Here is a 55,828-nt window from a genome sequence, read left to right on the forward strand (position 1 = left end):
TCTGGTTACAAGACAGCTGTGTATGATCGATATGTTGGTCTATTAAAGGTTATCCCAAGTGAAAAATGTCACGGGAGACCAAGCTTTTTAACACTTTTAACCATCTGGATCCTTTGATTGAATAAAAGCATGAAATAAAATAAATTGGGTTTATTCACATAAAGAACACACAGCTTTAATTACCAAAATATCACAAATCAACACATATTCCCATGAGATAACAGGTTTCTGGACTTAAAGTTCAGGCAACAGGACAGTCTTTTGGCTACGAGCGCAACTTGCCACCCCTATATTTCATGCAAAACAACTAGATACATCTAGGCATCTGATACCATAAAATTATAGTTAGAACGTATATGAATATATATAAATATACAACCACATGGTGAAGCTTGAACCCTGATGCTTCAGGTCATCCAATGATGGTGATGTTCACGAACATGTAAAACAGAAAGAAAAAGAAAACATAGCATAATACTGTATGAAACCCTAGGTATATGGGCTATTGTTAGGACCAGTAGGTCAGGCCAGAATCTGCACTTGTGTTAAGACATCCATTTTGTCTGTTCATAACCAGTTAAGATTCTGTTGTCAGCCTTTTGCTGAGATATAATTGCTAATGTATTCAGCTTCTGCCTAAATACATTTCCTTTCTCCCTGCTCAGGATATATGCTAAGATACTTTTTGTATTGTCAGTTTCCTGCTGTTTTAGTCAATATACAATAGACTGGTTCTCTGAAAGAGGCAAACTTGTATAACTTAGTTGCTAGAGACTCAAGGTTTCTTTTGATAACAGACAATGAATAAGCTATGTATTCAGACAGTGCCTGTATTGGGAGAATCACGTCCCAAAATCATGCCACTGATATGTCCTGCCCCTAATCACGCCTCTAACCCAAGCCACGCCCAAGCCACACCCAGATTACACCTATGTTACGCCTCTAACCAAACCCCTCTGTTTCCCTGTATAAAAATCTTAACCCTATGCTTAATAAACTGAGGTGGAAGGATTGAAACACTGTCTGTGTGTTGGTTCTTTCGTTTCCTGGATCCGTACGTTCTATCAAAATCGGAGATAACAGTGCCAGTGTGTGAAAAGCTTCCCGGGGGAGTCTGCTGCAATGGTGCAGATGTGTGTATCCAGTCACAAGGCCTCCAACCCTTTTGGCAGAGGAAAGGTTCCTTTCAGCTATAAACACTTGATCAACAATTTGTTGCTAACTAATACAAAGTACAATATAGCAAACAAACAGTAGATGGCGCTCTAATACTATAAATAAAGTGGAGGTGTATAAAATGTGATATACAAAAATGCAACGTGATATTAGAATAAAAATAAGACAAGTGCAAATATGGGTACAATAGTCCACTCAAACCCTTAGATGGACTGTTTCAGGGTCCAGGAAACAGTATGTACAGGAAAAACCAGGGGAGCGGTTGTACCTTAAAATAAAAACAAAATCTACATAGTGTGAAACTGTTAAGCACAATGAAGTGGTTTCTAAGAAACTTAGAAATCTATATAGGAAGGCTATAACACATATAACCAACCAAAAATGGTTTAAACCACAAGAGGAGTTAAGATCTTAAGCAGAGACAAACACAGGGATAAAACAAAACACTTTTATCCATAAACGAATAAATTGGAGGCTTACAGAATCCAAAAGGATTAACAGCATAGGGAGTAGGTAATCATCCGATCATCCGATCACTGCTACTGCTGCACTCCACCCGACTGTGTCTCGAACAGCCGTCACGTCACTTCCGGAATTCCGGCCGGTTGGAGATGACGTCACAGGCTCAATGTTCTCTCTCTCTCAGTCTCAGGGTCACACTATGTAGATTTTAATACAAAGTACAAATAAACAATTCACCGTAGAAGCCCTAAACAATAAAACAGTGAAAGAATATATCATTAAAACATTTATTAAAACAAAATTGGAGTGAACAAATAATAAGAACAGTAATGGCTTTTAAGACTCGCAGCTGCTCTGAGAGCAATGCCCACTTACTAGATGTAAGATGATAGTGGGCAGTAGATAGCATTGGAGAGCATCCCCTCTCATAGATGGCTCCTGGCGGTGACTGACATGGGTAGCGGTGGACGCCAAAGTCGATCCATCTCCATGTCCTCAATGAGGGATTTCCTGCCGGTGCTTGCGTCTCGCGAGACTTAGATGATGTCACAGGTAAAAAGCCTGTTCCTCTCTGGAAGTAATGAACAACTTCTCCGTAGGAGTATGAGAGTAAATGTACATGGAGGGGGCTGCTAAGAGAGATTAAAAGCAAAAACCCTACGCGTTTCGAAAGTCTTGCTTTCTTCATCAGGGGTATAATAAAGTGCACTTGCAGTGTCCATGTTTGAATAGTCCACAAATTACTAATCAATTCATTTCACCTGAAGTGTAATGCACATGAGCAATACCAATGTGCATTACACTTCAAGAGACTAGCATTTCTGCTATTGCTGCCCAGTCAGAGACAGTTTAAGGTGCACGCTGGTACGGCATCTACATAAAACGGGACAGCTACGAAAGACCTGTGGACCATCCAATCCCAGATGACATCCGTCGTTCCCCAGCAGATGAGCCATCTATGAGAGGGGATGCTCTCCAATCCTATCCACTGCCCACTATCTTCTTACATCTAGTAAGTGGGCATTGCTCTCCGAGTAGCTGCGAGTCTTAAAAGCCATTACTGTTCTTATTATTTGTTCACTCCAATTTTGTTTTAATAAATGTTTTAATGATATATTCTTTCACCGTTTTATTGTTTAGGGCTTCTACGGTTTACTGTTTGTTTGTACTTCGTATTAGTTAGCAACTAATTGTCGATCAAGTGTTTATAGCCCATATACCTAGGGTTTCATACAGTATTATGCTATGTTATCTTTTTCTTTCTGTTTTACATGTTCGTGAACATCACCATCATTGGATGACCTGAAGCATCAGGGTTCACGCATCACCATATGGTTGTATATTCATATATGTTCTAACTATAATTTTATGATATCAGGCACCTTTTCTATTTGTTTTGCATGTTCTTGTGGTGACCAGGTGGTCACTGTTAGATTAGGTTGCCGCCCTGCATTCACACAAGTGTGTACTGGTAGGGAGATTATTTTATGTAATATAGTTCATTATTATTGTGTGCCATTGTTTTAGCGCTACCTATTTTTGTTTACCCCTATATTTCAGCCAAATAAAATAATTTCCTTCTGCCCTTGCAGAATTAGTTTCCAAGTCCTTAGATCTAACGAAATCCTGAGCGGGGTCCAAATCTGTGATGGTGATAAAACTCCCCTTAACCCCTGCCCGCTCCTTCCTGATGTTACAGCAGAGAACACCTTCCCCATGAGCCTGCACCAGGTTATAATACCTTCAAAACCCTATCTGGGCAATGGGGAACCAATCTTGGCGTGGGAACCAAATTCTGCCCTATTGCAAGATTGCCAGTATTCTTGGTAACCAGGCAACAAGCTTCAGGGCAGGCTAAGGAGTATGTGTGAACGTCCCATGTCCCCCCGCTTAGCATGCCTGGCCAAACCTCCTTTGCTCAGTGACAGAATATCTGGCTCTTGTCAGAATATCCCCCCAGTTGCTGGCCAGCTGGTTAACCCCTTTGAAGCTCTGACTTTTTGTGTACATCCTGGAGTGCATCTCCCCAGGGTCCCTTAGAAGCCAGGCATTCAGTTATGCATGCCTGCCCCCCTTGTATGGTGGGTCATAACCTAGCAGGGTGAACCTTTTAATGTATCTGTTGTCCCCTGCCTGTCATGTAACCCCCCCCCCCCCCACCTCACATAACTGTAAAGGTACCTACACAAGGGCTATGCCCATTTATGCATTTACACACATGGTACCATTAATAAAATCATATCAGTCTACATGTCTCTCTCCTAATCGTTTGCATACAAAAAATTAGAACACTAGGACATTCCTAACTAAAGTTATACCGTTAATTGGATAAGCTTTTGATCTGTGCTTTAAAGGGTATTTTCCCAATCCCAGGCGTACTTCTCCAATTAACCCCTTAATCAGAGGCTAGCAGCCTTTATAAAACTGCAGTCAGCCCTAGACCGCAGAGCTGACACTTTAAACACACATTTGATGACTCAGGGGTTACTTTGCCGGGCAACCTGCCTTTAATTGATGGCAAAGATAACGCGTCTGTGCTAAGTAAAGGTGAAGAAAACGGCGCTAACTCTATTAGTGTACACTTGTGTTATACAGTGAATTATAAGTAAAATCAATTGATTAATAGACAATAGTGACGTGATAAAATAACGTGCAAACAATATTATAAAGTTCAAACCCCCTGCTCAGACCCAGCTGGTGGGGACTGGTTCCACTAGTCCCACAAATCGTCACTCTCCAGTTGTAATCCAGGGGGAGCATGAAGGGAAATAGAACAAAAGACAAAAAAACAATCTAAGTGCAGACAGTTTTGAAATTAGTGTATAAATTCTGTGTTCTGTCTTGGCTCATATGTGTTGCCTACTTACAAGATGTAAGTCAAAATCAAGCGGTTTTGACACACAATGGTCTCTGCTAGAAGGATTTCTCAACCAGGTAAGTGGAGTCTCCAACTCTCAGCTCAGCAGCAATGTGTATGCAAAAGAAATGATAACCATAGTGCAGACCAGTACAATAAAAAAACTCGACTTTATGGGGTTAAAAATGAACACTTACAATAAAAAAAAGTGGTTTAAGCATATGTCACAATCATTGTGATCAAGGAGAGAAAGTTGTTAACTTCAGGCTCACCCGCCTCCTCCGGTGTGACTCTGTGTGGACCACCACTCTCTGGGACTCTGCACCTCCGGCGGTGAACGCCGTCTTCCAGGCCTTTTCCCCTCGTGGGCTCCCTCTTAAGTGGGTTGTTCTGCTCCCATTCGTAGGTGTTTGCAGGCACTGTAAGGGTCTTAACTTGGAGCTCCCTCTCGGGTGGATGGTCCTGCCTTACACGCTCCGATGCGTCACTTCCGCTCAGTCCCGATACGTCACTTCCGGTCGCGGTTGTGTGAGTATCTGCTCCCAAATCTCTCCTCTCAGGGCGGCTACCACTCTACGCGTTTCGCCAAAAAGGGTGCGTGGCTTCCTCAGGAGTGTACCGCCCCCTACTCTCTGATGTCTATATGTACCCTCCATAATAAGTAAAGTGACATTGACTGATTCACAGAAGAGCGTCATCTCAAAGGGGTTATCATTTGCTCCAGTGAGGAATCATAGCAGTTTTGATCTCTTCATGGATGCAAATAGATTCCTCCGTAAGTTAACCCTCAAAAGGTTCTTCATGGGCAGAGACCAAGCTCCTAGATTAGGACCAAATATTCCACCAGTAGTAGCACAAGAGGTCAATATGATTCATACGGGTTTGAAACCCAAGTCCTCCTTCTATCCTCATTTTGCCAAGGGGAATCATCTGGAAACTTTTTTCCAGATGATCAATACAGATTTTGAGAACCTGACGGCACATAAACAGAAATTAAAAGAGAACCTCACAAAACAAGAAAAAACAGCCTTGAAAGAAATCATAGATAATGAGGAATTAGTGATAAAACAGGCTGATAAAGGGGGAGGAACTGTCCTGATGGACAGGGATAAATATAACCAGGAATCTTTAAGACTACTAGGGGATGAAGAAACATACACAAAACTGAAAAAGAATCCAATAAATGAATTCACAGAGGAGTTGAGGTGTCTATTGGAGAAGGGGAGGAACATGGAGGTGCTTGATGAGGGGGAATGTAAGTTTCTGTACAGTGACAAATCAAAAGTACCGGTATTTTACCATCTGCCAAAAATTCATAAGAGTGAAGTCAATCCCCCAGGCAGACCTATAGTCTCGGGGATTGACTCACTTACAGCCAATTTGTCACTGTACATAGACATATTCCTTCAGACATATTCCTTCAGAAGTATGTCACACAACAAAAGGCATACTTAAAGGACACCACAGATTTACTAAACACACTAAGTAAAGTCAGATGGGAAAAGCAATTCTTAATGGCAACATGCGACGTTGTGTCGCTATACACATCAATTGATCATGCAAAAGGATGTAGAGCCATAAAAAGATTTTTATTGAAGGATGCTGACCTTGCAGACGTACAAGCAAACTTTATCATTGATGGAATCACGTTTATTTTACAGCATAACTTTTTTTGGTACGAGGGAAACCACTATTTGCAGAAACGAGGAACGGCGATGGGGACCAGGTTCGCCCCGAGCTACGCCAACCTCTTCATGGCGTCATGGGAGGAAGATAACATCTGGCCAAATGGAGAGCTTGGGGAGGGCCTGGTCCTCTGGTGTCGTTTTATCGACGATGTGTATCTAATTTGGGGGGACGGAGAAAGTAAGTTACAAGAATTTCTAAGAGGCATAGAGAATGAAGAACTGAATCTAAAATTTACGAGTGAGTACAGTGACAAACAAGTTAACTATTTAGACCTAGAAATTTATATAGAAAATGATCAAATAAAGACAAAAACATTTTTTAAGGAAACAGATAAAAACAATTATATTTTGCGGACAAGTTGTCATCTTCCAAGGTGGATGGACGGAGTTCCATCCAGTCAGTTCACCAGAATTAAAAGAAACTGCAGTGAGAGAGAAATGTTTTTACAACAATCAAAAAAATTAAAGGAGAGATTCATAGAGAAGAAATATAAGGAGGAGAAGCTAGATGAGGCCTTACTGAAAATAGATAAACTGGAGAGAGAAGATCTTCTGAAACCAAAATTAAAAGATAAAACAACAAAGAACAAGTCAGACTTTGCGTTCCTCACAAACTATAATGGGGAAGCAAAGGAAATCAGGAAGATCATAAACAAACACTGGGCCATACTTAAGAATGACCCAGTTTTGGGAAGCGAATTACCAGAACATCCGAACATCATTTTCAGGAAGGCACGAAATCTAAAAACTACATTAGCTCCAAGTATCCTTAAACAGAAAGCAAAGCCCCAGAACTGGTTACAATCTAATAAAGGTTTTCGTGGATGCAAGACATGCAGAGCGTGTCAATTTAAATCCAATAATAAATTAGAGTTTACATCAAACAGCACAGGGGAAAGGTTCAATATAGAATCTAATTTAACGTGTAGGTCGGACCATGTGGTGTACCTCCTGGAGTGCCCATGTAAATTGCAATATGTGGGGAAGACTGAGAGACCAATAAGAACTAGAATTATTGAACATCTGAGCAGTATTAAAAGATCTCTTTTAACACACAGTCTTTCCAAACATTTCATGGAAAAGCACCAGGGGGACGCCGCAGGTCTGACTTACATGCCCATAGAACATGTTCCAGGCCACTGGCGGGGGGGAGATCGCAATCTGGAACTCGTGAGGAGGGAAACTTTCTGGATTCATAGGTTGCGGACTCTCTCCCCCATGGGCCTTAACATGGAAATTGAGATAGCACCCTTCTTGTAATCCAAGAAAGATGTGAGACTCTGATGTGCTGGATTGAACTAACCAGTTCTTTTGTTTTCTCCTTCTGTTGTTCTCTCTTTTTTTTTCTCTCCCACAGTGCGTACCTGTTATCCGTTTTCTAGGCAAATGATGAATGATTGTGTCACTGTTCTATCACTCTGCCTATTACCCCCAGGTTATGCACATTGCAGAGTATTTTTTATTATATTTGTATAAAAATTGTAAAATATTTTTTGAGTTATGTTGCAGAATATCATGCCGTCTGTATCCCATCAGATTATTCACATCCATGTTGGAAGGTGAAGTAAATGTCTTCAAATTGTAAATGTGAATTTTGAATATACAACCAACCCCTCTTGAATATAAATGTGAATTCCTATGAAAATAAGAATTTATATATATAACGGAGCTCTGTCGTATTTTTCATATATCACACATTGAACAATGTGAGGTATAATATGTATATCGATTTAGAATTTTTCATTTGTATTTTAAATTAATTTTATTTTATTTTTCATGCCCCTGCAGTCCAATCATGGGATTTTTTCCCTTACAGCATTTGATTCATGCGCTTTAACCCTCTCCCTGCTGGGTACAATTATGACATTGACTCTATCCCATAGCATTAAATACGTCTGCTTTAACCCTGTCCCATTCCAAAATATTATTCAATCCATTACCCTGTTCCCACTAATTGAAATCCAAATTCATATTGTGGATAAGTTAGATTCCACTATATCACCCCTTAATTAATTGGAATATCTGTACCTAACAACATCAAAGGAATAATTAATCCTATCACCTCACACTTGCGGTTTTATACATGTTATATCATGTTAACCGTAACAATAGGCAGAGGATCCTATTCCCATTCAAAAGAAGTGCTCCCTTATGCATATAGATGTGTAGATGGTAATTAGTGCTGACCATTTTAATACACAAGTATGTTTTTTGATTAAATACCAATTATGGAGGGTACATATAGACATCAGAGAGTAGGGGGCGGTACACTCCTGAGGAAGCCACGCACCCTTTTTGGCGAAACGCGTAGAGTGGTAGCCGCCCTGAGAGGAGAGAGGAGAGATTTGGGAGCAGATACTCACACAACCGCGACCGGAAGTGACGTATCGGGACTGAGCGGAAGTGACGCATCGGAGCGAGTAAGGCAGGACCATCCACCCGAGAGGGAGCTCCAAGTTAAGACCCTTACAGTGCCTGCAAACACCTACGAATGGGAGCAGAACAACCCACTTAAGAGGGAGCCCACGAGGGGAAAAGGCCTGGAAGACGGCGTTCACCGCCGGAGGTGCAGAGTCCCAGAGAGTGGTGGTCCACACAGAGTCACACCGGAGGAGGCGGGTGAGCCTGAAGTTAACAACTTTCTCTCCTTGATCACAATGATTGTGACATATGCTTAAACCACTTTTTTTTATTGTAAGTGTTCATTTTTAACCCCATAAAGTCGAGTTTTTTTTATTGTACTGGTCTGCACTATGGTTATCATTTCTTTTGCATACACATTGCTGCTGAGCTGAGAGTTGGAGACTCCACTTACCTGGTTGAGAAATCCTTCTAGCAGAGACCATTGTGTGTCAAAACCGCTTGATTTTGACTTACATCTTGTAAGTAGGCAACACATATGAGCCAAGACAGAACACAGAATTTATACACTAATTTCAAAACTGTCTGCACTTAGATTGTTTTTTGTCTTTTGTTCTATTTCCCTTCATGCTCCCCCTGGATTACAACTGGAAAGATAACGCGTCATCGTCACAAAGAAGTATATTTATTTATTAAGTATATTTCTATTTCCTGATGGGCAGGTAAAGAGATAAACTAACTGGAATGGAAGCACATAATATAGAACAATAATAAAACACCCATATTTTTACCCTCTGCCTTTCTTCTGAGTGTTCTATCTCTTTAACATTAATTGTAGAGTCTCCTTTAATTAGGAGGGGTTAATATTTGCACATTAGCAACGGGACATAATACAGAAAATAGACTATAAACCTAAAGACCAAACTGTTTGTATAGCTTCCATAGACAAAGCAATCAATGGAATCTAACCCAGGTGATGTCCCAGCACACTATAATAGATTTGTCATGTGTACCATTTGGTCAGGCTAGGTGTGGTCCTGTAAGATGGGGCCTCTTTTAATGCTTTACATGTTTTACAGTAATGTATTATCCAATTAATGTATCCTAAAGGCTGCAGATGTGACCTCCAGTTGAAGTACTGCTGGTATCTCTGACTGTCTTTGTCTAGTGCCAGTAGGTAGGCAGCCAGTTCCCCAGCAGTGGGAAAGTCTTCTACATGGATAAATGAGTCTCGAGGAAGAAACCTCTCATAGTTCTCCCGAGGTGGGCCAAGAACTACAGGCACAGTCCCAGAGATGAGAGCGTTTTTCCAGAGCTTCTCTGTGATATAGTCTTTATGGATTGAGTTCTCAAAGGATAGGTAGAACTTGTATTTGGAGAGAGTTGTATGCAGATTCTTGCTGGCTAAAGGAATATGCTGCCGTCCATAGACATCGATATTTATGTATTTCGTCAGCTCCTCATAATACTGGACCCGTCTAGAGTGTGGGTTCCAGTTACTAACAGCCCAAGCCACCAGCTGTGACTTTTCCGGAAAGGTGAAGTTGTGGGTGCTGTTATACGTCTGCAGATAGCCGTAAGGAGTGAAGATGTCGGAGTCGGTGCGGTAAGACATGGTGAGGTTGATGAGATTATCCATGAGGCCTAGGTTTGGGCTTTGGCTTGGCGATTCCATGTTGAACCACACCCAGTACTGTCCCTTGGGTCTTGGTATCTGCGGCATGAGCGTTCTGGATCTGCACACATCTCTGTGATGGAAAATCACAGCACTTGCTGAGGAATACAAGCTGCGGTTGGCTGTGAAGAAGCAGCCGGGAGCTTCCGAGAGCTTTGGACACTGGTTCAAGGGGAAGTGCGTCCCAAAGGGCCACGTCCACAGCAGGATGAGCAACTCTGATTCTCTCGGTGTGGTCATCTGAGTGTCTGGGGGTTCTGTCAGTCGGGGGGAAGGTTTATAGAGAATGTGGGAGGAAAAGAATAAGAAGGCAAGTAAAGTCTGTATGAAAAAGAAGAGGGCACACTGAAAACATGCCTGCAACATGGTCTTCATTTCAAAGCTGCAAACCAAAAGAAAGAGAAACACAGCATGAAAAATATGGACAAATATGGACAAAAAAAATGTATGCAGGTTAAAGAAATTACTACTTAGAAGGATGAGGTTTAATATACTCAGTGGTAATATACTGTACCTGTATACAACAAAAGACAGGCTTTTCTGTCTTTTATTGTATACATTTGGCCACGATCAGAAGTACTCCCTTTGACAAATATGTATGCGTATGATGTGGTGGGTTTTGGGGTTCTGAGCTTGCTGGGATTGTGTGTTTGTACATTTCAATTTTTTTTTCACTGCTGCATTGCATCTCAGCCTCCCACCCCAGTGTGCATCTGCGTTGCCCCAAAGGCGCACAGCCTGATGGGGCTCCCCAAGAGCGGCACCCCTCTGCAAAGGACCAGCGTGCTAAGGGTTAACATTTGCTTGTTCTCTGTGGAACGTCAACCCCACCCACTGGAATGTTAATGAGCCATGAGGACGCAAAGAGCTTTTGTTCACTGCTGCATTGCATCTCAGCCACCCACCTCAGTGTGCATCTGCGTTGCCCCAAAGGCGCACAGCCTGATGGGGCTCCCCAAGAGCGGCACCCCTCTGCAAAGGACCAGCGTGCTAAGGGTTAACATTTGCTTGTTCTCTGTGGAACGTCAACCCCACCCACTGGAATGTTAATGAGCCATGAGGACGCAAAGAGCTTTTGTTCACTGCTGCATTGCATCTCAGCCACCCACCTCAGTGTGCTTCTGCGTTGCCCCAAAGGCACACAGCCGAAGGGCAGCCAAAGGGTGTGAGCCGTTTGCTGACGTTCGCTGATGTCTGGTGATGTAAAAGTGATGTTAAAGCTGCTCTATTTCAATCTAAAACTAGCCTTTTATCCCCTGTACCCATTTTTCCAACTCTATCTGTACGGGATTTGACTGTATAACCCCTGTTCTTTAATGTAACCATGTATTTTTTATACCTCTGTATCCAGGACATACCTGAAAACGAGAGGTAACTCTCAATGTATTACTTCCTGGTTAAACATTTTTATAAATAAAAAATAAACAACTGGCATCAGTTGTTTTGAGGTTAGTGGCCCCTCCTCCCAGGGTTTAAGCTCGCCCCTGCCCACTTTTTAAAGTAGTAGTTTTATTCATTTCGCTGTATGGACAGACCCACAGTGGTCGTTCTCCCTCCAACAGAGGTAAAAGAGAAGTTTCCAGTTTGGTGTTTGGACCTGCAAATTTGGTTATGCCTTGACGTGGCTTGGAGGCTTATAACACTTTGGCCAGACGGTTTAACTAAATGACCCTTACTGATGATAATATTATTATTGAAGTATTTAACTATATACTATTTAACTATATACTATTTACTATATACTATTTACTATACTACTATTTAACTATATACTGTTTACTATATACTATTTACTATACTACTATTATTGAAGTATTTAACTATATACTATTTACTGTCATATTGGATGTAGCATTGGGCTTTTCTGTCTTTTGCTGTATACATTTGGCCACGCTCAGTAGCACTCCTTTTGACATAAATATGTATATGATGTGGTGGGTTTTGGGGTTTTGACCTTGCTGGGATTGTGTGTTTGGCAATATACCTGTAGGTTGAAACGTATTTATTTCCACGTAGGTTGAAACTTTTTCTTGTGGAATGCAAACCGCTTATGTTTCAAAGACTCCACTTCTTTTAAAGAAAATGGGGGATAGTCTTACCGTTAATTTATCTTCCTCTAGTCCCTGCGTGGAAGTATCCATGGGATAGTGCCCTGACTGGCACTATCGTAGTTTAATGAATAAACTTTATTGCCCGAAAAGGGGATTAAGGTTCAGTTTTACTAGGCAGTAGTGAGCTATATAGCACATTGTGGCTCATTGAAACTAATGGCCCACATGGGATCCTTATTCAATATTTCATACATTTGAATGGAGTTCAAAGCTTCCCTGACATGGAGCGGTGGCTTCACAGCGTGTTGAATAGGGGATATAGGTGTTCTTGTCCAAAAGTTAAAAAATGGCATATTTTGAACTCTGCAACCCTAAACACCAAAAATATTGAATAATTAAGCAAAGGGTGGGGTGTTTTATGCAAGTGTGAGGGTCATCCAGTTAGGCAACAGTTAGGATATGTTTAAATGTAGTAAATATGGGGCAATTGTTCTTGCTTGAATCAGTGGTCTGTGCTGTTTGATTATTTTCTATAATTTTCGATCAATCATGGTCACGCAAAGCGCAGCCACAATGCTCCCAATTCCGATTGCCGGTTTCTCAACAATATGGCTGCCAGGGTCAACTTTGGCTCTGGCCTCCAATGGGGAATATATTGTACTGATCTGCGGAGGTGGGGGCATCACAGTTGAGCTTTGCAGGACTCGCATTAATTAAGGTAAATAAATAAGTTTCTTAGGGGGAGAGCCGGTTTCCCTAGGATGTGAACGGAAGTAGAGGATACTCCACTTTTGTTCCAATGATCGTGTTCACTGTTCCGTTGAAGCGGTGAGGCGATCTCCCCTAGAAAGCAAGCAATAATTGCATGACGTACCCTAATAAAAATTAATTAAAAACAGCGCGATCGCCTGTTAGAGCTAGTAGCCTGTACGTCATAGGGAGAGATGGGCAATTTATTCACCAACATTATAATTCATTGCCAATATGGTGTTTATTCGCAAATACTGTATGAAAATCCACGGATCCATTTTTTTTTTAAATGGAGGAGATATGGTGATGGAGAAAGAGGATGAAAGGAATATATATATATATATATATATATATATATATTATATATATGCTCAAAGCTGTGACCATGCAGCAAGCTTAAGCCTATAGGGAACCATGTTAAAAATGGTTATTGAGGCAAAAAGTGACACTGTGTGCTCATTTGCATGTCATTTCCCAGAATCCCTTGCTGCAGTGGAAGTGCTGTATGCTGGGTGATAATGGGGAAAGGCGGGGTTGCAGACCTGCCTAAGACATGTAGATGAGCACACAGCTATATTTGCATATATATATATATATATATTTGTCACGATAGGTTATGACAGGTTGTAAGTTACATCAAATAACTGGGTTTGAACTGAACAAGGCTTAGATATAATAAAGTATATTTATTCCTTTGGATAGGTGAACACACAATATAATACAGTAACAGGCAAGAAGTACACTTACTTTGGGGATGGGGGATGGGAAGTATGTTGCATAGCAATTCTCCAGCAATCAGGTACAATCAAGATGATATCAGAAGACACAGGATAAAGGGTTGACCACAGATTATATATCTTTTGTAACCCTATCCTTAACATTAAGTACAGGTGATTGGTTTTCAATTATCTGTAGCCACTCTCTAACGTGGGAACACATTTTGATACATGCCCTCCTGCTAGTTGGCACATGCGCATTAGAACTCTGGGGTCTCATTTCTGTAGCCCCACATTTGCATCAGGAATGCCAGCCAGTCTGGCAGATGGGTTTTCTGGCAGGATATTCTTTGTTGTGAGGTATTAAAGGTGACACTTACAGACTGCTCTGGTTTGAGTCATCTCTGCCCTCATGTAAACAGTGGAGGTGATAAACTCCTTTGAACAGCACTTAAACTCTAGACATTAGGACGCTTCCCTGGCCATCTGCTGTCCTTTGTCCCAAAGGAATTTCCTCTGGGTCTTGTCCTTGCCTAGGGATTCAGTGTTATTAGTAAAACACAAACATTTAAAATGTCCGGTTCCGTTGGGCTCAGCGAGTCCAAACTTCCCAGTTCTCAATGCCGGAACTGGGACACCATGTGGTCCAATTTGCGACCCGCTAGGACCTCGGGAACCGGAGTTACACAAATACACCTACAACCGTTTCCTATTTTAATACCCATAAACTCCGCTGTAAATTAAATCACGTTTTTTTACTAAATCCCCATTGAAAACAACGGGCTTCGCCGCCATAGACTTTCAATGGCAAACCACCGCCGTTGGCGGCTATGGGAATCCGCCGCCCATAGACTTTCAATGGGGCAACGCCGCCATTGAAGTCAATGGGGTTTTTCCACCATAGCCGGTCAATGGAGATTGGCCGCCATTGGAGTCTATGGGAAAAGTCTCGAACTTTCAAGGGGGTCCATACTCCGTCGGGTTGGTCCAAGAGGGTCAAGGATGGTTCTGCAGTCATGCCGGAGCAGTGACTACAGGTACCCCAAACCCTGGCCCTCTGGACCCTCCGGAACCGGAGATATGGATTCATGGTTTTCAGCTTTTCACACTTAGTCATTTTCCTGAGCGGTTTCTGCCGCCGCCATTGGAACCTATGGCGCGACCCGCTCTCTCGGCACGACCCTTCACGGGGGTCCAGGATTCGGGGACCCGGTGGTGGTCGAGTGGTGAGAGAGGTAGAGGAACTAGGGGCAAAAAGAATTGTATTCCTGGGTGCCCTAGAACTGTAGATTCCCACGCCACTTATCGTTGAACTTGACTAACAGTGATCAAAGCTCTCTTATAGAAAAAGTATCCGCTTTGCGGTTTTGCGGTTTGGACGGCAGCCAACTCGTTCCTGGAAAGCTCCGTCGAGGAATCTCCTTTGAAGTCAATGGTCCCATTGACTTACAATGGGAAACCGCCGCTCCTCCTCTCAGTCGCCATCTGCTGGTCTTCACAGGAAACAGGACCAAAACAGCAAGATTCGCCATTGAAACGCATGGAGCTCCAATGGCGGCCTATGGGACCCTGCAAAATGGTGCCTAAAAAGGCGGGAAAATTACACAAAGGGCTATAATCATTAAAGAACTATTAACCCTTGTATTCCTGGATGGATCCCAGTGTATGTGTGATGCAGACACCGATATAACCAGACATTACAATAAAACATGGGAACAGGGGAATATACATTTACATGTTATAACAAGGGTTAAATCACATTTCTGGGCCTCAGCCCAGTTAACCCCTTGTCTCCCTGGTGAGGTCAGGGGATGGCCAAATGGGGTGCAACCCCTTTAATACCTGGCCACCCCCTTTCTCCCTCTACATATATATATATATATATCATTATCATATATATATATATATATATATATATATATATATATATATGTAACCCTTTGAGTGCTCCCAAGAGGTAAGAGAGAACAACCGAATATCAGCTCAAGGATAGTAGTAAAAAAGATAATAATAAAGGTGATAAAGTAATGTAAATAGTGTTGTGTTTCATTTTGTATCTTTAACCTAACATTACTACATTCCCATATTAGGATTGTCAAATGGTAACCATTTGTGCATGTTTCTGATTTTTTATATGATCTCAATCAATATAGTACAAGTGACTATATAGGAATATATGTGATTTTGACATAGCAAATGATTTTATTCATGATGTCATTACATTTCACTTAATTAATGAGATTTTATATATTGATAAGTGTTCATACACATTTCTTTATTATACAAAGATATTCTTATATACACATATATATTTTGATTTGTATATATGTTTACAGTCTTATTTTTTTTAAATCTCAAATCAGATTCATGACCTATTATTATCTTTTCTTTCATTATTTTCTTGTTTATCACATTAATCACCAATTGATTAGTTTTTTCTGTTTTTGTTTGTATTTTATATTGTATTTTGATTTTAGTTTTTTGTCATGTCGGGTTTTTTGTTTATTTTATGTCTATGTCATTATTATTAATTGACACCAGCTGTCTACTTTGTTCTTGGGGGAGGTATAGATTGTATCTCACTCCCCCAACTGCATACTCCTTGATAAAGTGCCACAGTGGACGTGAAGCGCGTGGGAGGAGGAGTTTGGTTCTATTTCTGTCCGTTTTTTATGTAGCTTAATTAAATGGATTTTAACTTCCTAAACTGATGTTTCCATTAATTTTTCTGTGCACAGGCGTCTCTCCACATGTCATTTGAAGCTGTGTTTGAGGGGATATATAGATATATCTCTTACCTCTTGGGAGCACTCAAAGGGTTACATTAGGAGTTTGTAAGCTGCATATATTTGGTGCTATACAAAGCAGAACAAACTGCTCACATTGCATTGTTCACAATCAGGATGGCAAATCAAGTCTTCCTAAAGCCAGACATGCAGATGGAATATGATTTATCTCCCCCCTGCCTTGCGCTTGGCGACGGTGGACTCCGGGCAAGTGCAGCCTAGTCACTGCCAAGTGCAGCGCAGGGGGAATTTCCCATAGGGATTAACATAGCGGGGGTCCCTGCTTCTGAATGGGACCCCCTCTGCGTTAGTCCAACCTGGCTGCCACAGACTGCTCCTCACCCCATTTACTGCCACAATTGCCTTATGAAGCTCGGAGATGGATCGCAAGGCGAGTGACGACATAGGGGCGACCGCACTATCACTCGAGTACATACCGGCAAGCAGGAGGAGACGGACAACTTCGGACCAGCGGTCTTTCCGTAGTGGGCGCCACACTTCCCCATAAAGAGAGTTAATGCTTCTCTAACTCAGACAGAATGTGAATTTGATACCACTTGTTTAAAAAATTTTTTTTTTTATAATAATTGTATTACCCCATGCGCGTTCTCTGTGCTTTCCTCTTTCTTTTCCCCCCTGCTTCAAACTCTGCACAATTGTTTGCAGTCAGTCTTTACTCAATGAGCCACCCCTTAAACTTTTTAATTACATCAAAGGCAATCACTTATACAACAGGCCCAATATAAATGAATGTTTTTCCTGGAACCAGGGTCACGAATGATGTATGAATAGTTCTAGTAAGCTTAACTGATGCCTTCCCTCTTCCAAAGCACAAACAAGTCCTTTTGTCTTTCTTAGTTTTATTGAGAGAAAATCACAGGAAGAAAGGTACTTGTAGATGTAGTGAAGGTAGAGAGTGCTTCTCTGTCTGAAGTGCAGTGTATCAAGGATGAGGCAGTGTAAAACAGAAAGGCCTTGCTGGGGTAAATAGCAGGCAGGTACTCACTCAGAGTCCAGGGTGAAAAGGAAGTGAGGCGCAAGGGTCACACTAGAAGGGAAGTGAGACTATACTAACTGTCAGCAAGGACAGGGGGGTAGGAATAGCCCACTCTCAGCTAGGAGAATAGGAAATGCAGGCAACCAACACAGGCTGTGTAAACAAAATGTAGCAATAATGTTGCCTTTTCACATGCAGCTAGCTGCTGGGACAGGGAAAATAACAGGCAGCTGAACTAGGGAGAAATGAATCCGATGAGCTGCAAAGGGAGACAGAGAATATGGTATCTGGTTCCAGGACACTCCCCGTCTGGTATCTGGAGATACCACTATATTCCTGGAATATGTGGAACATATGTGCAGTACAACAAACATAACAATGCAAAGTTCGTGTCCACATAGCGATGTGACACCGGCCGTATCACTGGTTTCAAAGTCCCTTGGCCAAGGTTCTTTGGCAAAGGATGCCAAGCGGATGCACCGGTCCAGGTTAGCTGGGTGCACCACAATGTCTTTTGCAAAAGTCTCTGGTCCTGTTTCTTTTCAAACTTATGGAAGAACAGTCCTTTGGTCTCTGTGATTTCACCTACAGAGTGCATCACCTTGTAGGTATGCCAGTCATGGTAGCCAGTCGCTCTATCACCTGGCATTTGGGAGAAGAAGATGGCTTTTGGTTCCTTGCGGAAGCGGATCAACACTCCTGGAAGACTGGTTGTCAAGTCTGGTCCAGTGAAGAGGGCGTCGTTCAGGGAGACTCCCTGGTGCTGAGAGCTGGAGCTGAACACTACCCAGATTTGATCGGGTTCCTGAGGGTGGTAGACGCCAGATAATTGGAGGTACCAGCATTCTTCACCTTCCTTCAGTGGAGGTGCTGGCTTTGCGTGGCCGCTAAGGAATGTCTTCTGGATGAAGGCCACAAAATTATGTTTGGTCTCCGGTTTCCTTTGTAGGTCGCAGGGGAGCGAAGTGAGCCTAGAGGTGGCATGTTCTTTGTTGTTTTAGGAGGCGTCTTCTTGGTGAATGGAATGGTAGCGGGTTCACCCAACTGCCCGATCTGTCCTTGAAGAGCTCCTTATCCATTAACTTCCGGAATTCTCCATCTTCCATCGACGGTACTTGTTTGTTACTGTCCCTTGTTGTCTGGAACGCTGTGCACCCTAACTCAGCGGTGCATTCCTCTTGCACGAGAACGTCTCCATGTATTTTGGTGATACGCCTCTGTGTCTCTTTGTTAACTGCCGTCAGGAGGCTGTTTTCTCCCTGGACATGACGAGGAATACTCTCTTTTGTCCTTGTAAATCCCTTTGTGAAATGTCTCTGCGACTGTCTCTTTTTTGACGTGTGAGAGGAAAGCCTTTTTGCCATTGTGGCTTCACCTGCAGGGTGCAATCTTTTGTGGCTATGCCAGCCGTGGCAGCTGGCTGCTTTGCCACTTGGTATTCTGCGGAGAGGAACAACTGTACGTCTTAGCCGTGCCATTGCTCGCGGGAGGAACGTCCAATTGTTTATTGTCTTTTGGACGATCCCTTTGTCGGCCACCTTTAGGAGGTAACTTTCTTCCTTCAGTGGAGTCGACTCGTCATCCTTGGTTGTCTGAACCACTAAGCATCCTAGGCCATTGTCACATCCCCCTGATGTGAGGATGTTTTTGAAGTGAAACTTCTTCAGTGGCACCTAATCTGATGGGGTATAACGGGAGAGATGGGGGACGAAATGTGAAACGGAAGTGATGTCACGGCTCCCCCATCCCTCCCCCCCACATGCCTGCTTTGACATGCCGCCGCCGGCACCGCTCCTAACGGCCGCTGCTCCCCCACACACCCCTGGGCCGCCGTTAACCCCACACGTCCGCTGCCATGGGTATACAAAGATGGCTGGCTCAGAGCTTCCGGTGTGGGTGTAGTTAGATGGCGGAAGCCCCGCAAGTCCTTCGGCTGTGAGAGGAGGAGCCGCTGCTCAGCCTCTCTCCTCCCTACCTCCGCTTCCCCTTCCCTGTGTCCCGCTGACTGAGCGCCGCCGGGGCCGGAGGAGGAGAGGAGCCCCGAGATCATGGAGGCTAACCGGATGATGGCGTCGCTCCTAACGGCCGCCAATTCCCCCCACACGCCCGCTGCGCTGTCAGCATATGCCAGCGACGTGCCCTGTCGCCTCTCACGGCTACTGCTCCAGTAACGCGGGAAGCGGGGGGTGTAAGCGTGCCGCTTCCCACGCAGCACTGCCGGAGGGGGGGCCCTCAAGCCCGACCCCCCACTAGTCCGCAGCTCCGGGGGGGGGGGAAATCAGGAGAGAGGGGGCAGGACACAGAAAGAGAGACACACATACATACACACACACACACTGACTGACACACACACATACACATACACTGACTGACACACAGACACTGTGGCAAGACGGCCTCGCGGCGGGGTCAGTAAGACGCTAGACACATTGGGAAACGTTCAACTATAGTGGTTTATTAGCCACAACCAAAATAAAGTACGGGTGCACTGTCCCTTTAAGAAACTACTTTCTTGAAAATTAAAGCCTGTTCCCTTTAGGGAAACTAACTCACTTCTTGAGCCCTTACTAACAAGACAGCCAGCTAATCTGGTCATGCCCAAAACATATGCAACACAAAGTATAACCAATAAGTGTAATAATAAAGTCTTATCTGTTGCAGCTCCAAACAGCAAACAGGAACACGGTTCCGGGGAGCAGGCTGTGTCCAGCCTCGCAGCAATGTTTATCTTTATCCTGGGTTGGGGTCCCAGCTGGTCCCAGCAGCCTAGCTCCTCGCAGGACTGGGGACCAGAGCAGCAGCAGCTGCTACGGCTTCCAAGCCGGGAGAGTTCTCTCCACCTTCCTGTGGAAAAACAAGCTCACCTTGTGTGAGCAACTTCCTGCTTTTTAAAGCACTTGTTTCACTCATGAGTTCAGCCCCTGTTTAATCAGTCTTCAGCTGTGCTTTCTCTGTCTGTGGAGATTAACACTCAGTGATCTGGCTGCAGCATCTCTACATTCACTGTCACAGCCTACTGAGTCAGTGACTCTGTCACAACACACACACACACACACACACACACTGACTGACACACACACACACACACACACACACACACACACACACACACACACACACACTGACTGACACACACTGACTGACACACACATACACACACACTGACTGACACACACACACACACACACACTGACTGACACACATACACACACTGACTGACACACATATATACACACACACACACACACACTGACTCACACACACTGACTGACACACACTGACTGACTGACACGCACACACACTGACTGACACACAGACACACGCACACTGACTGACACACAGACACACACACACTGACACACATACGCACGCACGCACACTGACTGACGCACGCACTGACACACATACACACACACACTGACTGACACACACACACACACAGTCACACGCAGTCACACACAAGGAATCCACGCTTATTGCAAATACAGGGGATGTGTGCCAAGCACGCACGTTCTAAGTCCAAATTTATTTGCGTTTTGTCAATGAAATTGTATTTTGATTTTTAATTAAAACATCACAAACACAAATACAATTTCTTTGACAAAAGTCAAAGAAGTTTCACTTACTATGCGCGTGCACAGCACACACAGCTTTTTTTTGTTGATCTCAGGGGTATGACTTTGTCTCTTCTCTTCACTTGGCCCTCCTGTCACTTGGAGATGGCCAAGACATGGTTCAGAGAGGGATGTGTGTCCACATTCTGTTATCACCGTTCTGCGGGCGTCAACATAGTCTGGTCCGTGCCCTTTGTCGGTGCACACGTTGCCCACTGTCACCCATCCTAGGTCAAGTCTTTGGGCGTATGGTGCGTTGTGGGGTCTGTTACGCTGTTTACGGACTTTGTGCACCCTCAAGATGTCCCTACCGAGCAGCAGCAAGATATTGGCGCCTTGTTCTACCGGCGGGATGTAGTTGGCTATTCCTCTGAGGTGCGGGTGATGGCTGCCACGTCTGGTGTGGGAATCTCATTACTGTTTGCAGCCATGTGGTTGCACTCAATGAGTGTGGGGAGAGCTATCTTCACTCTGTTATCCACTGAACGTATGACGTAGCCGCTTGCTCTTCTCCCTGTTGTCTCAGTTGACCCTGCACAGGTTCTGAGGGTGTAGGGTGAGGCATTGTCTTGTGAGTTGAATAAGTTGAAGAATTCCGTCTTCGCCAATGATCTGTTACTTTGATCGTCAAGGATTGCATACATCCGGATAGCCTTCTCAGGTTGTCCCTGGGTGCACTGCGACAAGGCATATTTTGGAGCAGGATATTTTGTCACTTCCCTTTCCGCAAACCTCGGTGCACTGAGACGTGACAGATATTGGCTCTCCTTCTCCTTCCTCCCCGCCATGCTCCGCTATGGAGGATGGGTTGTTGAGTTGGTGGAGTGTCAGCGCCTCTGGATGTAGCGATATTACGTGCTTGTCACTTTTGCACACTACACATTTGATGTCTTCTTTACAGTTTCTGGCTAGGTGAGTCGTGGAACCGCAGCACCTGAAGCAAACTCCGAATTCTCCGAGTAACTTCTTGCGTTCCTCTAGGGACTTCATCCTGAACCCAAAGCACTTGTTGAGTGGGTGTGGCTTCTTGTGTATGGAACATTGCCTGTTTGGGTACCTTGGTTCCTCGTCTCCGGCAACCGACTGATCGGGAGTAGTCTGGGTCGTGGGGAACACGTCCGTCCTGTGGACCAAGATGGGTGTTTGAGTGTTACCGTATCTCGCCACTGGTCTCTCATTCCTCAGGTCGCTTGCATTGTGTGTGGTTTGCGCACCCAAGATGAAGCTGGGATCGTTCCTTGTCCTTGCCGCTTCGCGGATGAAGCTCAAGAAGAATGAGAATGGGGGGAAGGCGATTTGCTTCTCCCTTTTGTATTTGGAGCCTTGTGAAATCCATCTTTCTTGGAGGTTGTAAGGTAGCTTCTCCAAGATGGGTCTCACTCCACGAGCTGAGTCTAGGACGTTGAGACCTGTTAAGGGGAATGGTCTTTTCTTGCAAACTCCAGCTCTTGCAACAGGTCCCCGAGCTCTCGTAACTTCGAGTAGTCTCGAGTCGTGATCTTGGGAAAGCTGTCGATTCTTTTGAAGAGCGAATCCTCGACTGCTTCGGGGCTACCGTAGCACTCTTCTAGCCTTTCCCATACTAGGTCAAGACCTACTTGGGGGTGGTTTGCATTTGCAGCCCCGAGTCTCTTCGCGTGTTCCAGGGATTCCTTTCCCAGCCATTTGGCTAGCAGTCGGAGTTCTTCCCTAGCTGAGATGCCCAGGCTCTTGATTGCTTCCTTGAACGCGAACTTCCACATACGGTAGTTCTCTGGACGGTCGTCAATGTTGGTAACTCCCGTTTGCACCAGGTCACGCCGGATCATGTACTTGGCCATGTCTGTCAGGCCTGAGGCATCAGCGTGTTGGTCACCTTCTGAGGTAGTTGCTGGGGGGTCCGTGCTGTCGCCTCTTTCTTGGCGTGCACGCGTGATGACTGCTGGTCAGCGTGAGGGGCTGTGCTTTCCGTGTGGGTTTACCTGAATTGCGAGCCTGTTGTAGTGCATCCGTGTGCGTGCTGGCGTGTGGATCACAGTTGCGGCTGTGGCTATCCCAGGTAGCGTGTACCCTTAAAGGAACAGCGTCTTCTCCACGTGAACCTAGCAAGTTTTCGGTGTCTGTGGTATCGCTCCCGTCGTGTTGAGATGGTGCGCTGGTGTTTACACTGAAGAGGCTCCTTATGTAGTCTTCAGTGCGTTGGGCTGGATCCTCTGAGGCTATCCGTCTGTACGGTTGCTCCCTGCCGTCCTGACTCGCGGCTGCTTCTAGGACTTCAGCCTGGGCTATGGCGGCGGCGGCTTCCTTCTCTTGATTTAGGGCCTCTAGTTCCGCATCAAATTCGGCTTTCCTCAGCGCGGCAGCGGCGGTAGCAGTGGCTGCGGCGGCATTGGCGGTGGTGTTCTGCTCCTCCTCTTCTACACGCACTCTTTCTGCCCTTACGGCTGCCTCTCTACGACCATATTCGGCCCTGGCACGTGCGGCCTCTGCGGTGGCTCGCGCCTTGGTAGCGCTGGTGCTTGCGCTGGAGAGGTTAGATTGCGCTGATCTTGCTGACCTTGACGAGTGTCTGGATGTGCTAGAGCGATGTGACGCGGTCTCCAGGAGGAGCTCTTTTCTCTCACTTTGGGCATCCATGATAGCGGTCTGCACGATGCCATCACGTTCTAGGTCGATCGCCTTTTGCAGGTCGCGCTCTCGCAGGGTATCTTCCGTGTTAGTTCTTGTTAGATAGGTGAAATATGCCTGTGACAGTGCTTGGTAGCGCGAGTGATCTATGTTCAATTGAGTTATTGCCTGCTCGAACTGTTGTACATAGTTACCAGCGCCGGCAACATTGCATATCCCAGGTGTGGTTGTTTCCCAGGCCAACTCTAATTTAGTGCGGTGCGCTTCAATGTCAGTCTCATATTTTTTGCGGGCCTTTTGTGTCAGTGTGACTGTCCGTTTAGGCCTTGCGTCTGTCTGCGCCTGTTGCAGTTGCGCAGCGGTCTCTGTGTCTGAGTGATCACTCTCCTGCGTAGTGTTTGGTGAGGGTCTGAGTTCTGCCATGCTGTAGGTGTGTGTAGGCCTTGAGCCAGTGCGCGTGGCGTGCGGTCTGTTACCTGCGTCAGCGATGGGCGACTGTCTCAGATGATGCCGAGCGGTGTCCTGCAGCGTTCAGCGTAGGGGTAGCTGTACTCACAGGTGTCCGGTGGCTCTGACCCATGTCCTGGCGGGTGTCTGGTAGCGTGGCCCTTGATGGCGCTAGCTGTGGGGACGTGCGCAGGGGTAGGTGAGATGGTAGCTCCTCACTATGGAGCTATGCAGAGGGTGAACTCAAACAGAGAAAGGCAATCAAAGTTCTGTGTGCTATGAACTGTCTGTCTGCAAAGCTGCTGCCTTGAGTGTAGGTTGCAGGCTGTGTGCAGTGTAAATCTGCTTGCTTGTTTGTAAGGCTGCAGGCTGTGTGCAGTTTGCTGTATAAAGCCTGCTGCCTTGTCTGGCAGTGTAAAGCTGCTTGCTTGTCCTGGGGTGCAGATACTATTCTGTATTATCATAAAGTCTTTGAGTAGCAGCTCCTGTGTGATTCCCCAACACACGGTCTTTGTTTTACTTTCCTGAAACCAGGGTCACGAATGATGTATGAATAGTTACAGTAAGCTTAACTCATGCCTTCCCTCTTCCAAAGCACAAACAAGTCCTTTGTCTTTCTTAGTTTTATTGAGAGAAAATCACAGGAAGAAAGGTACTTGCAGATGTAGTGTTGGTAGAGAGTGCTTTTCATATCCTGTGAAACAGGGGTATCTGTGGGCGCTCCCTAAATCGTACAAGTTATCTTGAAGAAATGTTAAGTCCGTTCTAAATTAGGGGAAACGTATGGTGAACAAAAGGAAAAGACCGAAGGTGTCAAAATATTCTGGCCACAGACTTTTGCTGCTGCTCAACTGGAAAAGGACCTTCCCTGGATCCTCATGTGGTAGGTAGAAGCAGGATAGCAGTGAGCGCACAGAGAAAAAAGGGAGGAAAAAAGTGCATTTAAATAATGTGTCTTTAATAACCCTCAGCAGACATATGCAATGAATGCAACAGGGGGAAAAGGGATATGGGGTGAAGGGTAAATACGTTTTTCCTTTTTTTTTCTCTGTGGGCTCACTGTTATTCCGCTTCTACTTTGCATATCCTGCAAGGGTCCCTGTTAAACAGGCATGTGCTCCTCAGTGTGTGTGTGTGTGTGTGTGTGTGTGTGTGTGTGTGTGTGTGTGTGTGTGTGTGTGTGTGTGTGTGTGTGTGTGTGTGTGTGTGTGTGTGTGTGTGTCTGTGTCTCTCTATCTCTCTCTCTCTGTAGCTGTGTGTGTCTGTGCAGGTCTGTGTGTGCAGGTCAGTGGCTGTGTGTCTGTGCAGGTCAGAGAGAGAATGGGAGGGGGGTAGAGAGAGCATGAAGGAGGGACGGGGGAGAATGGCGGGAGAGAGAATAGAGGAGGGAAGTGAGAGAGAATGGAGGAGTGGAGGGAAAGAGCGAGAGAATGGGGTGTGGGGAGAGAATTGGGGAGGGAAGGGAGAGAGAGAATGGGGGGAGGGAAGGGAGAGAGACGGGTGAGGGGGAGAGAGAATGAGGGGAAGGGCGAGAGAGAAAGGGGGAGGGATAGAGAGAATGGGGGGAAGGTAGAGAGAGAATGGGGGGAGAAGGTAGAGAGAAAATGAATAATACAGCATCAATGGTGACACTATTAGATAAATATCATTATAATATTCATTTTTTAGTAATGTCATTTGTTGTATTAATAATTTTTTTATGTGTCCCGGTTTTTCATTTTCAAAATCTGTTCACCCTAAGGCTGCGGCCCCACTTGCGCTGAGCATGCGTGACGGGTGTGCTGCGTCTGCTCACGCGTGGGGGGAGGGGGGAGGCGGCATTGCCGAATATTGAGCGAGCGGGAAAGTACAACATTTTTATTTACCTAAGCGCATAGCGTCTGTGCACGCGCATACCCGCGTGCGCATCGTGTGAGCGGGGCCTTGCATATATATATATATATATATATATGCAAGTCACCTCGCCAAGCACCTCCCGCTCAGTGCGCTCAGCGCTAGCGGGGCCGCAGCCTAAGGCTGCGGGCATGGTCAGCAGCCTAAGGCTGCGGGCATGGTCAGCGCTTAGGCGCTGAGCCGCGCTCACACTCGGCAGTGAGCACCTGAAGCCGCAATGAGAGCGGCTTTAGCAGGGGCTCGCGCACGCTTCCGCAGACGTGCGGAAGCGTAGCCGACAATTCAATTTTCTAGTTTGAGCGCTCACGGGAGCGCAGGGCCGGTCACGGGAGCGGTTTGCCCAATGAGGGCGAACCAGCTCCGTGACATCACTGGCCCGCCCCCGGATGGCGCTCGGACTGAGGCCAGGGAAAGCACCCGCTTTCCCTCAGCCTCCGCGCGCCTCTGCACGGCTGAAGTCACCATGGACTCAGCCATAGTCTACAAGACTTTCTAACTTCAATAGATTGTGAAGCCACTTCCCTGTGCTGGAGAAGACTTTTTAGCGTATATTTGAAGGGATATAGGGCCTCATGCAGTAAGCGACGATTATGTGAAATCGGCAAGCTTATCGATTAGTCATGTTATTGGCGTTTTTCCCTCTCCGTATGCAGTAAGTGCCGAATACATTCAAAATCAACCAGAAAACAAATCCGCCCACTCTCACGATGATGAGCCGATCACACACAGGTGTATCGGCGTGCGTGGCGGGGTGCTGTTAGGTTGCACAATCACAAATCTTGCTGAATCAGGCGAAACAAGCATGTTTTTGATTGCGCGCCATATTTAAAGGCAACGTGTACTGCTAATCATTCTCTGTGTTGTTGGGAGTGAGAGAGAGAGAGAGACGCACAGAGCTGGACGATTGAAGATTTGCATATTGACTGAGAGACTTGTTGTGTATTGGGTGAGCTTTGTCCTTTGTTGTTTTGTTTACATCTTTGTCTTGTTTTATATGTGGAAGTGGGTCGTGTGATTGCCTGTACATTTCTTGTCTGTTTTTTGTGAGTGCTGGAAGTATGCCCGCAAAGCGTGGGAAGAGTGATGCTGGTGGGAGTGGGAGTGCTACTCGTGCGAGTACGCGTCGGAGTGAACGTTCTGTTCAGGGGAGTGATGTTGCTGGTGCACCGAGTGGTGTTGCTGGGAGTGGGAGTGCTGGTGCTGGGAGTGGGAGTGCTGTTGTTGGGAGTGGGAGTGCTGGTGCTGCGAGTGGTGTTGCTGGGAGTGGGAGTGCTGTTGTTGGGAGTGGGAGTGCTGTTGCTGTGAGTGGGAGTGGGAGTGCTGGTGCTGGGAGTGGGAGTGCTGTTGCTGTGAGTGGGAGTGCTGGTGCTGGGAGTGCTGGTGCTAGGAGTGTGAGTGCTGGTGCTAGGAGTGTGAGTGCTGGTGCTAGGAGTGTGAGTGCTGGTGCTAGGAGTGGGAGTGCTGGTGCTGGGAGTGCTGCTGGTGGCGCAGTTGCTGATGGGGTGTCTGGTGGTGGCGTGCTTGCTGGTGGCCAGCTTTTGGAGGCTCTTCCATTGGAAGAAGGAGAGTCCAGTCAGCACCAGCCAAGCTCTGACCCTAAACCTGCTCGGAAAAAACGTGTGGAGAAGCCACGTAATCCTCGCTTCAATGACCAGGAAAATAGGGCTCTTGTCACTGGCATTCTGGAGCACTATGACAGTCTCTATGGACATTTAGTAGGTAAGTGTAACTTTACATTTATTATTCAAATACATGTGATCCTAGGTCATCTGAGTTTTGTTCATATGCAAATATGGGTACACAATATCTTTCTATGTTCATTAGTGTGGAAACACAGCTTTTTATCATGCCTTACAAGGACAAATAAACACAGGCGGTCAATTTGCCAGAACTGCATACAATATGAATGCAACCTTGCTTACATGTATAGGTTTAGTAGTGAATGCTCATGTGCTTCACATATTACACATAAAACAGCATGTTTGCTATCTCTTGGAACAGCTAGCAGTGTAGGAAACTGGTGCTTATATTATTATTCATTTACCTCATATCTTTTATATGTTTTTCAAGGGCGGACAAGTGCAGCAAGCAAAAAAGAAATGTGGGACACAATAGTCATTGGTGTCAATGCCTGTGGGAATAGTGTCAGGGACAAGTATCATTGTCGGAAAAGATTTGATGATATTAGGTCCAAATTGAAAAAGAAAATACAAGACCAACGCGTGCATGCTACTGGCACTGGAGGTGGGCCCACACCACAACGTCTCATATTGACTCCATTGGAGGAGCTGCTTCGGCCAAAATTACTTACCGTCGTCGTGGAAGGCTTGGCTGGTGACCGTGACATTGGAATTTATCCGTCACAATTTCCAGCAGGTGATAAATATTACTGTACTAGGCGTGTCGTTGCTTACAGTTATTTTGCATATTTACACTGCTTTTTATACTGTCTTCACAATATAAGCATACCTGCATCTATATATGTATATGTCTGATTCTGTATATATATATCTCAAAATAGACATATATGTAGTAGTCCTACTAAAAGCAGTAACTAATATAGCACGTGCCATTGCGTGCTCATTTACATGTGAATTCCCAAAATGCATAGCTGCAGTGGAAGCAATTGATGGTGGGCGAAGATGGGGAACAACAGGGTAGTACACATGTGTAACACATGTTCATGAGAAATTATTAGTAGCTACAGGTACAGAACAGAAATATGTATCATATTATTGTGTATTTTATTGATTTTACTCCGACAAACATGACATTACTGCCTATTTTAAGCATGCATCAAAGAAATTGCATGTAACGGCCTACAAACATCACTGGCACTAACACATCTATAGTTGCTTATGAAAAGGTCCATTTTTGCTTTATGTCATATACAGACAGCATAATGAGGCACACGTATCATATGTTATGTCATTGTTTTCATAACTTAAACACTGCAGATGACTACTTAGCTCATCTACCATTGTGTTAAAGCAGCTGCAATTAATATCTCATCACAGCATACACTTCAACAGAGGGGGTGGGGTTCAGCACACACACTAATTACAGCCTCATTTCACGGTCAACTTAGTTCACACCATTTGCACCTGTTTCAAGTCATTGAAAGGTGTGGCTGATTAGGCTTTTTGGGGAAGGGAATACCTTTCTTACAACCTGAATAGCACAACTGAAGTTAATCACACTCATTTGAAAGCTTAACTCTAGCTACTAAATGCCCCAACAACTCATTACTTATCAAAGCGTACGTCACACATTAGTTCACTCATATCTATAGTTGAACTACTATGAAAGACACATTATCACACACTGCATGTGTTGTCTTGTTGAGTCACAGCCACATTCAGGTGTGCCACATCTTCGATTAATGTACCACACATATCCTCTACCAAAAACAACACTTTTTGCAATATGACCACCTTCATGATAACCATTGTGAATGGTCATCTCATGATAGTTATGTACATTATGATACTGATATCACTACACAACATATGATTTTTATGTACTCATTTAATCTATTTATCCTCACGCATTACTGCAGAAACATAGTATGTTGTATGTTAGGGAACTCAAAAATTCTAAGTACACAGGCATGTACAGTGTTATTACAACTATTTATGTTCACTTTCACACACATTTTCGGTTAAGGAACTGATGTTGTTAGTTAATCATAAATACAGAACATACAATAAGTGTTTGTTCAATATTTACACATGTAAATGTAAAACTTATGTTATTGTTATATATAGTTGCCCCTGGAGGACATGTGTCACCTGAGATGGAACAAGTGTCTTCACCTGGGTCAGCCAGCTCAACACTACTAGAAGGTGAGTGTATCATTTGCTGGCCATATAATATGTGCTCTTCTATATGTTATGTTGTCATGTGCATTATTTGTTTTGCACATCTTCTTTAAATAGGATTACTTAGTGTCAGTGAAAATTAAGTGTAAGGCAACATGTATTGTGTTAGTGATGTTAATTATCATGTAGGACTTCTGAGTTTAGAGCAACTTTTCATTCATTCATATTTCATACTGAGTCCAAACATTATTCGTAAGTCAAGGTAGTTTTTAATGAGGTTATAAAACGTATGCTAACATGTTAGGTGTTACTTAGGACACAGTACAATTACATAGTAACACAGCATACATTAACATGCCATTTAATAATGTGTACATTTCTTTTTAGAACATCATGGTGATGAGGATGATGAGTATGATGAGGATGACGCCACAGAAGAGACTGAAATACAATCATGTGACCATGAAGAGGTGCCAATAGAAACTGTTGTACCGCCAAATCGTCCATCAACTTCCACATACGATGCAATTGTAGCTTCAGAGGGAAAAATAGTGGACGCAGAAAATCGTCGCCATTCAGACATGATGACAGTGCTGGAAAGGATGATTGGACTGCAGGAAGAAACAGTATCACAATTGGCACATCTCCACAGAGTCTTCATTGAAGTGCCTAAACAGTTGCAAAAAATCAACACCTCATTCGAAGCATTAGTTGTTCAGCAAACACAAGCTAATTACTGGAGAATGACTAATGTACCACAATTCAACACCTCCCAGCCAGGATCTGTTCATGCAGGTCAGTTTTCACCACATTCATCTGATATTCATTCACCAGGCCCAAATGTTACCGGTCAAGTAGCAGACATTGCTGTGCAGGTTCCTGATGACATCCTACCGCTGCCATCTGTACAAATTCAGCAGCAGACACCTACAAAGGAGGCGACAAAAACAAAACAAGACACACATGAAACAGACCAACCATCACTTGTGCAGTGTCTACCAACTTGCTCACATGTGTCACTGGGCACAAGCCCTGTCCGTGAACAGTCACTACCCAAAAGCCCTGTAGGTGAGTCGCTGCCCAAAAGCCCTGTAGGTGAATCGCTGCCCAAAAGCCCTGTAGGTGAGTCGCTGCCCAAAAGCCCTGTAGGTGAATCGCTGCCCAAAAGCCCTGTAGGTGAATCACTGCCCAAAAGCCCTGTAGGTGAGTCACTGGCCACAAGCCCTGTAGGTGAGTCACTGGCCACAAGCCCCGTAGGTGAACAGTCACTGGCCACAAGCCCTGCCCGTGAAGTGCCAGAGGCCACTCAAAGTGGCTCTGTTGTGCCTAAAGTTGGTGGCAAAAGAAAAAGGAAAATTCAAGAGACAACAAGCAGGCCTGTTACTCGCTCGCAAAAGGAACAAAAAAAATAAATGTTATAATTCAGAAAATATGTGTTTGGCCTTGTTTTGTTGACTTCAGATTATCTAATTACTATTGTATGTATGCTGAAGACTGTGTTGTTTCCAAACTTTCAACTATGTTCTTGTACACGTGAAGTTTTGGAAATGTTAACACTCATAATTAATTGTGTTATAAATATTTATGTTGTAATCGTCTGTTCAGTAATGGTCCACCAGGAGCCAGTTGCTAAGTTTAGAGAAGCTGCCATTGACTTTGCAGCAAAACATTGCATTTGGGTGTGTTAATTGATGTAAGAATTGCATATGCATATTAGTCACATGCAATTATTAAAACACCTAAGTAAGTGCAAACATCTTTCTTGTACGTGTACAGCAGGATTATGTGTAAATTATTACTTACCTTTGCCTTGCTTGGCCATTGTAATTTTGTCCTTTAATCAGTTGTGTGTTCGTTTCTATAACATCTCAGAATGTATAATAATATATATACACACACACACACACACACACACACTGAGTGAGTGTGAGTGTGAGTGTGTGAGTGTGTATATATATATATATGTATATATGTGTATATATATATGTATATATGTGTATATATATATGTATATATGTGTATATATATATGTATATATGTGTATATGTATATGTATATATGTGTATATGTGTATATATATATGTATATATGTGTATATATATATGTATATATGTGTATATATATATATGTATATATGTGTATATATATATGTATATATGTGTATATATATATATGTATATATGTGTATATATATATGTATATATGTGTATATATATATGTATATATGTGTATATATATATGTATATATGTGTGTATATATATATATATATATATATATATATATATATATATATATATATATATATATATATATATATATATATATAGTACTATATAAACTGGTATACACAAACTAATACACTTCATGCTTCCTTGTGAAAGCACACTATTTTAATAATACAGGCCTAATGTTTGAGAAATATCCTAAGTATGAGACTCTAACAGTATTGTGCTTAAACAAATGTTTATTACTTAATTCAATCATGTTTCTCACCATTTAAATAGGTTTCATACAAGGTATACTTAATGCCATCAATGTTGTGTGTACTCCTGCAATATAAAAAAAAAAAAAATATTATATATAAATATATATATATTTTTATAAGAGATATATTTATATATATATATATATATATATATATATATATATATATATATATATATATATATATATATATATATATATACACACGTATTTAAACTCATGCAGACAGGGAGTTAACCAGACTTTCACATACACACAGAAATGTAAGCGGGGAAAAAACATTTCTTTTTGCAGGTGTGTTTTTACTGATATGCCTGGCTAAGAAATATTTTCACACACTGGTCTTTGTTAGTTTTCAAAAAAACACTATGTGAACGCATTCACAGTCTAGGGATGTTTTTCACAAACGAGATAAAAGAAGGAGAAATGTTTCTCCCACAGTCCCATATCACGAACCACAACTGTTAACCCAATTAGACAAACAAATCCAATTGGCGTTTGAAATAAGGAGTCAAAGTAGTTACTTTTGTTGACCTTGACAAGGAAAAACAGGAGTTTGTTAGCCATTCAGCACATTAATTTTGATGAGCAAATAACACAGACCTGCACACAGCTTTTGTGCTACTCAGACATGGCTGATGAATTCGTTAACAATATTAATCCCCTTTTAGGGTATAAGTACATGATCTGTGAAGCCATCTTGAACAGTCGCGGACAGAAAGCAAGCACACGCCAAATCGATGATTTCATTCGAGCAAAATATCCTTATTACCAAGACCGTAAGCATGCACGGAATTTTAATTCCTCAATAAGATTCACTTTATCAAGTAATGACTTTTTTGAACGTGACCAGGATAAGCTACAACACACCTATGGTTTCTGGAAGATTGCCCCGGAAAAACAATTTATCCTGAAAGACGGCACTTATATTGTCGTGAAAGGCATATTTATTCCTAATGGCAATAGCAATGTATCCGCTACTACTGATCCGTTTGAATCGATACGTGCTGCAATATCTGCAGCCTCCATTCCTGAAACCCACATTGTACAAGAACAAAAGTACTATGATTATGTACCAAGCCTTTCAGCTGAAATTGCATTGGAATGGGAACCGGAAGAAATGAACCTACCTCCCGACCAATTATTTGAAGAAAGCAGTGGCGATTCCTATGAGCGCATCCTGGAGGAGATATGTGCCATACTGGATTCAGCGGTTGGGTTAAGCGTGGATGAAAATGGCTTGCATTTCTGGAGCGACCAGTTGCAGCCAGGCGAAGAGTTAATTCTAGAAGAATGGTAAATATAACAATCGTTATGCGTTGACTCTGCGTTTAAATTTTTTTTTTTTTTGTACCCACCATTTTCACTTTCAATGCGTGGATACAGCGTAACATTGCAGACTGCATAACATGTAGCGATCACAAACAAATTGTTTCCTAATACAATATAGTAGGACCTGAAAGAGTAGTACACATTGCTGACGGAATAAATATACGTACTTTCCTATCCCTTTAAACATATTAGCAACATTTTACCATTACTCTAACACATACCTGTTTTGTTATCATGCAACATCTACAACATTGAAAACCGGGTCCACCACGTATGACGTGGGACCCTTGTCATGGGCCAAGGCGTCCTTAAAAAGGATTAGTGATGTAAGTCCCGCCCCCAAGCGACGTGCGCGCCTCAAAGCCTATTGGCTGTCATGTTTTGTTATAGTAACGGTAACTGCAGTGTGTGATGCGTGCGGCTCAGTGTTTGTAGGCGTACCCTGGGCGTTAGCCGAATGTTAATTGAGTGGGAGGAGTGTTAGCGTGCGTTTCACGCTGGCTTAACATGACGTCACACGTATTGCATTTGCGCATTGTGTTATCGGCCGTGCTTTCTGTTCAAACACGTCTGTTTAAAAAGAATACAGATGTACTCGTTTAGAACGAATGTAGTTTCGTCTTCATTGTATTTGAAATAAAGATGTTATGTTTACTGGTATTTTCAACATGTATTGAACGCACAACGTACGCTTTGTTTTGCGCATGCGCTAACAGTTAGTGGAGCCAAGCGTGAAGTGCGTGCGCACACAAAGATGTGCGCGCACATCTTTCAGTATACAGGCAACGTTCACTTCTTATACATAGTTATGCCTGCTACAAATTTAAAGAAACATTACATACTGATGAACAGTTTTACTTCTAACATATAAGTGAGTGACGTGTGTATCTACACAATCATATAGAGCTGCGTAACGCGTTGTCACGGATGCATATCTAGTAAGGTGCCATCTTTGACCATCATGTGTTTGCTGTATTTCAGAGATGTCGGGGAAGATACAATCGGATCAATGTATGATTTCAGAAGAGTCTACCTTTATATGAGATGATTGTGAGGAGGAGCCACCGACTACTATACTACATATGGAACTAATTTTATATTGCTTGCAGCGCTTATTAACAAACAATTAAAAATGTGATACCCTTATGCCTATATTGCATAAGCACTTAATTAACATAATGATGTTGCAAAAGAGTGCCTCATGAATTTTTATTGAGTGTTCTTTAATGACTACTAACATTTTATGACATGGTGTGTTTTATATATACACTGGCGACACACTTTATTCGAGCACGGCTAGTCCCGCGAATTCGGGTATACTCGGGTGTATTCAGGTTTCTGATATTTTTCAGCCAGAGTGCATTGCGTTATTTTCCGGCAGGAATTTAAGCTTTTTATTCCGGCTGGTTACAATACTGCAATGCCGTCAAAATACACATGGTGGCGCTTGCGAGCTATTCTCTGTGAAGCCGTCCCCTATAATGAATTGTAATGCAGTATATATATATATATATATATATATATATATATATATATACTGTATAACAACAACCCCTGTAAGCCCTAACATACAGTACTGTACTGTACTGTATATGCACATACATAAATGATACTACAGTACTGTATGGGCGGCGGGGGCGAGATGTGTTTGCAGCAGAGAGAGATCCGCTGCTCTCTCTCTGCGCAAACATCCACACATTAAAAATTATTTGAAATACATTTTTATTGATAGTGTAGATGTGCAGGGGGTCTCCGGAGCTGAACCGCGGTGGTTTTAGGTCTGGGGACCCCGTGCCCCCCGAGATACAGGCCCCTTTAGGGGGTGCCGGTATCCAGCTCTGCGTTAAAAGCCCCGATCACGTGACCGCGGCCTGTAAACCAAGCAGAGCAGAGGGATACCGGCACCCCCTAAAGGGGCCTGTATCTCGGGGGGCACGGGGTCCCCAGACCTGAAACCTGTGCGCTTCTGCTCTGGAGACCCCCTGCACATGTACACTATCAATAAAACACATACAATATACAGTATAAATAAACACTCGTTCTTTACCTTAGCGTCTATGCGCTATGGTAAAGAAGCATCATTTCTGTATTTTAATAATATTGTACAGTGAGCAGGGGGTTCCCTGAGCCAGAAATTAATGCTCAGGGAACCCCCCTGCTCCTGATCAATATTATTAAAAATACGGAAAATGCTGCGTCATTACCATAGCGGATAGCCGCTAAGGCAATGAAGGGGTTAACCCACCGTGCCCGCTTTATTGTGTGTAGTGGGGATGGGTGAGGGGGGTATTTGGCCCTTGGTGTGAGTTTAGGACTTGCGGGAGGGGGGGGGGGTTGCGGGTGCACTTAACCCCTTCACGATCGTAGCAGTTAATACCGCTACGGTCATGAAGGGGTTAAGCCCTCCCGCTACCCCACCCCCCCCCCCCCCGCAAGCCCTCCCCAACCATCGTTGGGGCGAATACCCCATTCACCCACCCTCCCGCTACCCACAATAAAAAAATACACACACACAGCAGCCGCCAAAAAATAAATAAATAAATGACAATAAATACATTGGAAATACATTTTTATTGATAGTGTAGATGTGCAGGGGGTCTCCGGAGCTGAACCGCGGTGGTTTTAGGTCTGGGGACCCCGTGCCCCCCGAGATACAGGCCCCTTTAGGGGGTGCCGGTAGCCCTCTGCTTGGTTTAAAGGTCCCGATCACGTGATCGCGGCCTGTAAACCAAGCAGAGCAGAGGGATACCGGCACCCCCTAAAGGGGCCTGTATCTCGGGGGGCACGGGGTCCCCAGACCTAAAACCACCGCGGTTCAGCTCCGGAGACCCCCTGCACATGTACACTATCAATAAAAATGTATTTCAAATGTATTTATTGTCATTTATTTATTTATTTATTTATATTTATTTATTAATTGTGCTGCTGCTGCTGCAAGTCGTAAACTCACACCAAGGGCCAAACACCCCCCTCACCCCCAATAAAAAAAATTCACGCACAGCAGCCCCACAATTAATAAATAAATCTAAATAAATAAATAAATAAAATCTATGTAAAACCCCCTCCCCCTATTCTCGCTTTTAAAACGCCCTGCCTTCTCTCTAATCTATGTAAAAAAAACCTCCCCCTATCCCCCTATCCCCCTATTGTGTGTGTGCGTTAAGCTTCCCTGCAAGCTATGTAAAAAAAACCTCCCCCTATTGTGTGTGTGTTTCAATCTGGCTGGCCTGTGTTTCTGAGTGCTGAGTGCTCTGCGTTTAACCAAGCAGAGCAGAGGGATACCGGCACCCCCTAAAGGGGCCTGTATCTCGGGGGGCACGGGGTCCCCAGACCTAAAACCACCGCGGTTCAGCTCCGGAGACCCCCTGCACATGTACACTATCAATAAAAATGTATTTCAAATGTATTTATTGTCATTTATTTATTTATTTATTTATATTTATTTATTAATTGTGCTGCTGCTGCTGCAAGTCGTAAACTCACACCAAGGGCCAAACACCCCCCTCACCCCCAATAAAAAAAATTCACGCACAGCAGCCCCACAATTAATAAATAAATCTAAATAAATAAATAAATAAAATCTATGTAAAACCCCCTCCCCCTATTCTCGCTTTTAAAACGCCCTGCCTTCTCTCTAATCTATGTAAAAAAAACCTCCCCCTATCCCCCTATTGTGTGTGTGCGTTAAGCTTCCCTGCAAGCTACAGTAACAACCATTCCCACTCTGCTAACACATTTGTGTATTCTAATATGTAATGGAACGTATGACTGTCGAAACTATGTAACAATAATAATAATAATATGAGCATGTTCATGTATAGGGCTGCTAGTTGTACGCAGCGATTTACAGACACATGTTTCAGCCTGAGGTCCCTGGCCCGTGGAACGTACAAATGTTTTTTTGCCGCATGAGGCACAGGGAGATAAAGTGACTTGGCCAAGGTCACAAGGAGCCCACACCGGGAATTGAACCAGACTCCCCTGCTTCAAACTATCAGTGCCAGTGTGTGTCTTTACTCAGTGAGCCACTCCTTCTCCCAATGTAAAGGACACTTACAACCAAGTAGCCATTTATTTTTAAAATCTCTTGTTACATGGGTATGTAGATAAAATGGTTTGGGACTGTAGCAAATAATGTTACTGGCCAGATGTTATGGTCCCCTCCAATGCATGATGTTCTGAATATGACATCACCATCATGTTATGAAGTACGTTTCTGTGTATATTTCATTAACCTAACTAACTATAGTTTACTGTGTTTATTAATCGTTTAGAAATACATAGTATAGTCAATATGATGATATAAGCTACCATAATAAAGCTGGTGTTATCATTTGTCGGTGTTATACATGGATCCTACACCAATTGATAGAGACACAAACAGTTGTCTTAAAAAGTGTGTCTATGCTAGTGATGAATGTGCTCCCGTAAGTAAACAAATAAGTACAGTTATCCCCTTTTCTCCAACCACCTCTATATTACATTAATGGAAATTATAAGGAAACATACATAAAATGTGATGAAATGTGAGTAATCATTTTGTAATACAATGCACATGAAAGCTCAAGAGTAGCTAAATGCATATACATGATACAGAAAGTACATATATGTAACATTTGTGTTTAAACCAATATGTTGGGTTTTTAGTTCCAATAATTATAGGAAGATTGAGGTAGCCACATCTTATGAGAGATGTCAGCAAATATACATACCATGATCAGTCATACTGGAGATATACCTATAATGCAAAGGAACAATATATAAATTGCAAACATTGACATGCCATCTTCAGTACCGTAAACAACACAGCAAAGTGTGTATTTGGTGTTAAATGTACAACACCATGTATATTTCATGACATTCAAAATGTAAATCAGCCTGGTGTACACATCATATGGATGTACATGTTACACTGCACCAATAACATTGTATGTAAGCATACTAGAAGCATGAATGATTATGGGCATAATATGTGTTTTGTCTTAGCATAAGGAATAACACAATGCTAAAATATTATTGCTTTGTTACCCAAGTTGTATTCACATACACACAACTAAAGTACAATTGAAGAGGATTATATAACCTGTGCAACAATAACATACCGGTGCCACATCCCTTTGTGCACACAGCAGAGAAAAGAAAGGTGTGCAACCCATATTCATCTGTGTCCTAACAGAAGGTTATATAAAGAAACATTATTGTTAATATAACATAATTAAACTATAAAAGTAGTACTAGGAACATATGAGTTTGTACTTACAAGAAAAAAATGAATTGATGAGATTCTGTCGTGTCTGGCCACCACTGGCTGTTTGTTCATTTTCAGCAGCTACATGGGTGGGATGCTCGTCTACCAAAGCCTCAGCTAGGTCTGACTGTACATTGTGCCTGAGTGCAACATTGTGCAAAATGCAACAGGCAAGGATAATATCAGACACTTTTTGAGGCTTGTATAGAAGAGCCCCACCAGTTCTGTCCAGACACCTAAACTTGGTCTTGAGTAGGCCAAATGTCCTCTCTATAACAGATCTTGTAGATATATGGGCTGCATTGTACCTGTCCTCTGCTTCAGTTTGAGGGTTTAGCACCGGAGTCAAGAGCCACGGCCTAATTCCGTATCCTGAGTCACCTATAATGAATGGAGCACACATAAGCTGACATTAGTGATCAAATTGTACAATGCCAACATTCCTAAATCAACATGTGTTTTGTGTTAGAACATGTAAATATGTACTCACCCAGCAGCCAACCAGGTTCAAAATGTCCCTCTTCGAACGCATGGAAGACTGAAGAGTTCCTCAGGATAGAGGAATCGTGACTGGAACCAGGGAACTTGGGTACCACATGCATTATCCTCATCGTGGCATCACATACCACCTGTACATTGAGTGAATGGTAGTGCTTCCGATTGCGGTACACATGCTCACTCTGACTAGGTGCAATCAAAGCAACATGTGTGCAATCGATTGCACCCAGCACACATGGTATCCCTGCTATATTATAAAAGCCAGTCCTGACTTCCAGCCACTCTGTCGCCTCTGTAGGAAAATGAATATAATTCCTAGCGCGTCTATTGAGTGCATAGAGAAACTGGGTCAAGGCCCGCGAGAATGTAGATTGCGAGACCCCGCCCACTATGCCCACAGTTGTCTGGTATGACGCGGAAGCAAGATAATGTAATGAGCACAGCATTTTAACAAGCCCAGGGACTGCACGACCTCTGGCTGTGAAAAAATCTAAATCCCCCCTTATCTCCTCATAAAGAGCTAAGATTGCTAGCTGAACTCAAACGATAGCGACTTACAATCTCCTCCTCACTCATCCCATCTAACAGGGTTCTCTCCCTGTACAGACGCGGACGAGGCACAAGTTGTCTCCTCTGTCTTCTCCTCTGATCTCCTGTCCCTCTACCTGTCCCTCGGCCTGTCCCTCTCCCTGTCCCTGTCGTATCCGCGTCACTGTCACTGTCCCTCGGTGTGTCCCTCCCTTGCCCTATATGATTGTCTTCATCATCAAGCATGTCATAGAAAAGAATGTTCCTCCGTCTCCTAAACATTCGCAACATTTTGAAATGAGTAGCTGTGAATGAGCAGGTAATGTGCGTCCTTTAAATAGGTATGTGATGATGTCAGGTGACATAGTAAAATGCAAGGTGTTACATTAACATAATAAAGTACTTCTGTGGCAAGCTGTGTGCACTTGTTGTTCTAAGTATTTGTTGTGTGTATTCTGCAGGGAATGATGATATTTGGCAATGATGTGACGTGAAGCTTTGTACAAAGATTGCTTGCAAATAAATAGTTGCATGTGCAATGCATGTAACACTTGTGAACGCAAGAGTCAGTCATGTAATGAGACAAAAAGGCTGAGATTGACGTGGGAAAAGTTTTGTGTAACATGTGTAATTATCCATGTTATTGTGACATGTTGGCAACAATGAATAGTCGTGTGCATATGCATGCATTTGTGTAAGGAGGATAGTTGGTATAGAATGAGTTTACAAGGTGTCCCAATGCTGAATTACTGTACATGTGTGTATAAGTTAGGTTGAAGTGCTTGTAATGCAACGGTTACAATGTAAACATGCAATGTGATTGAGCGTCCAATAAGTGACGTCATGAAAATAGGGAGGACCCAAAAGTTTATGTAAAGATGAGAAGACAGATGTACATGAACGTTTAAAGATGCGTGTCACATTACAAGCATTGTGTAATGTAAAGGAAGATGAATATACTGTGTATGAGTGACATGTGTGACATGTGTGACATCATGTAAATAATTGTCGCTGAGTTGAGTAAAATGTGTGATATGATGTGAGGTTCTCCTTTAAGAGTGTAGTATAGTATTTTCCCTTGCCACATCATCACATGATGAGTAATGTGACCCGCAAATGCTGAAAACATGTAAAAGTCGAATGTTATGCAAATAAGACACATCAGCTGTGACACAATGCAGGGAATGCCCCCACACTGTAATGCAAATCCCCCTTGTATTGTGAGCAATGAAACGTAAACAGTACTATACTGTTATACGTCCCCGCTCCATTGACTTCCATTGATGTACAGAAGATTTTTTTTTTCTAAGTGCCGTTCCGGCAGCCTTAGCGATCGTTCTCCCGTCCAAAATGCCAACTTTAGTTGGCGGGAGAAATCGGCCATAACATCTCAATTTCGTAGTGCCGATCAGCCCCGATAAGCTGTTTTTTTTTGTTGAATCCAGCCGATTTAAAAAAGTGGCGATCAGTGTCGAAAACAGGCTTATCGGCAGGCGACTGGCCATAACCAAATTATCGGCTCCGAAACCTGGCGATATGAAGCACTTATCGGCGCTTACTGAATCTCAAACCCAATTTTGGCTATAACATGGCCATATTTCCCTTATCAACGCTTACTGCATGAGGCCCGTAATCTTTTCCCCAGCACAGATACAGTAAGTGTCTTCACTCTCCATTGAATCGGGTTTAGCTTAAGTAGCGTTCTAGAACAGATGTATAAGGATAGGCAGATGGTGGTGTTTCTGTAGGGGAAAATGTGCTAGAACCCTATGCAAAGAAAACTTGATTTCTATCTAAATTGCAATTGATAATTCAACTTTATTAAAGAAATAATAACAATAATTGTGTTTTTCTTGTATAGTGTATGCCGCACTGTACACAGAATTTTGCAGGCACGAGTCCCTGCCCCATAGAGCTTACAATCTAATTTTGGTGCCAGAGGCAGCGGGGGATAAAATGACTTCCCAAAAGATACAAGGATCTGACCCCGGGATTTGAACCAGGCTCCCCTGCTTCAGACTCCATGTCATTGTGGTAGAAACGGCTTTTCTCCTTCTCTCCCAGATAGTATTTAAGCTCCATCACTAATAATTTCATAATCCCTATATATGATGTGGTGCGTTTGGGTTTTGAGCTGGCAAGGATAGTGTGCACCTTCTTATTTAACACTCAACCTATGAGATCCTCTTTTAGTGCTCTATTTATACCCCCAAAATCTTTTCACAAATCTCACTCAGTCAAAGGGGGTCTCCTAGGACCAAATTTAACTAACGTCCAATAGGTTAAATGAAAGGGGTGTGTGTCACCTATTTGTAAAAACAATAAAGGAATATAAGTGTATTTTAAAATGATTTCTCAAATGTAACGTATTCATGGTAAAGAAATGCACTGGAGGGTTTTTACAATCTTTACCCAACCTATACAGTATAGGGGAAAAGACTTTGGCCGTCCTTATATCTACAGGTCCAGTACACAATTTTGTGCTTCTTTAAATAATAATGACGCCGTCACTGCTAGTCACAAAGATGATGTTAGAATTAGCTGCCATGCATGCATAGTTTCCTTTTTCATAGGGTTACAAATATATTAAAAAGAAATATTATAAGGATAATTTAATGTTTGGAAGGCAACCATAAATACAGTAGTTTATGTGAGCACTGACAAATGTAGCAATAACTGACCTAAATATTAGGCTATGGTGTTGCATAGTGTAAGTTATGTCATGGAGAGGGGGGTTCCCTTTGAAACTAAAAGGGGGAGCATCAGCCTTTAGATACCAGGTCAGTAGGCACCCTCTGTTAAACCCCAGAATTCCCTGGGGCCTGATTTATCTGTGGCTTATAAATCTCTATGGTGGTAATGTAGGTGTAGCCATGTGTAAAATTGGTGTACATATCTCTTTCATGCTGGCAGTAATCCTGGTAAGTATGCAGGGTTGCCCTCAACCCCTGGTAAGGTGTCATATGTCCCAAAGGAAGTGACAACATGCTTTGTGTCCACAATTAGTGACACAGCACTGCCTAAAGTTAGTGTTTTGACTCTGTTCAGGAGAGTCATGTGGAGGTCTGCAACAGTGTTGCAGAGGCTGATGCAATAGCTGTGAGTCTGTGCAGCTCAAGAGAGACAAGCTGGTGAATCTCCCAGAGGGGAGAGGTGGAAAGCAACTCCATTAGGAGAAGGAGGAACCTTCCAGATGGAGTGCAGCAGAGAGATGTGCGGCTAAGCTGACTGCTGCGAGGGGCAGATGCCTACCCTGACAATAAAGATGCCCTTATTCACCAACACCCTCATGTGTGAGTCTGAAGTTACTCCACAGAGGAAGGCACCACAGAGGAGTTCCTCATCAGAACCATCTCCTTGCGGACGCAGAGATCCTGATTAGGTGGAGGCGCGGCACTGTATGTAGGTAGGACTCACGCACACTACCTCAGCTGCCTGTCTGGGTTGGCATTCCCCACACAACATCATGCGGGAGACTCAGGAGTCCTGTTGCCAACAGGTGCACCACCAGACACGACCATGTAATGGAGACTGGTTAGACCACAGGGGCCAATGTGAGATTGGGTGGGTCAATCAGGCCAGAAAGTCCGTTACATAGGGTTTGGGGAGCACATATTGGGAGAGTTTATCCAGACCAGGGCAGTTTGGATGGAGTTAACCTCACCTGCGGTTGTATCGGTGTATCCCCCTCCTATCTTGGGTGGGGTTTGCCCCCATATAATCATACTTTTCTCTCTCTTTGGAGTGTAGTATTTTCTACACATGGAGATTGAATATACAGTGGTGAGGAAAAGTTTGTGAACTGCAACGATAATGATGGAAATTCCATAGTTTTTCCGTGATATCCTTCTTGAATGAAAACCAGACTTTTCTTAAATATCCAATAGGGTTGATATTAACCAATTCCATGTCTTTTGAAACAAAATGATGTACAGTATGAATTAGACAAACGATGAGTAATTAAGGTAAGTGAAACCCTGGTTTTATCAGCTAAATGGAAGGGGATCATTAGAATCAGGTGTTTAAATAATTAGGTATATCTACAGGTTAGCGTTTGGGAGGCCCTCAACCTACAGTATATAAAGATCAGAAACTTTGTGAGTTTGGTCTTCACCATACAGGTGTGGGGAAACATGTCATGCCACGATCAAAAGAAATCTCTGAGGACCTCAGAGAAGCAGTTATTAATGCTCATCAGTCGAGAAAGGGTTACAAAACCATTTCTAAGGATTTGGGGCTCCACCAATCCACTGTCAGACAAATGGAGAAAGATCGAGACCACAGTCACTCTACCCAGGAGGGGTCGTCCGACCAAAATCTCTCCAAGAACAAATCTGCAATTCATCCAGGAAGTCACAAAGAACCTCAGAGTAACATCCAAGAATCTTCAGGCCAATCTTGCCTTGGCTAATGTGAGTGTTCATTACTCAACTATCAGAAAAAGATTGAGAAAGAATGGGGTTCATGGAAGGATAGCCAGGAGGGAACCAGTGCTCTCTAAAAAGAATATTGCTGCCCATCTGAAGTTCGCCAAAGATCACAAAGATGGTCCACAAGACTTCTGGAAGAATGTTTTCCGGAGATTCGAGTCAAAGGTAGAATTTTTTGGCCTCAATGAGAAACGTTATGTTTGGCGAAAACCAAAACTGGAGCCTCAGGACCTGGATGGCTTGCCATCAATGACACTACCATGAATTCTGCATTGTATCAGAAGATTTTAGAGGAGAATGTCAGGCCATCCATATGTGAGCCTAAGCTGAAGGAAAAGTGGGTCATGCAGCAAGACAATGATCCTAAACATTCAAGCATATCTACAGAAGAATGGCTGCAGATGAAGACATTTGGCATTTTCAAATGGCCTAGTTAATGTCCGGACCTAAACCCCATTGAAATGTTGTGCCAGGACCTGAAGTGAGCTGTCCATGCAATGAAACCCTCAAATGTCACTGAGGAGTTCTATAAGGAGGAATGGGCCAAAAGTCCTCAAAACCGATGTGAGAGACTGACCAGTAATTACAGGAGACACTTAGTTGAAGTAATTACTGCTTATGGGGGCGCCCCCAGGTCCTGAATCTTAGGCCTCGGCCAGGGTGGTGCTGAGTGGGTGGGCGCGCTCACGCTGGCCGCTCTGAATCACATTGAGGCAATGTGTGTGGGCAGCGTGAGCAAGTGCCTGTGCATGCTTGGCGCTTAGATGCTTGCAGAGCAAGTAAATTTGATTTTGCCGCTCACAAGCGCGTCACGTGAGCGGTTCGCCCAATGAGGGTGAACCAGCTCCATGACGTCATGACCGCGCCCCCAGACGAGCATGTACCTAGCCGGCCACAAATCGCCCGGCCGAGCAGGCCCGCAGCGCACGAACACCAACGCGCCAGCTCCCTGCCTGGCCGCAGCCTAAAGGTTCACATACTTTTTGTATGTGACTTACACATACACACATGGATATTGTAATGAGTGCTCACCACAAACAGGACGGGACCGCGAGGCCGAGGTGGGGATGTTAGTAGCCACCGACCTACAACCGCGTATCTGTGTCCAGAGTGCAGAGTAATGGTCGTGTGGCCGGGTCAGGGTAGGAGAGGTCTGGATGGTAGTATATACTCGCCGTGATCAGGGATTGGAGAGTGTAGAATCGTCGTTATCCGTAGCCGTGGTCAAGGAGGAGAGAAGGTGGAAGTCCAGAAGCGATCTGAGGTCAAGGGGTCAGAGAAAGCAGAGGTCCAGGTACGAGCTGTGGTCAAAACGGAAAGCAAAACAGGACAAGGCAAGGCAGTAGGTTGCTTGACGCAAGCACACGAAACACAAACCTAAGTTTATGCTCAGCCAGTTTATAGGAGGGCTGGCTGAGCATTAAAAGGACAAGCAGCCAATGGAAAGGCAGCACACATGTGCAAGGTAACGAATGCAGGACAGCCCACAGCTGCAGGGTAATGAGTAGTTAGACGTATGCTGTCTGCTGATAGGCCGGGGCAGAATACACTGCAGGTGTGTAGCAGCTGATGAGGGTGTAAACCCCTGGTTGCCTGTGTCCGCGCGTCGCCTGCGTGTAGGTAGCTTGCGACGTGCGTTGTCCATGTCGTCATGGGGGCGGAGCCGGGAACCGGTCCTTGGTGTATTTTTTTTCCAAGTGGTGCGGTGCCTGTGCATAGGTTGTAGCTGACACGTGTCACCTGTGATGTCGCAGGGTGCCTCACGGAGGCGGGGCCTGAGCCCGATCCTGACAGATATTGAATGTTGAATAATTTGTGGATAAATAAATGTTGAAAAAATATCATGTTTTTGTGCAATTTGTTTAATCAGGTTATCTTTATCTATTATTAGGACTTATATTCAGATCTTCAAACATATGGGGTGTGTGTAGTGCCACAAACAAAGAAAATCCTATATATGTACATGTCACGGGAGACCAGGTTATTTACACATTTTTACCGGGATCATTCATTGAGCAAAACAAGGTAATTAAATAAATTGTAATTTATTCGGCATAAATTCGCTTACACACAATGACACACAAAATACAGACAACAAGACACACTTACTTTGGGGCTGGGGTTGAACACTAGACTTTCCTAGGTGCAGGGAACTCTACTGTATGGGAGAGTTTTACCCTGACCGGGACTTAGCCCGGAATCTCCTGGAACCTAAATCGGCATAAAATTCCACACGCCACCGCTACGTTCTCTTCTGAGAAATTGGTCCCTCCTGACCGCGAGTCAGCCCAAATCCCCTGGAACTTAAATCGGCATAAAATCCCAGCCGTGACCGCTATGTTCGTTTCTGAGAATTTGGTCGCAAAATGCTGTACTTAGTCTCTGGCGGGCAGGCTTTTCAGACTTGAAATTGAAGCCGGTTGCTTTGCTATTACACACAAAGCATCTTTAAAAAGCCCGCCCGCGCTCTTACAACTAAAACTCAAGGGGAACACACGATCTGATTGGCTCAGGGCTTCTTATAGTATTCCCTGCTTCATTCATAAAATAGAAGCAGAGTGGACAGCCAATCAGCGCGTGGGAACTTTCCCAAGCAGCCAATCAGAGCCGAGACGGGTAGAAAAGCCGGGTCAGCGGGAAATTCGAAATGGCTAAGGGGCATGCGCAAGCCTGTTACATCTCCCCCCAGCCATCCCAATGCCCCCCGCTGGGCAGGCTCCACTAGGTCTGGCAGAACAAGTGGCATCCCGGAGGACTGTCATTGATCTCCGGACCTGGTACTCCGCCTTTCCACGCTGACCAAATGCTATTCTCACCTCTGGGCATCCTCTGGCTGCTTTGAACTCCGATGTCCAGCAGACTTACCGGCGCCTATGGGTTTGCACGGGCTGCCTGTTTGGACATCGGTTCCGAATGTTTAAACACATTAAAACTATATTAAAGTATATTTTAATACACTCTGAGTTTCTGGGTACAGGGGACAGAAAAGGAAAAAATATTGTAGTTTTATTTCTATCTGCCTTATTCCCCACACACTTTCCCTCTGACTCAGTTTGGACTCTCAGAGTCCCCCAACCTTATATATGGTTGGGGCACCCAAAAACTCTATACTGGTTGTGGGTCACCTTGGCACTAGCTGGGGTCCCCCCCCTTAACCTAGGGATTCCCTCAGCTACAGGAATACATGTTTATCCCTGAGCCTCATTCTCCTTTCTGAGCTGTGCTGAAGCAGGGTACCCTAGTGGTGAGTCGTGCATGCGTTTTCAAGGGGGAATATTGCCGGGACAATGTGCCCACATATATCCAAGAATCAGGCATGATTCCCGGGTACATTTATGGGGGAACCGGCTACTCCGGACCCCAACCTCCTAGTCACATTCTGTCAACGTTTCCTCCGCAAACCCCCCCTTGAAACTCATACACTAGCAATCCCTGCTTGACTGCATGCCCGGAAAGGGAAAAAACACAAAAAATGATTTTATTACAGGCAGTATAATGCAGTAATACAATGTGACTGGGCCCAAGAGCTAACTCTCTTGGACCCCTATACGCGGAGCAGAGGTAACCAAAACGGGCTCGACCTTCATGATAGAGCCTGGTTACCCCCTCCCGTCACAGCACACACCAAGGAGGTTAGCGACACATGTATCAATTTTATTAGATTTAACCATCTCCAAGTCTCCGCAGGTGCAGCTCAGAACAACTAAAAACAGAAAACGTACTGCCACAAACAGCTTTAAGTGCTGACAGTCATCACCCCCCAGCGACTAATCCGTGGTATCCCACCTGGCCAGTTCCTGCATATACGCAGAAATTGTGCTGATCTCTGTGATTTTAAAATATAGGCAGAAACACCCCTGAAAGTTTTTCTTTAAAGGGGTTACTCCTCCACACAGATCATAAAACGCATATGATATAGCACCCAATACTCCCAGGCAATCATTACTTCATCACAAAGTACAGTCAAATCCAGCAAAACAGATAAGATGCATTGAGACATTTTATGGGCAACCGGAAGATGTTGAATGTCACGGGAGACCCGCACTTTAAACACCTTTATACCCGGATCATTTGATTGAGCAAAGTGAAGAGATAAAATAAATTGTGATTTATTTACAGAAAAGAACATACACACATTAGTTGACAATTACACTAAAAATACACTTACTGGGACGGGTTCAAATGAAAAATCTTGTTCCCAAAACGAAATCTTTGGAAATAAAGTCTCTAGGCACAATTTCCCAGGAGCGGGAGTTGTGCGTAAATAGAGCTGTAAAGCAGTCCTGTGTCCGTGGCGCAGCTCGCAAACCGCCGGCGCTGCTTCCTTCGTTCTGCCGCTGTGGTATTGGATAACCTTAGTTATTACGAGCTACTGAAGCTTGTTACGGATCTTTGTTACGATGTTAATCTTGGATTAATCTTGTTACATTATGAATCTGGTTCCCGATGGGCTGCAGGGTTTCTTATACACTAAACAGTCCTATACTTAATCCGTGCAGCCAATCTACTCCGTGGAAATAATATTCCCCACCTATACCGGAGTTGCCAATACTTTGCAAAACCTGGCAGAGGGCTTCTTAGTTTGCCAAGAGCATGCGCGAACCTCGCACCTTTGCTGCTTAGCATACCAGACCTGGCCCCCTTACCTGGCGAAATTTCATCTGAGCTGGCCGGACATCTGGCCCATTTGCCCGGACATTTACTAAGATGAGGATACTTGTGTTACACCTCCCCACTTGACACCTTAGTACGTCGGCGCCTTTTCAGCTCCGGACTTTTTCGAGACATTGTGGCATCGAGCCAGCGGGATGCTTTAGAAGTCCTGGGCTGAATATGCGCAGTTACCTTGCAGAAATTTCCTGCCATACATTTCTAATGACAGTGATTACAAATAAAGTGTTTCCTCTTGTCTCTGGCATGTTAGATGAAAATCCCTATGTGCCTAACACATTGGTCAAATTAAAATAGGGGGACTCTAACTCATCATTTTTTATATAACTCTATAACAATTACATTAAATGGTTTTGCATGATTTAACCCAAATGGCGCTCACAGCAAATCTCAGCACTCTAGGAGCTTCCTAGCGAAAGTTAGCGAAAAGCCACTTGCTTATCCTGCCAAGCACTGGGTTTGAAAACCATTTTTTCCTGTATGCGGTTACAAGAAAACACTGCCACATTTCATTTAGAAGTCACATTAGTCTCGTCACCTTATACCTGGTGGGAGACACACATACATTTTTATTGAAATCCCAGTGTTGTTGCCATTACGGGTGTTGCAGAGCTGACAATCTACAATTCCCCGATATGGCTCAAGGGCACCACGGCGGGCCAAATACCTTTATTAGTGGCCTGGGTACTCCCTTACCGTCACATTGAGAAAACAAGGCAAAAAAAAAGGGCATGTTTTATTCACTGACGAAGATCTAAAGAGTGCACTCAACATATGCCCCAGTATTGTGTGGCGGAGATCTAAGAATCTCATGGACCTTCTAGTCCATAGCCACTTTCAAACAAAAAAGGCATCCGACAACTGGCTAGGCAAACAATCCCAGGGCTGCTATAAGTGCCATAAATGTAAAGCTTGTGACTTTATTATTCCCAGCGAGAGTTTCACCCGCTGCGAAAATACTCGTGTGTACCAAATCAAACATTTCATTAATTGTAAAACAGAAGGTATCATTTATTTAGCGACATGCAGATGCAGCCAGAAATATGTTGGCAAGACCCGGAGACAATTTTGGCGACGGATCTTGGAACATGTCGGCTCCATACGCAATGATCTGGACACACCAGTATAGCGACACGTCGATGCATTTCATGAGGGTGACCCAACATGCCTCACATTTGAGGGGATAGACCATATCCAAACACACAATCCCTGCAAGCTCTAACCCCAGCACCCACCACATCTATATCATATATATGTGTTTCAAAAGTGCTACTAATGACCCTTACCTATGAGAATACAAACAGTTAAGTATTTAACTATGTATTTTTTGTCATATTGGATGTAGCACTGGGTATGTCTTTTGTTGTATACATTTGGTCACGTCCAGTAGCACTCCTTTAGACTCACATATACTGTATATGATACGATGTGGTGGGTGCTGGGGCTAAAGCTGGCAGGGATTGTGTGTTCATTAGTCGTCAACTAGTAACCGTTGTTTCGAGGTTGGTAACCCCTCCTCCCTTGGTTTAAGCTCACTCCTCGCCACTTTTTAAGTAGCAGGTATTTTCATGTACCTGTGCAGGACAGGCCCACTGAGACCATTCTCCCTCCACTGCAGAGGTAAATAAGAATACTCGCAGGTAGGGTTAGGACCTGCATACTGGTCATGCCGTGAAGTGGCTGAAGGCTTATAATGCTTTGGCCAAAGGGTTTAACTAAATGACCCTTACATATGAGAATATAAACATTTAACTATGTATTTTTTGTCATATTGGAAGCAGCATTGGCTATTTTTTTCTTTTGTTTGGATTGACCATATCCCACGGAAACTAAGAAGATATGACTGGGACAGGCTGCTTCTACACAGGGAGTCAAGGTGGATATACCTCCTGCACACACACTCTCCCAGTGGCCTCACTGAAGGGTTTGTGTACACCCCTTTCCAGTAAATACACATTACTTTAAAGTTGAGTTGCTGTGTCTCCTAAAGTATGTTACCAATTCCTCCAGTGGATTCCATTCCTTAAATACAACGTGCATATTTCTGCAGTATTTAAGTTGATATTAATGGGCATTTTTTCAATCAATTATAATTACAAATAATAGCTGCCAAAATCCAGCATTCATACTTCAGGGGTTGAAGTTAATTAAAGAAAAAGAATTAAGGCACTAAGTAAACATATGAAATTATTTTGAATGGATTTCAAATCTCTGTATATACCAGTAGTAGTTTGCTGCCTTAGCGATCACTGAGTTAATTTATTCACTTCACTTGGAGGCATCCCTGTTTGTCAGCCTGCTTCTTAACTTCCACAGAGGGCAGAAGAAGCCGTAGCAGACTGCGAAACGTATGTTGGGTTCTGATGAAGTAATTCACTCTGCATCTCTCACCCTGGTCGGACATGTGATGGGGTTTCTCTGCAGCAGCTCGACACAGCTGCCTCAGGTGCTAGACACAACCACCCAGGCTTATGTAATGAGCCAGTTAGAGCTCTCTGCTGCCTACACAGTTAAATCACTGGACATATCTAGTGTACAGATAAGAGCCAGTTAGAGTTCATTAGCACACTCAGTGCTTTTTTATGGCAGTTTCCGCAGTGATTCAGTACACCAGCAATGTTTTTACTTGGTACCTGAGCATCTTAATGGGCGGCTCAGGTAGAAATAAAAAGAGATACCGGTGCCTAATGAGTCCAAAATAGATGGAAGTCCAGTAGAAATAGTCCCAGTCCCAAGATGGTCTACAGTCACTAAATCCTTGGGTGCTCCGTTAGGAATTCATGCAGGGGATGTGGAACATGGAATGAAAGAAGAGAGATATTTAGTGCAACACAGCTATACAGATTACACAGACATAAAAATGCAAACTGGCTGTCACAGGGAGACAAGACAAACAGACACAACTAGACAAACAACATTAAAGCAAAGCTAATGATAAAAGTTAATTTATTATAACTGAAAATATATAAGGTAGGACAGGTAGCTGATGTGCCGCTCCGGTGGGTTAAAATCTAGATAACACTCTCAGGACGGCAGATGTAAAATCGCATTAGACCAATGTGAGCTGGAATCCACGTGTGGGGGGTTCGCAGGGTGTTCAGGATGCCGTGCACTCCTTCCGTTCCTCCTTGCTGGTAATGACCGGAAATGACGTCTCCGTCGTGCCAAAACCGGACGTGACGTCGCCGGATGTGACGTCAAGGACTGGCAATATCCAGTGAAGCCTCAGGAAAACGGCAATCCGCACCTCCTTGCCCCTCTGTCGCTCAACCAAAGCACTCAGCGATAGTACTGCTTGTATTTCTACTCAGCAAAAATGTCCAAAATTGAAATAAAATAACCCTACGCGTTTCGTGTGTGTGACCACACTTCCTCAGGGGATATGAAGTGATGGCAGTGAGGCCAGGTATATATATCCTCAACTTGGCTCGATTGGTCTGTCAATCAGGGCAATCATGAGGATACACCAATTAGCTTAGTAAATCACTGACATTTGATTCAGCTTTGCATGACAAAAAAAAAAAACATGACACAACATTTAACATGACATAAAAACAGATAAATATATATATATTTTTTTTTGTATTTTTATATACTCTACTGTTTATTGCCACAGCCATTGATCTTATCTATTCACTATTTTATCTGTTTTTATGTCATGTTAAATGTTGTCATGTTTTTTTTTTTTGTCATGCAAAGCTGAATCAAATGTCAGTGATTTACTAAGCTAATTGGTGTATCCTCATGATTGCCCTGATTGACAGACCAATCGAGCCAAGTTGAGGATATATATACCTGGCCTCACTGCCATCACTTCATATCCCCTGAGGAAGTGTGGTCACACACACGAAACGCGTGGGGTTATTTTATTTCAATTTTGAACATTTTTGCTGAGTAGAAATACAAGCAGTACTATCGCTGAGTGCTTTGGTTGAGCGACAGAGGGGCAAGGAGGTGCGGATTGCCGTTTTCCTGCGGCTTCACTGGATATTGCCAGTCCTTGACGTCACATCCGGCGACGTCACGTCCGGTTTTGGCACGACGGAGACGTCATTTCCGGTCATTACCAGCAAGGAGGAACGGAAGGAGTGCACGGCATCCTGAACACCCTGCGAACCCCCCACACGTGGATTCCAGCTCACATTGGTTTTATGCGATTCTACATCTGCCGTCCTGAGAGTGTTATCTAGATTTTAACCCACCGGAGCGGCACATCAGCTACCTGTCCTACCTTATATATTTTCAGTTATAATAAATTAACTTTTATCATTAGCTTTGCTTTAATGTTGTTTGTCTAGTTGTGTCTGTTTGTCTTGTCTCCCTGTGACAGCCAGTTTGCATTTTTATGTCTGTGTAATCTGTATAGCTGTGTTGCACTAAATATCTCTCTTCTTTCATTCCATGTTCCACATCCCCTGCATGAATTCCTAACGGAGCACCCACGGATTTAGTGACTGTAGACCATCTTGGGACTGGGACTATTTCTACTGGACTTCCATCTATTTTGGACTCATTAGGCGCCGGTATCTCTTTTTATTTATGCTGTCTTATCTGATTGTACTATCAGTTTTCCACCAGGCTGCCTTTCTACCAATAGGGTTCCCCCTCATAGCAGGGTTCATTGTTTTTATTCCCATTAGCGCTTTTTTATATCACTTTTTTTTTTTTTTCGGCTCAGGTAGAAAGTACACAGAGGGTCTGGTTAATACAGATACAGTAGGAGTCAGTTAGAGCTCATCAACCCACTCCGTGCTTTCTATGGCAGATTACCACAGGGATTTAGCACGCTAATAGTGGTTTCACTTACCTGAGTCGGCCAGTCTATGGGTGGCTCTGGTAACAAGTACACAGATGGCACACCTGCAAGTTTTTGTTATCTAGATTGATACCAATTGCTTCAGCTCACACTGGCAGTGTTGTGCTCCAGGGATTTATCTAGCAAGATTTGCTTAATGGAGCTGCTATATACACTGGGGTATATTAAATATTCCCAGTTAGGAGACACATAATCCGCCCGTGGGGGTATCCTTTTATGTTTAATAATAAACACTTGTATTCACTAATTTGGAGTAAAGATGAATACAGTATTCAAACTCTAAATTAGTCTCAGTGTTAATGTATTATTTTTATTTTATGAAGTACAGTGATATATTAAGTTATTTTTTATTGAATACAACCATTTCGTCAATTATGGATGTCTTCTTTCTACCCCCTTTGTATCTAAAACCCTCTCCCGCCTTAAACCTTTTTCACTGACTGCCCCACACCTCTGGAATGCCCTTCCCCTCAGTACCCGACTAGCACCCTCTCTATCCACCTTAAGACACACTTGCTTAAAGAAGCATATGAATAGCACTGTGGATATTCTGAACACGATACATAAAGCTTGGCCCCCTGCAGACGCACTTACCAGAACTCCCTCCTACTGTCTCTGTATGTTCTCCCTACCTACCAATTAGACTGTAAGCTCCTCGGGGCAGGGACTCCTCTTCCTTAATGTTACTTTTATATCTAAGGCACTTATTCCCATGATCTGTTATTTATATTATCAGTTATTTATTTGATTACCACATGTATTACTACTGTGAAGCGCTATGTACATTAATGGCGCTATATATAAAAAAAGACATACAATACAATACAATTATATTCATTCCTAGTAGGTGTGCACCATATTTAGGATTTCTCTTTGTGTGCGGCAGCACGCTCACCCCATTGGTTTGAAAAGCATCTCCTAGGTAGGAGCCTCACCAACATTTACCTATTTTGGGTTGAGCGAGGACTGGTCGTCCATTTCTTAGATTGCGAGCTAATAACATTTTAGGTTTGAAATATGTGAAAATCATAAGGGGGTTGACAAACTTTTTCTCGCCACTATAGGTGCCAATAGGGGCAAAACCTATGGGAAGGTCCTATAAAAGGTCCTATAAAATTGTATAATGTTGGAGATAGGTATGTGTGTGTGTGTGTAAGTGAGAGGGGGAGTGTGTGTATATGTGTGAGAGTGTGTGTGTGGGGGGGAGCGAAGGTTGGGGTTTCCCAGAATTTAACAATAGAATTCTGGGGTTTCTTAACAACAAAAAAAAGGTTGAAAACCACTTCTGTACAGTATAATCAGTATTGAGACCATTTGCTAGCACTAAATACTCCAACATTTCTACTGCACTCAGGGGTACAAGCACTCAGCACTCAAAGGGTTAATAGCAGAAGACTGCTCATTGTCTTACCTTGAAATGTGTCCAGGAATCCTTCTTGTTCCTGTACCTGCATCTACAGCTGCTCCTGTGCACTGACAGGCAATGAGGAAATGGGACAGGTATGCTACAGAAGGGAGACAGATACTGGGGAGATGACCGAAGCAGGGGGAAGAGCTGTGCTATAATATTCATGTGATTTACCCAAGATTTACACTTGATTGATAGTTTTCTTTTCTAATAGGCTGTAATGACAGAGAGCGACAACAGTATCACACCCAATTGGATAATCAAACCATTATGATGTATGTATCTATATTGTTATTTATGTCGCCCTGTTTCCCCTCTCTGGGAGATCTTGCCTAGGCTACAGGTACGTGTGGTGCTGGTTACCTGTGAGGGTCCAGGAGAGCTGAGTGTCTGTGATGTTGTGGGGAACAGGACAGTCTTCGGGGTGATCCTTAGGTTCTTTCCATGGTTACAGCGCCTCCAGACACCGCAGACTACAGCGAAGCTGCAGGCGGTCCCTACCATGTCACTT

The 55,828-nt window shown here is 43.7% G+C and overlaps 1 protein-coding gene across 1 annotated transcript; it reads right to left on the minus strand.

Annotated features, from left to right (window-relative positions):
* Window positions 1-9,289: 9,289 nt before the first annotated feature.
* Window positions 9,290-55,388, minus strand: LOC142463809 (4-galactosyl-N-acetylglucosaminide 3-alpha-L-fucosyltransferase FUT5-like). The gene is made up of 2 exons (XM_075566637.1): window positions 55,321-55,388; window positions 9,290-10,601 (listed from the first exon to the last, which is right to left on the minus strand). Exon 2 carries the CDS (start codon window positions 10,592-10,594, stop codon window positions 9,548-9,550), a length of 1,047 nt encoding a protein of 348 aa, XP_075422752.1. The 5' UTR covers window positions 10,595-10,601; window positions 55,321-55,388; the 3' UTR covers window positions 9,290-9,547.
* Between the last annotated feature and the right edge of the window lie 440 nt (window positions 55,389-55,828).

This window comes from Ascaphus truei, chromosome 12 (genome assembly GCF_040206685.1).
Source record: "Ascaphus truei isolate aAscTru1 chromosome 12, aAscTru1.hap1, whole genome shotgun sequence".
NCBI lineage: Eukaryota > Metazoa > Chordata > Amphibia > Anura > Ascaphidae > Ascaphus > Ascaphus truei.

Excerpts from the sequence above, each read along its gene's own strand:
- LOC142463809 (XM_075566637.1), bottom strand. The coding sequence starts at position 10,594 with ATGAAGACCATGTTGCAGGCATGTTTTCAGTGTGCCCTCTTCTTTTTC.